This window comes from Chelmon rostratus, chromosome 10, assembly GCF_017976325.1.
Source record: "Chelmon rostratus isolate fCheRos1 chromosome 10, fCheRos1.pri, whole genome shotgun sequence".
Classification (NCBI taxonomy): domain Eukaryota; kingdom Metazoa; phylum Chordata; class Actinopteri; order Chaetodontiformes; family Chaetodontidae; genus Chelmon; species Chelmon rostratus.
Genome location: NC_055667.1, coordinates 15,179,710 through 15,251,405, shown reverse-complemented (window position 1 = coordinate 15,251,405; position 71,696 = coordinate 15,179,710). Strand labels below are relative to the sequence as shown.

The window sequence follows — 71,696 nt, the reverse complement described above, 5'->3', positions numbered from 1 at the left end:
CGGCTGACAATTGTTTTCTCAATTAACTGATTAATTGTTCGGTCAGTAAAATGTGAAAAAATTGTGAAAATTGCCAATTACAAAATTCCTAAAGCCCAAGGTAACATTACATTACATCAAATTACTTATCAAAAGAGTTAACTATAAAAAATGATGATTGTTTTTCATTTGAAAAAATAAAGCAGTAAAAAAAAGTAAAACATGAATGACCAGGTAAGAGAAACTAGCTCTTTTTAACTTTAAACTCTTCTGTGCTCTCGTGCAGGCTCCCTGGGCACGGCCGGGCGGGTCTGCAATAAGACATCACGCGGCACGGATGGCTGTGAGGTCATGTGCTGTGGGCGGGGCTACGACACCACGAGAGTCAAGCAAATCACCAAGTGCGAGTGCAAGTTCAAATGGTGCTGCGCCGTGGAGTGTAAGGACTGTGAGGAAGCTGTGGACATACACACGTGCAAAGCCCCCAAACGAGCTGAATGGCTGGACCAGACCTGAGGACACGCCCCATCCGCCTCCTGTAATGCAGCCCCACCCCTTTCCCCTTTACAGGACATCCTGTGGAAAATGGCATTCTGGGAAAGCTTGTCCGAAAAGTGCTCTGCGTCTCCGCCCTCCCCTGTCCCCACCTCGGTTCATCATTGCATGGCTTTTCTACCTGTCTCTGTGAAAGCACTAGAATTCAGTACCCATCAATATGAATTAATACCCATTAGCCCCTGTTTGTGATTGGCCCTGCAACTGAAGTGCTGGGATCAGATGATGAACGGTGAAACCAGTGAACACTTTGGGGTTCGGGTGGATTGGGCTTTTATCAAAGATTCAGTCCAGTCCAGTTTTTTCTAGTGTGTGGTTCAGGGTTAAAATGGTTTGCTGCTTTCATGACGCTTTAAAGACACATTTTTACATTAACTGAGCCTTCAAACATATCCAGTATTATTACAACAATATATACTCACATAATTTTCTTTTTTTTTTTTCGTTGAGGAAATACACTTTTATCTACCAAAAAACAAATACTTGGTTGGACTTTGGGAAGTAGCTTGACAAGTGCACTTTGAGAAGTGGACATCTAAGCGTAAGTTTGGCTCTGTGTGGCCAAACAGGAGTCCAGGCAGAGGACTACAAGGGAGGACAGGGAGATGGACACCAGATGAATAAATGAACGGATGCATCATTGGAACTTTGAATGCAACTGTAAAAAGGAAAAAAAGAAAAAAGAGAAAAAAAAGCTGTTTAAAGTGATTTATTTAAATTGTAAAGTGTTGTTTCATTTCTCATCTGCGGATGAGACTGCACTACATTGGCTGACACGAGGAGAGAGAAGGGCACTCCCATTATTATGATTATACAGTGTACTCTAGGTTTCAGTGTGTAAGACGACAAACTGCCGCTGACGAGAAGAAGAAGAAGAAGAGGAAGAAGAAGAAGGCCTGGACGGTCATTCAGTCACACATTACCGCGACGTCAGACGGATTTCACTTCTTTGCTCTCCAGCTTGCTTGTGTAACATTGTGTATACTGCCTTATCTAAACAGATGTTCATATGAAATATATGGTGCATTAGTATGACTGGAATCTTTGTTTTTTGTTCAGACAGAAAAACATAGAGGTTGAAGGCAAGAAAGAGAATAGATTGTGCCGACAGAGCATAACTAATAAGTGTGACCGAGCAGGACAGCGAGTAAGTTCTGTTATACTGATGTCATAACCTGCAGTGTTATTCCCATCACATTTACACACACGCACGCGCGCGAACACACACACACACACATTAAATCGCTGCTCCTCACCAGCATGAGTTGAGAGACACCGTGGCACTAATAATACAATCTATGTTAGTAACAAAGGCTGATTCAGTGTCAGTTGGGGTGGGGTGTGTTATATCACTCAAGGGGAGGGAAGTGTTTGATTAAAGGCCCAACCTAAACCCAAACCCCTGCTGGCCTCATCCCACCCCTCGCTATGTGGAATTCCAGGTGGGTCCCAGGCTAATGACTAGATGGCCGTAATTACCCGGGGCTGTTGATAGCTGGTGATTGGACATGGTCGTGCCACAGAGGACCTAGTGTGGGCTCCTGCTGGGACCGCATTTAATCAAAGGCTTCTTGGCCGGCTTATCAAAGGGAATACTTTCCAGCAATCTTCTCTGCCTCAGCCCCCTCCTGCTCCCCAGACTCTCTGTCCAGTTCAGTCTCTGTTACATTAGAGCCCACACACTCCTGATAATGTGAATTCAAAAGGATCTTGCACACAAGCGTAAACTTAAGACAAAAGCAGTGTGCAAACAGAACTGCATGGATGCCTTTTTGGAGAGGCCAAATGACACAACATTAATTCAATGACTTTTTACTCAGCGAACCTGTACTGTCTTGCAACGCTACTACGTTTTTTGTAAGGTTCTAACCCCGCATGCTGTGCTGGTCAATGTGTCCTGGTGATTAGATCATCTCTCCCTGCCGAGGACAGGATGCAGCCATGTTCAAGCCTGACTGGACACACATGATGTCCACCTCACAGGAGATACAAGGCATCTGCCCTGGAGATGCCTTAATGCAGAAAGCAGACACAAACTGAGATACAGCAGCTGAGATGAAAAGAACGTTGGTCTCGTCAATCTCGTTCCTGTGGCACTTCTTTACAACCACAGTTTTTAGTGGCGTACTATAAGGCCGCTCATGATTCAACTTTCAGTCCACCAACCCCTACTGCCCCAAAACAGAAGTCCTAGAAGTGTTTTTTTAATAGCCACGGGAGGCGCATATTGTTAGATAAGATAAGCTTTATTGTCCCTCAGGGTAATATTATCAAGTAATTCCAGTCGTTGAGACTATTCTAGTGCCAGCTTCCTGTGGCAGATCTATCTGTGTCCTGGATGCCAGGCTGAGAGCATTCCTGTTGCAGAGTATCACAGGCAAACCATTAGTCCACAGCTGGCAGGCAGAGCTGTGGGCCAGGCAGATTGTGCACAGAAATGGCATCAAGGAACACAAGAGGTTTAAAGAATAATTCCACTTTATCACAACTTGGATATTTCTTTTCTAGGTTTGTCTATTAGTAATACTGGTTATGATAACATTGTCCTCACAAAGTTAATTACTGGGGTCTGGGAGTGGGAGTGGCAAGATTACCAAAAAGAAGTCAGACAAGGGCAAGAAACTCAAGAAATCAGATCATTTTTAAACAGACCTCGAGTCTATTTGGGAGACTAAATATAGGCAAACAGTAAATTATCACCCAACCTTTGTAAACATTACATTGTAGTTCATCTTTGCCCATCAGAATTTGTGGCAGTTGTAAGGGATTATTATGTGATAAGGGACAACACATTATTAACTTGGTTTTACCTTCAAATAAAGTGGTTTAGATAATCTGCTGGCTTGTTCAAACCTGTCTGAATGCTGCTGCTCCAAATTCATTCCCCCGTTATAGTGATGTCGCCCTGCTTTGGGATCTCAGCAATTAACTAGGTAGGTACAATGATATCATAACCAACAGAAACCATGGCCAAAGCTACAAAATAAGACCCGAGTTGTAATAAATCAGAATTATCCCTTAATTCCACAACAAACCGAGTAATCTGACTGGGACCGCTGCACAGCGAGCAGCTTTGTGGTAAATCACAGGCACAAGTAGTTCAGATCAAACTGTGGTTGAGCTGAATTTTCTATGCTTTCTGTTTAAAAGGTTGCCCAGTTGTACAACGCTGTCTCTGCACAAACAAAAGCTTCACTATTAACCACCCAGACTGTGCACATGGCCCCAATCATTTATTCAGCATCATCACAGCTATTCTCAACTGTGTGACCTTCTTTTAAACTTGTTCTATGTTCTCTCTCTCCCTGTGTGTCTCAGTACTGACAGTTATGTAGATTTATGAACCTTACGTCCAGGCTGTAGTGCATGTCAGTCTGAGCTCTGGTTGCCAAATGACAACAAGCCTGAGAATAGAGGATGAACTTCACTCCAACAGCCCAACACCTACACTGTGTGAGAGTTGGCTCACGCATTTAGCACCAACTTTGATTGAGAGCTAGTAGAGGTGTGAGACAGACAGCGAGTCAAATGGATGGACAAAGGTAAGAGAGAAAAGTCTAGGGTTTCTTAGAGACCTAGCGGGCATGTTTATCAGAAGATCTTAATCTGAGCAGAAAGAACCGCAATCCCCACAATTCATCATCATTACTCGCCCCACCTGCCGCCTCCCTCAGACACCCTCCCTCCGCCTCTCTCCTGCTCCTTGCCTCCGATACAGCCCTCTGTCTGCGTGGAAGCTAGCAGGAGACCCCACCAACAAATGCTCTACAACATTCACCTTGGGGTGGTCTGGGTGTCAGCCATGCGATCTGTTTCGCACACATATTCACATGTACATACCTGCAGGCTAGGATAGGACCCCCTCTGCCCCCCTGAGCTCACCTATCACCTGTCTGGTAAAACCCTCAATATGTTAGCAAGCCTTTTTACTCTGTCACTCACTGTTTGTGACCCCCAAGGTGCATGCGAACATACAAGTGTGTGTGCGAATTTACCCCTCGGGGCCGGCAGATCGTGGGCCATTTTTTTCCCCAGAGTTTGGAGGGGGGGTCTTGCGAGGTCAGGGGTCATAAAGTTTAGGTGTATCAACAGAGAACCTTCAGCACAATGACGAAACACCACTGATCCGTCGCCTGTTGACACCTCCTAAACATTAACAGCTTGCTCATGTCACTAAGCTCTCCTCTGGCTGGCCGGCAAAGAGCTGAACTTGTTCAGAAGGACACCTGCTCTGCTGGATTAAAGTCTGGCCTACAGAGTAGCTGCCTGCAGTGTCAACCCCTCCATTCATCTTCCATCCTTTTGCTCTTCCTCTATCCAATAGGGTGAGTGTCAGCCATTAGGTATTAGGTGATGCCGCTTCATTGGGAACAGGTTGAGGTTGGGAGGTTGTGGGAGCAGTAGGAGGTACAGATTTATTGGGGAGCTCAGACTAATATTTACGTGACCTGCCAGGACCCGAGGGGTGTAGAGACAGAGATGGAGAGTGTGGGTATGAATCGCAGCGCCTGCGTTGAGGGAAAAAGGGGATTATGACACAAAACACTTATCGCCTGAGACCTGGAGCAAAAAATGTCCACCACTCACCACCCCCAAACACTCACTTCCCCCCAGTCCCTCAACCTTCACTAACTGCCCCTTTGCTTTGTCATTTCCTATATTGGTTCAACAAATTTGGATAGTCATCTCAGTAGTACCCATATAACAACTGCAGTTCTCTTTCCAAGTAACTCATAATATTGCTCCAACAGGCAACTAGATGCCAAATCAATTCTTTGATCTGGCAAAGAATAAAATCGGAATTTTCCTAACAATTTCCCTCAGCTGGCAGAGCAGTATTTCAGCACTCACCCGCAGCTGCATGTAAAACATTTCCGGTGCTTCTAAAATTGCTCCAACTTCTGACACGTGCAACCACATGCAGGTTGACCTCAATGAATTTTCCGTGAGCAGAAAGCCGGCGTGACCTGACAAAGCACCAATTTGTCAACCCTAATTTATCTGTAATATAACTCAGTCACTGCAAGGCCAAAAGGCAAGCTTAGCGTTGTGTAGCAGAATATCCACAGACAGCCACCGTGGGGGTTGAAGGACAAAGAGTGTCAGTGCTGAACCTGAGTCGGACCTTTAGACAGCGAGTCGCAGTGAATTCTTCACTGTACAAGGTGTCGGGCTGCCACGAAGCGAAGTTTGTATACGCGTGTGGCGGCGTGAGTGTGTTTATCTCCCTCCCTGTGTGGGAATTTACAGACACACCTCGCAAGGCACAAACAACAGTGACCTGGAAAAATAGTCTAAATTCCACCAACATACCAGGGAATCTGGGGGTTTGGGCTGACAATACACACTGACACACACAGACAACGAGAGACAGAGGTGTGGGAAACAGGAGAGATACAGGGTCAGGGTCAAATTGTGTAGGCCTCACAGACGTAGATACCAGTGAGGGATACCAGCTGACACACACTGATGCTGACACTAACAGTGATACCATAGCTACCTGAGTGACATTGATAGATAGTGCTGGGCCATCCCGGCGAGCACACACAACCAAACCAAAACTCAGCTCTTTTACTCACTTTTAATCAGCACATACTGCCGCAAAGGGTCGTCTCCTATAACCCTCTGCCATGGGGAAAAAAATCTGTGTGCTCTATGCAACTTTAAAGGGAAAAATAACACAAACCCACGGCCACTTCAGTGGCATATGGATGAAAGGTGAAAGCATCTACTGGGCTATCTACCTGTACTCAAACATGTTCACAACTGTGTGTTTATTGTTGCTTAGAGTGGAGTAGATGTGTTTACCACATCACTGGAGCCAACGTCCCACTCGCAGTCTCGTAGACTCCTCACCTAGAAAAACACAAACCACTAAAGATACACATAAATTTGCTTGTACAAAGAATCCCAAACTCACACCACACAAACAAACACTCTCCATGTGGAATGTAGCAGACTGTCTTGTTTGTGTTTTGAGGTGCAGTTTTCTCCAATTTTCATTTTCTTGCTCATCTTCCCAGAATATACCCTACATTCTCATTCTCGTATCGAGCTATAGAAATTTGGGATTATCTTTATCTTAATGTGCGTCTTTTTTCCAATCAGTGTGCTGATGCCTGCGGTCAAGTGCAACAGCAGCAAGCCTCCACACTACCCACTGGGCTTCACCTTCCACCAGCACTGAGACAGCTGATCGAGACCAAGGACACAGTACAGTAGCTTCAGTCGCTCAGTAAACAGTGGTAAACAGAGCAAGCGCTCGGCATGAAATGGTAGGAATACCGCGCACAAAACATTTACACAGAGCTGCCACGGGAACAATATCATTTCAGTTTTACAATAAAGCGCTGGTGTAACAAAAACAACAGAGGGAACCTCATCTGTCCTTCTCGTCATTCAGAGTTGTTTATGCTCCGGCCTGCCGTTCTCTGCAAGTAGATAATTCAATCAAGTATAATAGAGCTTTCACATTGAAGCTGGGTTAAGCCACCCAGCTTCAATGCTAATGCTACACGACCCAAATCTGGAGCCTGATCTCATTAGTCTAGAATTGTATTCTATTCCCACGCCAATAGATAAGAGATTTTACTGCTACTATTAATATATCTGCCCTTTGTTAGCAAAGATTTGACCTTTCATTTTGAAATCAGAGGTAAATTTCAAATGGCTACAAAAAATTTGAAAAATTCAACACATTAATCATGTGAAAGATGAAGCAGATTTTTTCTTTTTTTTTAAGTTTTTTATAGGAAATTCTACTGAATGTTGTGTAAATAAAGACTCTACAATAGCATAAGCTGCTAACACAATGATGACACACACTCCATCTTAACATCCTCAACAAAAAGAAATGGATGTAACAAATGTCACATAGTGTCATATGTGAGACAACAACGCAGTACTAACGATCTACCTAATTACAAACAAGCAGTCACATCACACTGGTGTCCTAATGCCAAAAGGAATTGTGGTATTTTAGCAAGAGAGGCTTGGGCACACCACACCTTGTGTGTCATGCTGTGTCCACATCCTCCTCCTGTAACTAAAGCCATCTACTGACAGTGTTTTGATTCATCTCAGACTGGAAAACTGCTCCTCTCGTGCAGAGACTGAGGCGGCAGGTAGCAGCACAAACATCATGAACATATATGAAGGGACAAACACATGCATGCACAATGTACATGCAAACAGCCATTTACACCAGTTACACACACACACACAGAGGGTGTAAAAGCATAAATCACTTACATGTTGCACTGTCACATGAAAACCCTGGAAAAGGCAGGGAAAAGCAAATTTTGAGTTAGTGACTGACCAGCTCTGTTATGAAGACACATATACTGTGTTAGAGGACTAAAACTAGCCCATCAAATGCTATTTAACGATGTTTAATGATAAATACCTTTATATAAACGGTATAGTAGGGTGGAAAGATGTTGAAACTGATATAAGACACCTGGAAAATGTTTTACATCCCGGCTACCCAGAACTGACAAACGTCAAAAACGCACACAACCTAAAGTCAAGCATTCATGCATGCACACATGTCTGTGTGTACACATGCATAACATGGGCAGCGTGATTTTGTTCTCAGTATCCACAGTACTATAACGATGCTCACGTCTCCATTATTGGCTTGGAACTCCATCTCTATCAAGTGTTTGAACCGGGATAGTTTAGGAGAGAGTAAACAACAGTCTAATATGTTTATCAAACACTAAAGCACGCACCAACAGCTGTTTACCGCACAGCGAGCCAAGCCGCATACAACAACAACAGCACGAGGAACACGTACTCTGACGGAGTTACGTGCTGTAAAGGAAGGTGATGTTAATGGGGGCTTGTGTCTTGGATGGGTTGGGGGAATTTGACAATATGGCCACCCTGCACATGAAAATCCAGCTGCTGCAACGCACACTCACACCATACAATATAAAGTCAAAGAGTCAGAGTGAGGGAGAGAGAACGAAAGCTGTTTATGTTTGAAATGCCTCCCACTCCTGGCAAACAAATCAACAAACATGATTCCACTTCACAACAATACACCATGGCAGGCTACACCACATGCAGTCACACACACAGGAAAAACTATAGAAACGATTCACCACTGTGACTATACATATAAGGATGTGACCAAAAGGACTATCCAAGACAGTCACAGCCTCCACCTCAAACCTGAAATTTAACTGATTATCATTGTGTAAGGTATGGTGAACCAGTCCCACAGTCCCCATAGAGAGTTTAGGAAAGACAGATGGATCAATCACTAGTAAAGACGAGAGCCCAATTACGGGGATTATGCTTTAGATGAAGGTGAAAACAACAAATTGTAAGCAACTACGTGTGAGGTCCTTGCCCCTGGGACAAACACAGATTGATGAAATTCTTGCCTATTTGTCCTGACACAGAAAAAGCAGGGGACATCACCAAACGTGGTCTGACGCACTTTGCATGCTAAATTGGATCGCTCCAGCATTAAATATTTAGGTTTGCACGTCCTCTAGCTCACGAATCAACATATTATATCTGGTTTGTTTAATCCTTATAAAATCGCACATTGTGGTTTTACATAGTTTTACTATTTGGGTCATTTCTTACGTGGGTGCTGTAAGTTCCGGGAATCTCTGATGGTTGCTTGGCAACCTCATGGCGACAAGACCCCCCTTAAAAGCATGTAATGTTTTTTACAGTTTGGCTTTTGTTCAGAACCAACAAACGAGATGCATTAGCATTTGATGTGTCATTTAATCTCATGTGCTTAATCTGATGTACTTGTTTTACTGTTTGTATATAGTTATGTGTGTGTGCATAGTGGAGCGGGACAGTTGCACTATTTCAAACTTCTATTTGTGTTTGTCCCATTGGCAGACCTCACGCACTGCTGCTTGCAGAGATTTTTTCATTGTTGTTTTCATCCTCTTGTAAAATTAAAAGCACATGATTCCTTCCATTCATCTCGTTTGTATTTTAGATCAGTTTTAGTCATTTATAGTTTTAGTGTTTTAACACAGACAAAGCTTACAGATCCCCAAAGGGTCATGGTGGGATTTTTCTTCATGAACTACTTTTGCGTTACTTCACTGTAAGTCTTGTGCTCCCTCGTAAAATTATTGTATCCCGCTGATCCATAGGAACTGTTAGAGGACAGTACTTGAAAACAAGAAGGCAATGCAGGCCCATCAAACATAAGGAATTGTAACATATGAGGACGTAAATGTAAAAAAAAAATGAACTGTAGTGGCTAAATAGTTAAAAATGCCATCATGCTTCAACCACTGTTGGTCTTCATCAGGGCTTAGGGTTAGGGTTATAGTGGGTGTGGCCTCACCTATACAGTGGTAGCCAATAGGAGGCAAACACATTGCTCAGATAATAACATGACAGGTGAAACAAAATGAAAGAAATTAAAAAAAGAAATAACATAGACTGTATTGTTTTACAAGAGGCTGTGAGAAAAAAGGGAAGAGCCCACTAAGAGAAAGTCTGTGTGAAGTCTGTGTCCTCATAAAGACCAGGATACTTAAGCACATCCAGTATATGAATCCAAAGGTTCCCTCTGGTTAAGGTTCTGTATTCTGTGCTGCCCCCCAACCAAAGGTTGATGCTGAATGCCCTCTATACACAATAAGGAATCATTAGCATTGTGAAACTTACTTAAGTGTCTAGCCATGGGGTATCCATGGAGGGTTGAATCAAGGGTGATTGGACTGGAGTTGTAGAAACTCTAACGACTGTGGTTACGCAGCCAGGAGCACTAGCAACCCAAGTGGTATCAATGACCGGAATAATGACCCCCACAGAGGTTAAAAAACTGGGACCGCCCAAAAGTCAGTTAGAACTGAAGAAGCCCCTTGGATGAGAGACAAAACATTTTCAAGCTTCTACACCCAAATCCAGCTGGCCTTGATTCAACCCTCCACATGACATGTAAGACTGAGAATCTTCACAGACATCATAGCCATGGGTAACTGCAAATCTTACCTCTAACAGCAAGTTTATCCTCAGGCATCATTCTATACAGCCTATATAGAGAAAGCATTCCACAAACGGACAAGAGAGACAGTATATGACAAACCTTTAGTTTGCACAGCAGTATCACAGTGAGGATAATGCATATGTTTGAAAGTGCCAGCAAGTTTAGTCAAACAAGCACCTGTTTTATCCACTGGAAGATGTGAATGCATAAACCTGTCCTCAAAAGACCTCCCTTTGCCTCAGAAGGCTTTACAATCTCTGCAGCATACGAAAACATCTAAGCATAGACCTTCGATTCCTATAAGGAAATATGTAGGTGCTGGACAGTTGGACATGGATGACAGAGACAGAGGGCATTTGGTTGATGATGCTGATTTAGGGATTTAAGTTAGCAAATCTCTTTAAGTCATTAATTTACTGTTGGATCACACATGATACCATGGTTAGTCAGCTAAAAGGCATTAGCTGGAATAGTGTCAAATTTCTTTGGTAACTGGACACCACAGCTGAACTGATGGCATCAAAAATGGACAGTATGAACCCAATTTTAAGGGACGGTATGCAAAAAAAACTGCAGTGATAATCTCACGGAGAAAACAGCATCCAAATATCACATTATCTGAGTCACAAGCTGGAAAACAACATGAAGAAATTTCTAAGAGAAAAACTATTGTTATAAGTCTAGTGGAAGGTGATGGCGTCTGTCCAACACATCATAAGCAACTGATTCAAAATTACACCTGACTTGAGCAATATGTGCCCTATTTGATAAATAGGTGTTGTGTGGATTCCTCCCATTCATCCATGCATCTGTTCTTTATGTCCTATGTGTGAGTGGCCAAACAGCGAGGCATGAATGCCAAGTGAGGGAAAAGATGTATTAAATAAGAAGAAGGGACAGCCCATAAAGTTGACTTTATAAGGTGCGACATGGTATGTCGCACTTGTGACCACTACTTTAGACAGAACATGCAGCAATATGAAACTTTTAACAGCCAGGTGGTAGAAAAAGTAGATGTACTACACTCTGTGTAGTTACTCTACACTTTTACACCGTAAACCTAACAGTGGTACTTTACAGCATGTGCAGATGGTCTGATGCACTAAACCGTCTTTCCTGACGTTCCCCTCCACTCGAAAGTGTTTTGCTAACGGTTAATTCATTTGAGTAAATGATCCAGGTTGGGATCCAGCAGGGGACCTTTGTGGCATCTCTCTCCTTAATTTCCTTCCACCTCTCCTCTTGCTATCTTTAAATATATGTGAAGTTATATGTGAAGTTTGGTTGCTATAGCAGCAAGCTCTCTGGAATTATACCTCTCTCCCTCACTGTGTGTCTTTACTATTCACCTTAGAATGAATCTCTGTTAAGAGATTCTGCATATGAACGCAGAATCTGCCGGCAAGAAGATTTTGGTCTTGGAAGCATTCTGGAGTCTGGTTGTTGTTTGAGTATTATTGATGAATCATATTCGTGTGGCTTTGGTTGCATGCAGGTAAACAGTCTGTGTGGAGAATAAAAGGAGTGCATTGACCAAAATTACATCTCATCGGTTATTGTCTGTCTTTAATCGATCTGCATTCATACGCACATATCTGTCTATAGAAATGTCGAGCTGATGTCGAGTTTGAAAGTCAAGTTGCTAATTGGGCTGTAGATAATGACCATCCGCTGGCTGCACTGGATGCCCTGAAACATTGGTCACTGCCCCCAAAAGCTAAATCGTCATTAGCTGATCGGTTCTGCCTCAGATTGACTCAGAATTAGCAGTATCTGTAGCAGTAGCATCAATATTTCACCAACACCATCAGCTGTGTAGTCCTTACACACAGGATCATTACCTTGAGCATCATGCAGCACTCTGCCAACAGTAAAGAGGATGTGAAGTGTGGGGCTGAGCCCAGAAGAGAGAGGCCTCTCTGGTGCAAGGAGGGCAGGATGAGTGTGGCGCTCAGCCTTGTCTGGATGCAGGAAAGAGTGAGATGCGACAAGGGATGGTAGGAGATAAGTCCACTTCAGAACGCTCAATGGGACACTTCAGTACAGGCGCAGCTCTCACCCTGAGCACTGTCTGTCTGCCTGTCATGACAGAGTGAGATAGACTTTGATAAATTCAACTTGGATGAAGATTCTTAATCTGGTTACGACCAAATGCAACTGAAAAACGGCTTGCTTTATTAATTACTGTCATTTCTGGTCTGGTTAGTATCAAATACACAATAATGCGGCACTGGTGCAATATCAGCATCTAGCAAAGGTAACGTCACTGTGTGTGAACGTGTGTGTGTGTATGTGTGTGTGTGTGTGTGTGTGCAAGCACAGTGACAGAGACAGATTGGGTGTCTGAGAGGGACAGATAGCCTTACAGCCAACCTCCACTCACTCATTGAGTGAGATAAAGAGGAACATTCTCTCTTTCACACACACACACACACACACACATCCAACCAGTCGTGCTGAGAAATAACTCAACCCTTAACACGGACAAATAGGTGTGGATAAGGCCTGCATTGGGTCTGCTGAAAATTGCCGATTCATCACAAATTTCAAACAAACAGATTAGAAGAAGACTGTTGTGGTATTCAAATGGACTTATAGGATTTGTCCGTGTATACACTCTGCCGTGCTGTGTGAGACTCGGGAGGGTATGCGAGTACGAGAGTCTGTGAGGGTGCCAAATCAGTGACAGGCCATTCTTCTACAAACAGGTTTTCAACAAGCTCTTATCTCTCTTCTTCTCTCTCCTCATCCATTCCCTTGTTTCTTCCTCTCCTGGAAGAAATGCCCTTTGATTACATTTCCATCACAAATAGACTCGCTACATGCAGCCTATTTGACAGAAAGGCTGTGTTATAGTAGGTAGGAGTCTTTAACCATATATACAGCACATTGGCAGAAAACTGGGCACAGTTAAGGTAAGGAAAGTAGCGTTATGGGTTTTGCGCTTGTGTGTGTGTGTGTGTGTGTGGGAGGGGTGGTCCTGTGTTTCCGGGTGACCCCAGTGGCCCAGGCTGCCTGTCTATTAGAGCAGGGGCTATTAGACCATCAGAAAGTGGGAGCATCCCCTCTCGCCATGGTGATAAGATCAAGGCATTCCGACGGCCAGAGCGGTCATTACCCTGCTCTCTAGCCCATAATGTCCCCCCATTAAAACTCCCCTTTGCCATGGAAATGCAGCTGTGGCCGTTTAAGTCATTTCTTGGCCCTGCTGTCTCTCTGGGTCATTGACACACACGCCCACAAACACAAAATGCATCGACATGTCCTCTGATAAACAGTCACACATGCACACTGCTGTCCGGGGCACCCTGACTCTCTCATACACATACACACACATGCAGAAATACTCTGCTGTCTGGGCGTGATTCTGGCTCATTTGGGGGGTCATAGCCGCCTGGACAGAGAGATGATCACTGAGTCACAGTGGACGCAGCAGGACCGATGACAGATTGTACAGTGAGACGACGGCTGAGTCATCACGCAGTCCAGCAGAACACTGCTTCGAACACAAACATGGATAGGCAAACAGATAGGAGGCTGACAGAGAGACACACACAAACAGACACACGCACCGCAGTAACACTGATCAGGATAAACAAACACCCCTGTTTGCTCTGAAGAGTTTGTGTCAAACAAGCCTAGGCCCCTGTTCTTCTAATCCTTATTTTGGCCACTTCTAAACTTTCTTCAGAGTCATCATTAGACACCTCCTACGCTCAGACACACACACGCTTTCCCCTCCTGAAACCAGAAACTCAAAACCAGCATAAGGACTTTCCAAACCCTCCGGTGTTTCTACTGAGGTGCTACACATGGTTTAATTGTATTTTGTACAGGGACAATAAAGCAAAAATAATCTTGAATCTAGAAATGTGACCTAAACCTATATAAAGTAAAAACATTCAACATAAATACCTGCACATCGCAAATTTCATTGCATATATTGTTCATCACTTATTTTATACTTTTGCACTTCTTAACTTGTTCTTCAGTCTTTTGTTTTTGTTTATTGTCTTTTTGTCCTCGTTGAGCTGCATGTACTTTAATTCCTATGCAAGTACACTGAGTGCAATGCTTAAACCAGAGGCAAAATCCCTGTGCACACATATTTGGTCAATCAAGGCGATTCTGATTCTGAATATGGAAATAACTATTACAATAATAATCTTTCCCTCCACAGACCCCCCTTCCTGCTTACTCTTTAACGTCACAACATCAAAACACAGCTAACAAGTAACATTTTTTTCTGGCACTTTTATTCTATAAGTTCTGTTTTTTTGTGATTAATTTTACTACTGAACAGCACTTGTATCAGCACCTGACACTGGTCTCTTTATTACACAGACCAAATAAGAGAAATATCATTAATATATCAAAACAATTTCAAATACTTACAGAAATATTATAGTGTAGCCATAAAAATCAGGATAGTCTCGCTAAGCATTGCAGTCACACTGTGCAGTACACTCTCAGAGAGAAACTACTGCATGAAGAGGCCAAATTCAATCACATTCAACTCAATTCCAACAGCAACGCTCAACACTGCCAACAAATTACCTCACAAATAAATGACAAAAGAAGACAGTGCATGCTACCGTAATGCACAGCTTGCTAAAACTGTGACGTGACTCAGAAATATGACTATTGTACAGCCAAGACGGCCAAAATCGTCCGCTTCTACAGACTGAGCTAAAGTTAATCTGCGTCGCCCCCTTGTGGCCAAAGTTCAAACGTTAAGAAGATGAAACGAGTCAAACACAAGCCAGCTGTTTCCGCCATTCGCCATCATAGTTCTTCCTGTTCAGTGCCACCGGGACCAGTGTTCAAACAAGCTTTCGCTGTGATTGCACCTTATGTGATTACATGTGACAAATAAACTTGATTGACTGATTCATAACCTCTTTTACAGAAGACGATATCAAGTTGAAATTGATAGTTCAAAGACATTAACGAACATAAACTTAACATATACATTTGTCATGGCTGGTTAATGGAATGACAACAGACCGGAAGTACACACACGGCCCTGTTTGTACTTCCGTTTCTGCACATTGAAAACAACTCCAAGTAATGGCACTCGAACTACAAACTAACACACCAACCTCGAAGCAGGACTTTTAGCGAAGCTCTCTGGCATCGTGAATATGGTGTCCCTTATTTGAAGGTGCCAGTGTCATTGCTTGGGAGAATAATAATTATGGCGAAGACGGCGGTCGTTGCCGTTGGGTTGAGCCACTCTCCTACGCATGCGCAGGACTGTAACGCCACAATGCTAATTTGCTAATCTAGTTGTGTTGAAGACTGTTGTGTGATGCCGTTGGTTGGTGTTTCTCCTCACAAATTTAATATCAGCCTTACCCTATATGAAGGCAAATAAGTATCGTTTATATTTTGAGCTTGAGAAATGGTGTCCACAAATTTTTTTTTTCAGTCTGCAGTTGTTTAATGACCTTTTGTGAGCATGTGAAAAAATGTGTGCATGTATCTGAATGTGTGAGTTTGGGAATGTGTAATTAAGTTAAAGCCATAGAAATATTTTTTGCATGCTTGAAGAGGCTTTGTGGACACAGATATAATTTACAGATGTACAAAAAGTGTTTGTTGCAGTGGAAATATTTTGTGGAAGTGGAATTAAAATTTGTGCAGGAATGTTTTGAACACTTAAGTCTGAAGAGGTGGAGAGCGCTGAGAGGTGGACCTACAAATGTCCTATCTGCATGTGACCGTAAAGTATGCACACTGCGAGTTACAAGCATGAATTTTGATCCAGTTTTTATGCCTAAAATGACAAGCCAATTAGTACGTTGCCCACTGATTAGCCAATCAGCATTGCCCACTGACCATCTAATAAGAGGAAGCCAATGGGCAGAGCCTAGTCAGTCGGCAATGTGCTAATTGGCTTGTCAGCAAAGGCTAACAACAGGGTCAAAATTCATGCTTGTAACTGGCAGCTTATAGCGTGTATACTTCTGTGTCACATACACAGATAGGACATTCGTGCTTCCACCTCTCAGACTTTGTGAAACCTCACTGTTCCTGCGCTAATTATAATCCCACATCCACAAAATATTTGTACGGCTCCAAAAGCTTTTAGTGTATGTGCAAAATATACCTGTGTGTTTTCACACATGCAGAAAATAATTCTACAGCTGAAAAACTTTATTACACATTCACAAACCTTTTCTGTTTGTTTGTTTGTTTGTTATTACGAATTCACACATTCAGATACGTGCATACATTTTTTTCACATGCACACAAAAGGTGATATACAACAGCAGGCTGAGAGAAATTATTTGCCAACACCATTTCACAAGCTCAAAATATTAATGACCCTTATTTACCTCAGCCAGTCACCTCTGGAACGCCTAACCATAAACTAGCTTAATTCAGCCATAGACTGCAACGAGTTAACATAATTCACAGGGGAAAGACCTTTCAGCATAACACCTGTTGAAACTTTATGATCTGCATCATTGTTGTTGCTAGGACATAATTAACCTGGGAATTTGTTTATCTTCAAATTCAAACATCAGTTTAATTTTAATTTTTCGACCTAGTTCCCCTTTCTGCACTTGTCTGCCAAGAAGTAAGTGAAGTTACTGTATATATTTGCTATATAGTATTTTACTGTTGTTTGCTGTGGTTGATATCAGGGTTTGCTTAGGCTGTTTCAATGTTAGCTAGCCATGCTAACATACATGCTAAATATTAACTATGCTAAATGAGCTACATTGGGCTACACAGGGCAGAGACACCCGGTGATTTTTTGTTGTTTATGTTGTTGCTTTTATTCCTTTTATTCACTTGCCATTGTGAGACAGCTGGCAAATTTTGAACAGCTTACCAATGAACGCTCAACAAATGCTAACAGCTAAATTTCTTCCTGTTCTTCACCGCCACCTAGCAAATGAATGTAGCAACAGCTAGCTAGCTAACTACTTGACATTGATTGTAGGTAGCAAAACGTCATTGTATTTCTGTCAGCCATGTCCATAATATATTAATACAGTAAGATGTTGCACTTAGGCCTATATTGAACCCTCTAGGTTATAGTCTGTAGGTGTTTTGATGGAAGGTCTAATATCACATTAAACAGTAAACTGATTGAACATGAGGGACATACATATGCACATAACTGACGAAAAGCTAATGCCAGCACATAGGATTTAAGGAGTTTGCTGTAATCATAACTCATAGTTTACTCATACTGCAGACTGGTTCTTTTTTTCAATACCATCCGGAATAAAATTAGCCTAATCCACAAGCAGCAGCAGCAGCAGCCGCAAATGTTGCCTCGACTACGGCCTGTCCAGGCCACAAGCTCTGGGAGAGCTGGTGACCACAATGGGCCACAAAATGCATCCGATGTTGAAGCACAGAGTGTTCAGCAGGCCCGCTTGAAGATTCAAGACCGTCTGAGAATGGCAAAGTTATTCCAGCAATGCAGGTAAGAAAGCCTTCAAATTGTAGTTTGACTTATACTTCCTGATATTCAAAGGTACAGGTTTCATTCTATGACTTAATAAATAACAAATCAATTCACATATGCTTAGTTATTTTTCTTCTAAATACATTTAAAGTGCTCACACTTCAAATGTGGTGTACATTCATTTCAAAGTGTCAGAGAGAAAAATCGTAAAAAAGTGGCTTTTTTCTCCCTTCTTTTCCTTATAACTTCTTCCCTGTCTGCAAGCACTTTACTGCTTGTTATAAAGCAGAAATTACTTATTTTCAACATAAAACAAGAATTTTAAAACTTTTTTCTAGTTACAGTGTCTAGTTACAAGTAAGCAACTGTACTAACCGCTCCCAACCTGGGTTTTTTTTACATATAACAGCCATGAAATACATATTAAGTACAAATAACCACCCTAGCCAACCTTTCTATGATGTGGTTAAGGGCTGTAAAGACAGGTGCCCCCCTGAATGACTGCTCTTCTCAGTCCTCAGTGTGTGTCTGCTTGTTTTCTGTGCTTGTTGGCATGTACACTGACTATACCTCCTCTGCAGTATATATTTCTTCGGCTGATCTGGGTTTGGCACCGAAGGGATAGTGGTTGCACACCCTAAATTCTATAGTGTGATCAATTCTTTCCGACAGAAGTACAATATGTGTGTGGCAGTCCAATTTACGCATGACAGTATTTAAACAAGCGTTGCTGTGTGATTTGTCGTCCACCACAACAGGACTCAGCTAGTCCCCAATACGTATGATATCACTGTGACCTCAGACCCCGCATCAATAGAAGACAAGATCTGCCTCACTGTGTATGAAAACAAGGTGAGCCTATGGTGACTGGGACTAATAAGATGTGTTTGTTAATGACTAATTTAGAACCTGTGACATTATTCATTTATAATACTAAAAAATACCGTTTTAAACATTTGTATTAAGTCAAAGTAAAAGCAAATAATTTTTGTCCCCCCAGCATTTAGGTCTTATCACGGCAAACACAAGAGCTTATTGACTTTCATTGCTTATCATATTGTATGAGCGCATACACCCCCTGGTCCTGTGCAGGCAGAGTGTTCTGATATAAATGCAATGTGATGAATACAAACTCTTTTTATGTCTTAATCTTATCTCGGTAAATTTCTCAAAGCAGCATTTTTTAATGGCTCCAGGAATATGTGCCTGATGGTGATGGTGAATTTTTCATGTGTGCGGATATGCATTTGCTCATGGCTGCAGTGATAATACTGACATGTAACATGTTTTCTGCCCAACAGAAAGTTGTGCCACTCACTGTGAAGAACTCTGGTGTCACAACGGTTTATTTAAACTTTTCGGCTTCTGACCTCGTGAAGAACATCTTCACTGTGAGAGACAGTCATGGAATCGTGATCAAGGCTATCGAGCAGCACACTCTCAGACCAGGTATGAAGGTCGTAGAAGGTTAGGCTCAGCACAGGTAACTGTTGGTGTGTACGTGGTCTGACATGAAAAAAAGGCAGTTATTGTGATTTCATGTGGTGTATAATAAATGTGTTACGTGTTAGTAAATAACAAAAGTTTTTAGGAGCTTTGAAATGTCAACCATTTTAATTTACTTCTCACAAAGTCACATTACTGCATATATACCTCATTTACTCACCTTTTTTTCCTTCTTCTGTCGTTTCTAGGAGAGGCATATGAAATCAAGGTCCATTTCTACTCTCACCATGCGGGCTTCTATGAACAGTTGCTTGTCTTTAAGTTTGAAACATGCCAGCAGCCCCCAGATAAATTTGAGATCATGCGTCTCTTGGAAATTATACAACAGACATCTTTGAACGATGAGCCCCTCCCCACAGCCGCAAGCTCATCGTGCAACCTCCAACTTGTGAACCGCACCCCTGCTCATGGGTATAACAAGTTAATATCATCTAATATTCATGTTACCTGTGTTAGTGTGTTAATTATACTGTAAAACATTACTTGTGGAATTATCCAATACAGTGCTTTTTGTGATTTATTACTGAGTTGAGAATCTGTTGGTTAATACCTTCTCTGATGGCTTTTTTTCAGACAAAAATCAAATTTACAGAAATTACCTTAACAAGTTGACTGTGAAAGAGTTCCCAAATGACAGTTTATCTGTTATATTGTCTTATGGTTCCCCCCGACAGTCTCCATTCACTTGAAACATGTTCTGTGTTGGTCACTAATTTCTGAGTTTTCTAAATTCTTACTGTCCTCTCTTCTGTCATTGTTTTTTCACGTGTGTGTGAATGCCCCCTAATGCTTAAGTATTATTATGACTTTCTTCACATTCAGAATAATACTTTCTTCACATTCAGAATAATACTTCCGTGGCTTAAAAATGAGGTGCCTTTGAAGAATTATGGAATGCCCAACAGTATAAAAGACCTCTGGAAAGCTGATGTGTATGTATTTTCAGTCTATCATTAAATAATGACTCCTCTTTGAAATAGTCCCATTCCACCCTGAGCAACAGCACTCTACTGCACTCAAATCCTAGAGCCTAGATAACTTTTCATTTCTATAAACTCTAATGGAGAAGGTTTCAGATTCAAGATGCTTTGGCTGATCTGTAGTCAGGAAAATGCCACTGAGAGCCATGTTTCAGGACAGGACTGTTCGTTGATTTAATAATTCCACTTATCTGCCATGCCTGTAGAAATGATCCAGTTTTTCATGTCACTGGAATCTCTTTAGGGAACTGCAGGCACCCCTGAACTGGAGAAACTATTCCAGCAGGTTCCACTTGCTGCTGCATCTCGAGGAGCTCCAGCATGAGACGGATATTGAGAAATACAACAAGGATGACGTGCCCATGTTCATGCACAGCGGCTACACAGACCTTTTCACTCTGCGGGTGATGCACCTAACACACACAACAAAACATGAAGATGTTGGCTGGAACTTTCATGTCAGCAGTTCAGCATGAACATAAATGTTGTGTGTTATCAGATTTCAGACATCGCTGAGGACTTGACAGTGAAGCTGTCCGGGAACCTGGTGCTGGTGACTCCTTTAGACCAGTCAGGAGGTGCCAATAAAATCATTCACAAAGGCTGGGTCCATTATGTGGATGCAGAGCAGGTCTACCTGCAATTCGATCAAAAGTAAGCTAAGTGAATAAGAATGCTGCTCCGAGGACTCATTTAGTCAAAAGTATACAATATGAATTAATGTTGAGATATTTTCAGAACAGCCACAGTAGAGTTTATTTTTCAGTTATATAAAATACAGTATGTGGATAAACTTTCTAGGTGTTGCACCACTGTTTAACAATTAATCAGCAAGAAACCCTGCGCAAAAGAGGAAGACATTTTTTAGAGTTGTTTAGTCCGTAATAAAACATGTAATTATGTTTGAATTTGAATGCAGGTGCGTGAGTCATTTCAAGGAGAGCATGAGGGTCAGTGTTAACTTCGTTCTCGACCGTATTCCCCTGCGTAACCAGCACAGAGCAGCAGAGCTGGTGTACACGCACAGGCTGAGGGAGGTGCTGTTCCCCACTGGAGACCGTTCTTCCCACCATTCACATCTACCCAGGTCAGACTAAACCAGGGTCAATAATCCAGGGGAAACTTTCTAAACATGTGAAAAAGACAAGGTCATACTTCAGTACTTTATGCATACAACTTGTATGCCTTTTTTCCATCTGTCCCTAAAATTCCCATTTTTTCCTGTGCATGTAAACATACCTGAATTTGAACACTGAAGCTCTTAACTGTGACTCAGCTCTGATGTCATGCCTGTGTCTCTCTGTCATCAGGCTGTTAGAGCTCAAGGGCAACCCTGAGCAGCGTGTGGCCGTCCAACACATTGTAGCTGCTTCCGCAAAACCTGCCCCTTATGTGGTATTTGGTCCACCTGGCACAGGTACTGTGCAGGCATGTGTGTGTGAATGCCCCCTAATGCTTAAGTATTATTATGACTTTCTTCACATTCAGAATAATACATTTTTATATGCGTCCGCCAGGCAAAACAATGACTTTGGTGAAAGCCATCGAGCAGATAGTGATGACTCAGACTTCGTACAAAATCCTGGCCTGCGCTAATTCCAACAGTGCGACCGATCATCTCTGTCAGAAGATTCTGGAAAGAATTACAGACAGACACGAGGTGTACCGCCTGTACGCTCTAAGCTGTCCTGTGACAAGTATTCCCCACAATGAAAAGGTCTGGATTTTTTTCTTTTTTGACTCAGTTTCAGAAAAATAAACACACCAACACAAATCTTCTGCTTCACCGCCCATTTTTCATTCACTAACTTTTAAAGTAAATCCTGACAACATTATGTTCCGCACCAATGACTCAGCAGGGACTCAATGAAAATAGGCTAGCAAGATATTTTATTGTTAATGTAGTATTAATTAGCCTAGCTTAATGCTATCAAACGCACTTCTTGCCTCTGCATATCTACTGCATGTCTGTTTGAGTATGTATGTACTGTATGTGTTTTGTGTTTTTCTGTAGTTGTTCTGCAACTTAAACCGTGCCAGAAACATTCTTGTGATTCCCTCTAAAGAGGAGCTGATGAGGCATAACATCATGGTCACCACCCTGCTAAATGTGGGAAGGTACAGTAGTTAATGCAATAAGTGACTACTTGAATCTGAATTTCCATAATACTGTTAAAATTACAACACAAATATGATTCTCCGTTTCAGATACATTTGCAAAAGTATGCTGGCTCATTTGCATGGCTTAGTGTTCCTTGTATCATCATTCGCATGCAGACACTGAGCTGTAACGTTTAATTTTAGCGTTATGTTGAGTGTCATTTTTATATCGTAAATGTTTTCCAAATTACATCTTCAGACCCACTGGAATTGTCAAGTCAATGCAACTCTCTTTGTGTCTGTGAAGTAAATGTTTACTGAGTAAGCCTGTTTCATGACTCTGTCTTTGTCCGCGAGTGCAGTTGTTATTACAGTGCTTCGTTTTCTAAGTATGATATTATATGTGATATTATTTTTACACTCTTTTTGCATACAATGTACAAATATAGAGTGGATTTTATTTTGTATTCCTTTTTATTGTCTATTTCTTCATAATTTCTACATCTTTTATTGTTATAGCTATTATAGCTGTCTGTAACAATGTAATTTTCCCAGTATTTCTTTTTAAGTTTTATCATTTTATAAGTTCCTAACTGTCTTCAATCCAATCCAAGAAACTCTCTGTTTCTGCTCTCTGTCTCTCTCTCTCTCTCTCTCTCTCTCTCTCTCTCTCTCTCTCTCTCTCTCTCTCTCCCTCTCTCTCTCCAGGCTGGTGACAGGAGGTATTCCTCCAGGTCATTACACTTACATCTTTGTAGATGAGGCAGGTCAGGCTACAGAAACACAGTGTATCATCCCATTTGCAGGTAACAAAGCAAGGTGTCAAATTATTGCTGTATTCTATACAGTATTTGATCGTATAGGAGGGGCCCTTAATGTTTTTGTGTTTGCTCCACAGGTTTGCTGAATCCACAGAAATGCCAGGTAGTGCTGGCCGGAGACATCAACCAGTTAGGCCCCGTCATCATGTCCAAACTGGCAGAGAAACATGGCCTGGGTGAGCACCGTGTACAACTCTAGACCCAAATGGAGTGTGTGACCTTTCTAAACGATCCAACCATAACATCAAATGTATGATGTGTCAAATGTTTATTTGATGTAAAATCTGAAATGACAAAGCTGAGCCAAATGCTACACAAATGCTGGTTGTTGTTGCCTGTGCTCGGGACGTTTGAAGGTATTTACTGTGTGCAGGTGTGTCCCTGTTGGAGCGTCTGATGAGGGACATCAACCTTTACAAGTTGCATGAGACGTATGGGTTCAACAACCGCTTTGTCACCAAATTACTGAGGAACTACAGGTGCGGTAGTGGTGGTGCTTAAATTTGTTGCTTTATGTTCTCACAGGGTTACTTTTAAACCACTCTTTGACTTCTCCCCTTGCCCACGCTTTGTCTGAGCTTGTCCCCGGTTCACATTTTTTTCCATTGTCTTTTCTTCTTCTTCACTCTCTCTCAGGTCCCATCCTGCCCTTCTGAAGATTCCCAATGAGCTCTTTTATAAAGGAGAACTACAAGCTTTTGCTCCTGAAGAGAAATGCAGTTCATTCTGCGATTGGGAATGCCTGCCCAAGAAAGTAATGTACACACACACACACACGCACACACACACACACCAACACACGCACACACTCATTTGTCTTTTTGTGTCTCAGGGTTTCCCTTTGATCTTCCATGGAGTGGCAGGTACAGATCAACGTGATTTCAACAATCCCTCTCTTTACAACATGGCAGAGGTGGAGGTGTTGAAGGAATACTTAAAAGCTCTTGTTGACCATTTTCACAAAAAGGGTGTGACCAAAATTGAACCAAAAGAAATTGGCATCATTGCCCCATACAGAAAGCAGGTGAGTATGTTGTTACAATAATCTATACTAGTAATCTGAGGCCAGACATTGTCTTATGGTCCATGAGTAAAAAGACTGTGTATTTTATTGAGTTAACAGTCCCTTGGGAAAATTCAGTGGAGGCAGCTTATGAAAGGAAGAAGACTAAGTATGCAGATTTAAAGACAGAATCTGAGCAGAGGGGATGGAAGACCAGGGTCTGTCCGGTTGAAGTGGGGTGTAGAGGTTTTGTTGCAGGGTCAGCTGTTTCACTGTTGAGGGAGCTGGGAGTGCATGGGCAAAATTTAAGAAAGACAGTGAGGGAGATGTCAGATGAGGCTGCTAGGTCTAGTCAGTGGATATGGATCAGGAGAAATAATAGTAGTTGGGGGGTGAAATAGGGACAGTGGGGGGGCAGGCAGAGGACATGCATGCCTAACCCGGCAAGAGAAGAGGTTAAAGTCTGAACAAGACACCTCTCCTCTGCTCTGCTTTCCCCGCCCCATCTTCTCGCTCTGCCAATAGGAAGAGAACCAGGAAGTTTAGATAAGGTGGGGGGTGTGGCCAGCTAGAGTCTCTCTTTGGGACCATGCGGCCTGTTCAGGTGAGTTTGCGTGGTAAGACACAGAGTTGGCTTGTTTTTTGATCTTTTTGGTTGTTTTCCTGTTTTGTCTGCTTCTTGAAGGAAATGTTAGGGTTTGTTTTCCTGCTCTGTTTGCTTTTTGAAGGAAATGGTAGGGTTTGCTGCTTCTTGAAGGAAATGTTAGAAGAGGCTGTTAAATCTAGTCTGTGGTTTAGGCCTCCACCTTCAGCACCTTCTAAATTTTCCACCCCCTACCCGAACAAGGGTCTGTATCCAATCCCTACTTTCATCTTTTGACTCTACCTCTTTAGTTTCTATCCCCTACCCGAACCAGGGTTTGTATTCCCACCCCGCTTTTTTCTTGGTGCAGTTGGTGAGAGGCAGGGGTAGATGATGGTAGTGTGGCAATCGGCAGTTACATGTGGCATCTAGGCGTGTGGTAGCATTGTAGCAGCTAACAATAGCTAAAGCGGTGAGAGTATGATAGTATCTTAGCAGTTAGTATTGGTAGCTAGCAATTAACATTAACAGTATAGGTGAATCTAGCGTTATTGTCTTCTTCTGTTCCTCTTAGCAGGTAGCGGTTAGCACATAACATTAGCTAAATGGTAGCATCGGAACTGTATTGTCTTCTTCTGTTCTTCCTAGCGGTTAGCAGTAGCATTAGCAATAGTTAAATGGTAGCATCGGTACTGGCCACTACCTGGAGCATCTCTGGGTCAGTTGAACGTGGCGGTGCTGTTTGGATTGTGTAGGAGCAGTGTGAACTGGCACTAGGGGGGGTGACTCTGGGACGCCGGAGTTCACTGCCTAACCTCCTGGAGGTGTAGTGGGACTAAGTAGGCGAAACACTGTTGAAGGGAGGTTTCCACCTGATGACCCCCAGAGACGTGTTAGGAATCACTGCTCTTTGGCAGGTATAGAGGCAGATTAGAGCTCCAAGGTTCTTCACTGAGAATGAATCCTCTTTTTGAGCACAAGTATCTTGTGTTTAAATTAACTCACAACTAGCTTGGCTAGTGACTGTTGTGAATAGAGCAGCTGACAACATGGGAAAGACCATGTGACTGCTTGGAAAGACAGCTGACAGGAGGGAAAAGACCCCACAGGTGCTGGTATGGGCTAGCAACCCATGGCAGCAGTGGCAAGCCTTAACCTTGCTACAACCAGACTTAGCTACAACCAATATAAGGAAAATACCCCAAGAGTCAGCGAGAGCAGGGGTGGAAGATGACTCACAGGTGGATTGCATGGTAACGAACAGGATAACGGATATGACTATGCCTTGGATACATGACTCAGTGAGGGATGGGGGCACGGACCCATCTCTTAGGGCCAGAGGTAGCAGTACTCAGGTGACAGGGAAGGCAACTAAGGAGAGCAAAAGTTGTGCAGCAGAGGATAAGAAGCTTCAAGTTTGCCCATGTGGCTGGCAGAAAATAACATCAATCCGAGGCCTTAGAACTCATCAGGGAAGGAGGAAGTGTTTAGCGGTGGAAGGGCAGAGTGGCCGCATCGACCAGTATTTCTTGAGAAGTCAGTCGAATCAGTCGGATGAAGTCCAGCGACAGGTAGAAAACCACAGTTCGCAGGATATCAGTAACACTATCCCTGGAGAGGAGGAGGTACGGAGAGGGGATGCAGTTGGTGTTGAGGGCAACAGGCCAGCCAAGGAGAGAAGCATGGAGCAGAAAGCTAGAGTTAAGTGGCCGAGGGCTAATGATAGCAAAGAGTGGGAGGCAGTTGATAGAGATTTATCAGTCATATTAAGCAGGCTTAGAGGAGATGTAGTGGAGAAATTGGATAAAATTGGAGATGTGATCTACTCCTATGGTCGAGAGAGATTTGGGGTGCTTGTCAAAAGGAAAGGCGAGAGGGTGCAGGTCGGCAAGTCTAGGCGGCAAAGAGAAATAGAGAAGTTAGTAAAGGAAAGGAGGCAGTTAAGAAAGCAGTGGAGGAAGGCGACAGAAGAAGAAAGGGAGGGAATTAAGGTGTTGCAGGAGGAACTGAGAAGCAGGTTAGCAGTACTCAGAAGGGCAGAACACCTTAGGGAGAAGAGAAAGAAGAAGGAACGTGCAAGGTCAGCATTTTTTAGGAACCCCTTTAATTTTGTGAAAGGCTTGTTTAATCAAGAAAAAGGAGGGCAACTTAAGGCAACGAAATCAGAGATTGAACAGTATTTGAAGTCGACGTATTCAGATTCAAAGGAGAATAGGAACATAGGTCTTCCACCTGACATGCCACCATTAGGGGAAGTGGAGCAGGAGATGGATGTGAGCCCACCTAGGTGGAGAGAAGTGGTGGAGGTGGTTAGGCGTGCAAAGGCTTCTTCGGCCCCAGGGCCTAATGGAGTCCCCTACCGTGTCTATAAGAGTGCACCTGGCATCTTAAGGACACTATGGAGATACCTGAGAATAGTTTGGGAGAAACAAAGTATTCCAAGAGCATGGCGCAGGGCAGGAGGTGTCTTCATCCCTAAGGAGAAGGAGTCATCGGACCTTAGCCAATTTCGGATGATTTCTCTCCTAAATGTTGAGGGAAAGATTTTCTTTAGTATCGTAGCACAGAGGCTGGCTAAATACTTAGAAAGGAATGGTATGATAGATACGACAGTGCAAAAAGCAGGGATACCAGGATTTGCGGGATGCTTAGAGCATACTAGCATGATTTGGCATCAGATTCAGACAGCTAAGAGGGAGAAAAGAGACTTGAATGTTGTATTTTTAGATCTGGCTAATGCGTTTGGGTCAGTGCCACATAACCTTATTTGGAGTTCCTTTGACTACTTTAAAGTGCCGGAGATAGTTGTTAACTTGGTGAAAGCATATTTCCAAGACATCAGACTGTGTGCAAGTATCGCAGAGCTCACAACAGGCTGGCAAAGATTGGAGGTTGGTATTATGGCAGGATGTACAGTGTCCCCGCTAGCTTTCACAATGGCTATGGAGGTAATTATTAGGGCTTCCAAGTGGGTCGTAGGTGGAGAGAGACGGCAGAATGGAATGCGTCTTCCACCAATTAGGGCTTATATGGATGATATGACACTGCTAACTTCAACAGTGCCATGTACAAGGAGGTTGTTAGATAAAGTCAATCAGAATCTCAAGTGGGCTAGTATGAAGATTAAGCCTAGTAAGTCAAGGAGTATTTCAATATACAGAGGGAAAGTAAGTGATAGAAAGTTTGCTATAGATGGTGAGGAAATCCCAACAATTAGGGAGAAAGCAGTTAAGAGTCTAGGACGGTGGTACAATGTGGACCTGAATGATGTTGAACAGGTTGTGCAATTTAGAAAGGATGTTGCAGAAGGGCTGGAGAGAAGAGATAAATCAGGGCTCCCAGGAAAACTGAGGTTGTGGTGCTTGCAGTTTGGCTTGTATCCTAGGTTAATGTGGCCAATGTCAGTATATGAAGTCCCATTATCTGTAGCAGAGAGAATGGAAAGGCTAGTTAGCTCTTATATTAGAAAATGGTTGGGTGCTCCCAGGTGCTTAAGCAATGTAGCTTTGTATGGGAAAGGAATGCTTCAGCTGCCAGTATCCAGTCTAACAGAGGAGTTTAAATGCACTAAGGTTAGGACAGAACTTTTATTATCTGGGAGTAAGGACATGTTAGTTAGCAATGTGGTTCCGAATCCTTCTGGGGGGAGGAAATGGAACCCAAGGGCAGCAGTGCAGGAGGCAGAGGCAGCTCTTAGGCATGCAGAAATAGTAGGAAATGTTCAATTTGGCCGGGGAGGCTTGGGGCTTGGCCCAGGCAAACCAGTGTGGAATAAAGCAGGTCTAAAGGAGAAAAGAAAGCTTGTAGTGGAACAGGTGCGTAGGCAGGAGGAGTTGTTAAGAGGGGCAAAAGCAGTTGGTCAAGCCAAACAGGGACAATGGTTGAATTGGGAAGGTGTTGAGAAGAGGAAACTTAGTTGGAGGGACCTGTGGAATATGGAGGAAGGCCGTATTAAATTTCTGATAGGGGCGACATACGATGTGTTGCCAACCCCGCAGAACCTAAGTCTCTGGGTACAGGGCGATCAATCGTGCCCACTCTGCTCAGGTACAGCAAGTTTAAAGCACATTTTGTCAGGTTGTAGAATTAGCTTATCACAAGGCCGGTATACATGGCGGCATAATCAGGTGCTGAGAAGCTTAGCCGCAGGCATTGAGGAGAGAAGGAAGCAGGTGAATTCTGGAAGTTCTAGAAAGGAGAGGTTAGATGTGCAGTTTGTTCGAGAGGGGGAGAAAAATAAAGCTGCTAAGTCAGGGAGAAAGCAGGGAGGTGGCTGCCTGGTAGGGGCTGATGATTGGCAAATGCAGGTCGACTTGGGAGGACAGCTAGTTGTGCCCCAGGAAATAGTTTATAGTAATCTGAGGCCAGACATTGTCTTATGGTCCATGAGTAAAAAGACTGTGTATTTTATTGAGTTAACAGTCCCTTGGGAAAATTCAGTGGAGGCAGCTTATGAAAGGAAGAAGACTAAGTATGCAGATTTAAAGACAGAATCTGAGCAGAGGGGATGGAAGACCAGGGTCTGTCCGGTTGAAGTGGGGTGTAGAGGTTTTGTTGCAGGGTCAGCTGTTTCACTGTTGAGGGAGCTGGGAGTGCATGGGCAAAATTTAAGAAAGACAGTGAGGGAGATGTCAGATGAGGCTGCTAGGTCTAGTCAGTGGATATGGATCAGGAGAAATAATAGTAGTTGGGGGGTGAAATAGGGACAGTGGGGGGGCAGGCAGAGGACATGCATGCCTAACCCGGCAAGAGAAGAGGTTAAAGTCTGAACAAGACACCTCTCCTCTGCTCTGCTTTCCCCGCCCCATCTTCTCGCTCTGCCAATAGGAAGAGAACCAGGAAGTTTAGATAAGGTGGGGGGTGTGGCCAGCTAGAGTCTCTCTTTGGGACCATGCGGCCTGTTCAGGTGAGTTTGCGTGGTAAGACACAGAGTTGGCTTGTTTTTTGATCTTTTTGGTTGTTTTCCTGTTTTGTCTGCTTCTTGAAGGAAATGTTAGGGTTTGTTTTCCTGCTCTGTTTGCTTTTTGAAGGAAATGGTAGGGTTTGCTGCTTCTTGAAGGAAATGTTAGAAGAGGCTGTTAAATCTAGTCTGTGGTTTAGGCCTCCACCTTCAGCACCTTCTAAATTTTCCACCCCCTACCCGAACAAGGGTCTGTATCCAATCCCTACTTTCATCTTTTGACTCTACCTCTTTAGTTTCTATCCCCTACCCGAACCAGGGTTTGTATTCCCACCCCGCTTTTTTCTTGGTGCAGTTGGTGAGAGGCAGGGGTAGATGATGGTAGTGTGGCAATCGGCAGTTACATGTGGCATCTAGGCGTGTGGTAGCATTGTAGCAGCTAACAATAGCTAAAGCGGTGAGAGTATGATAGTATCTTAGCAGTTAGTATTGGTAGCTAGCAATTAACATTAACAGTATAGGTGAATCTAGCGTTATTGTCTTCTTCTGTTCCTCTTAGCAGGTAGCGGTTAGCACATAACATTAGCTAAATGGTAGCATCGGAACTGTATTGTCTTCTTCTGTTCTTCCTAGCGGTTAGCAGTAGCATTAGCAATAGTTAAATGGTAGCATCGGTACTGGCCACTACCTGGAGCATCTCTGGGTCAGTTGAACGTGGCGGTGCTGTTTGGATTGTGTAGGAGCAGTGTGAACTGGCACTAGGGGGGGTGACTCTGGGACGCCGGAGTTCACTGCCTAACCTCCTGGAGGTGTAGTGGGACTAAGTAGGCGAAACACTGTTGAAGGGAGGTTTCCACCTGATGACCCCCAGAGACGTGTTAGGAATCACTGCTCTTTGGCAGGTATAGAGGCAGATTAGAGCTCCAAGGTTCTTCACTGAGAATGAATCCTCTTTTTGAGCACAAGTATCTTGTGTTTAAATTAACTAGATGTATTAATAGACCTAGATATGGCACAAGACAGATTAGCTGCCATACAAAAAAAAAGGAAGAATACATTTTGCTCATAGGTTGCCATTATAAAAACACAACTTAAAATCAGTGACACCTCAAATGGCAAGCAGGTCAATTATTACTCTTTGTGTAAGAACATTCATGTGTAGTATTTGGAAGCCTAGAACAGCTGTTTTAATGTGCATGATCACCTCAGCGTGAAGTCTGCAGGACACACAGGCGAGACTAGGCTAAGTGACACTAAAGTGACCGTTTTTGTTGTATGTGCTGGGCGAGCAACTATCAAACAAGTACTTCACCTGATGGAATTTATTGCTTAATGCAAGTATGGAAGTGGTGATGGAGCCTTGCCATTAAGGATGTTAGGCATCATGTGGGTGTCAGTGTATTTCATCAGATTTTACGATATATTTGTCGTATTTGCAAAGAATGTTGCAGTGATTGTAAGTATTGCGTTTTCTGTCAGACACTTTTAGAGCCTGCTCTTACACATAGCGAATGGGCTTAAGTGTGCTACCTTTCGTTTGAGCCCAGCTCGTCATATTGTATGTTAAGTGGGGGATAATCATTGCATTCAAATTTAATTTTGCTGCTGCAGTTGTTAGGCAGTTTCTCATGTACTTAAAATTAGCCAGGTTGTATTTGGTAACATCCAACAACGTCCTGTTTGTGTGTGCCAACAGGTGGCGAAAATCCAGAAAGCCCTACAGACGGACAAAGATCTCAGGAAGGAGGACTTGGAAAACGTATTGGTATGAAGATACACAGGGATTGTATGTTGCAAAACATGTATGAGATAGATTTTTGAACTGCATTAACAAACTCCATTATATTTTTTGCAGGTTGGCTCAGTGGAGCAGTTTCAGGGCCAAGAGTTCAGCGTGATCCTGATGTCTACGGTGCGCAGCACTTTCAAACTGACTAAGCGCAAGCAACATTTCACTCTAGGCTTTGTTAATAACGAGAAGGTGAGAAACATTACACAAATACAATTACTCAAGAACAATCAATTTGACTGATATACTATATAATATTTGTGCAAGATTGCTGCAATAAATCACAAGCTTTCTCCAAACACATTATTGAAAAGAAGTTGATTTCCATGAAACTACTAATGTCCACAATGGAAGCACCAGCAGATTAATTCACAGACTTTTACATGCACACTATCTCCTCAGAGGTTCAACGTGGCATTGACAAGAGTACAAGCCTTACTGATTGTGGTCGGAGACCCAAGAGTTTTAAAAACTGACCCAATCTGGAACAAGTAAGGCTTTAAGTCCTCATCAGTCTAATTGTCTTTCAGTGAAGAAGGATGGGTTTGACAGGTGCACATGCCTCATACACTGACCTCTCTTTTTAGATTCATCCAATACTGCTACAGAGAAGGGGGTTACAGAGGCATTACAGTCTCTGATGCAGAGGACGAGGACGATACACGGACTACTGTCCAATCACTCAACCTCTGGTAATATGCATATTCACACATTCTCACACATGCTTCCTACTGAAAGTCTTTCCTTTGTCAGAAAATTCTGTAATCGTCTTGAAGACTAAGAGATGTTTGGGTTCTCTGTTTACCTTTGATCAACACCGCACAGTGAAGAGTGATTCGGCAACAGATGGACCCCTCTTCAAGGAACTGAAACTCTTCACAGACTAATCTTTAGCTCCAGCATTTAACATTAAAAAAAAAAAGTAAAAATAAAGAACTGCATGACAAACTGACAAACAAGTGTGCAGTCACAACTGTCTTTTTCACGCAGAGCAGATCCAAAGCAGAACTGCTGATCAAAGAGCATATCATTTATTATACAGATGTTTTTTATTTAAATTCTACAAACAATCTACATAAATAGAATTAGTGATTAGTTTCCAATGAGATTGACTTTGCGAGTATCTCATTTCTGACAAATTAACCAGCGTCATTAAATGAAATCAGTTTTTGTAACATGCTCACTTACTGGGTTTGACAGCACATCTCAAACCTAATTAAAGAACTGGGTTATATTAAACTTGGCAATACAGTTAAGTCTTTAATTTTGCTCGGACAATCTTAATGTGAGCAATTTGCAACCCAACACAAAGCCTGTTTTTAGACCTCTGAAACCCACATCTCAGATTCTTATCAGAAATCCAAATTAGTAATGAAATGAAATGCAATTCAGTGTGATTATCAGCTCTCCCAAGACAGTTTCAAAGAGTTACAGTATGTGTCCCTAACAGAAATCAGTGACAGCTGAAGAACAGGAAAACTGACTCACTTTATAGCTTTCTAAGAAATATTGTGGAGCAGTAAATGATTGTGGAAAGAGCTGTCGGTCAGTGTATACTTTCAGTTTCAGTTTACTACCTGGATCAATGAGATGACTCTACAAACTGTGGTTGAGTCAATGAATATTTGTATAACAAACTCACTGGACTAAAGTATTCTCCACTTTTATTTGTCTTATGCCCAAATATTTGTCAGAATAAACACAAAGCGGGGTAGGATTTTATTTCTGCTGATGGCTCTGTAATTGTGAGCTTACTAACAAACGGGGGGGCTGCCTGTCAGACAATAAATCTGCAACTGTAAGTCCTCTGTGGAACTCTCTTGGCACAAAGCCCAATAATAAATCATGTCCCTGGAAAATGGGAGGACGAGTGATAGCCAGAGCCCCTCATCCAGGCAGAGCCCCATATCAACTGTGAGAAGACAAAGCATTAGCCAGCTGTGAAAGGGTGAACTAGCAACAAACCTCTCTAACAACCAAGTGTGCAATTTGAAAGCAGACTTGCAATGCTGCTGCAGGAAACAAGACCTCCATCAGATGACCTGGATATCATCCTCATACAGCAGGGCAAGGACAGAATAATTCTGATGATGATGATTGGGCCTTAAATTATTTTATTTTTTATTTTTTGCAAATTTTGTTGTAAAGATTTAAAAGGCAAGAGCACCAAAATATGCTGCTTTCTCCACGCTGGGAAACAGCAGCACTGAAACAAGACTGATCTACTGAACGCGCTCAGCTCCTTGGCACTGAACACCAGGCTTCCAACTGCATGTACCCTTCACTTGGTGCACTTTTATTGACCCAACCCGCTGGTGGGTTTGAAAAGCATTTTTTTTTTGTTTTCTTTTTTTTTTTTTTACAACAAGACAATTTATCATAGCCACAAACTTTTTGTCACATCCCTCTTCAATAATTGACTATTTTTTCCAGATTTTTAACAGCTGTAAGAACTTGGAAAAACGTTGGATACTGTATAGATTCCATTTTTTTTTATATTTGTAAAACATCAAATTCAGCTTGCTTTTTATTGATTTATGGCATTATGATAGTGCTATCCTGCACAAAAACATTTTTGAGCTCTCCCTACTTCCAGCCATGATAGTGCTGCTTCCATCGAGGTGCATGGCAGTGAAAATGAGCCCACAGTGAGTAAAAATGCAAAAAAAGAGCAAAAAGCCCAGAAGCTGCTTGGGGTTCGGAGGGTTATTGACAGTTTCGACTTTCTCTGGGACTTCCTGCATCATGTGTTCCCTGTGCCAATGACAAGATCTAACACAACATGCCAGAAACCTTGAAAGAGAGTCCCTCCAACCCCTGCCTGATGAGAAATTAATATTTAAGGAACTCCAGAGCCAAGGGAGAGAATCCTGAAGCAGGCATCCAACATAAACTCTTTCATCAAAAAGGTCCAGCAGAAGATGAATTTCCTGCGCCAGCTCAGGATCTGCTGATCCAGTTCTACACTGCAGTCATTAAGTCTGTTCTCTGTTCATCCATCAACGTGTGGTTTGGCTCAGACCAAACAGGACTGACTGAAAATCCCTGGTGCCAACCTGCTCTCCATTCAGGACTTATGCACCTCCAGTGTCAGGAAACAGGCCAGAAACATCACTGCAGACTCACCACACCCTGGTTACAATCTGTTCCAACTTTGTCACTCTTATAGGACCTGCTGACCTCTGTACACCAAAACTGCCAGACACAAGAACAGCTTCTTCCCACAGGCGTTCACTCTGGTGAACAGTTAAATCAGTCATACAGTGTCAGTAACACTCGAACAACAAAACATCCACTTACTTCCACTATATATCATATTTTTGCAGATTATATTTTTACAGTCTAAAATGCAGTTTTTAACATCTACATATCATTATGCGCTGTCAGTGTCAATATGCAACCTGTACACTGTACATAATGTATATAGACATGTACACACTCATCCACTCCATGTGCATGTATTTGCTCAATATTTCTTTGCATTTTTGTATTGTTTATAACTTAGAATACTTGACTTCCATATAGACTTTTGTTTGTTTACTGTAAATGTGTCAAAGAAAAACAGGAATTGAAGCTAAATGTAGAGCATACAAGGCGGAGCTGGTGCAGTTCAATAAATTTATTAACAAAAGGGCAGTCAAACAAAGACTTACAGAAGGGGAGGCACTAGAGGGTCAAAAACAAACTAATATGTCCATGAGGCAGGCAAAATCCTACAAAAGGGGAGCAGGGTACACAAATCCAAAAAACAAGCAAGGTCCAGGAAAAAAACAAAGAAAAGTCCAACATACAGGAAACCCAGGGAAATACACTTGACAAAGCAGGAATACTTGACACAATATGTACAACTTAAATACACTGAGGAGGAAAAACTAATGAGACACAGTAGAAAACAATCAGATAATTTCACAGGAAGTACACAGGAAATAAAGCAAAAAGTGACACATAAGGTAAATTGTGTCACAGCAGCATTGCACTATTACTTGAATAGTGAATAAGCCTTAAAACCAATGTGTGCTAACATAAAAACAATTGTAGGACTGCAAAAGTAGAATTGTTCAAAATGCCAACAGAGGGTTCTATTAATTCTATATTAATAAAATTAATAATAATAATACTCAGGTTTTTGGTCAATACAGAGTACAAGTGCAATACAAGTGCTCTTTTTAAAATCTATTTGAAGTCTGTATTCCCTCACTGTTGGTCCACTTCATCCGAACCATGCCAAGCTAAGCTGAGCTGTGATAACATGCGTTTTCACTACAGCCTCATAGCAGTGGATAGGCTGCTATCTCCTCCCAGTCCTTATTTTACTGTTTAATGATTGCTCTTAACCGTACTGAGGTACTGCTGATGCAAACCAAACATTTGTCAGTCATTAACAGTGCTATTCTTTGATCAAAACAGGTACAATGACCCAGACATGAACATATTGTCCTGTGTTTAGTCAGTCGATCAGTTTTAAATATCACAGGGAGGAATGGTGGGCTACAAACAGAAACAGCCACAGTGAGCTGAAAAGGCTTCTTAGTGTTGTTTGTAACAGTACACCTCCAAGACTTTATCAAGATGCCAGAACAAGTAAAACAAAGAGGTATACAGTATAATATAGTTTAACTATATAAAACTATTATTCCTTTTATGAGCATAACATGACAATCATTGCATGACATTAATACACAAACCACACAGTTGTAGTGTAAATGCCCTCATTCAATAGACGTTTATTAAGCATTATGTTCTCAGACTTGAAATCAGAGGTCTCAGCAATATCCTCAAGGCACACACACTCACAGTAGTCACACACAGGCTCACAAACAATACAATACAAAAGCAGCACACATACAAGTGTGGACAGGGTGGGAAATTAACTTTTGAATGTCAACATCTACCAGCCACCGACAGATTAACATTCAAATTCACCAGCTCTCTCTCACATGCACACAAGTCATTATTTTGTGTTTGAAATCTAGCCAACCACTTTGTATTTGACCAGCATTTGGCTGCGGCTGGTGAGAAACACACTTTATTGCGTTACTTGTTGTAGCAACCATAGAAAACAGGATGCATAGGCGCTAAAAAGTACAGTAACCACAATATACTTGCTTGTCACGCATACATAAAGTACCAGACTTCCTTGACAAAATGCAGAGTTTTGTGTGTTGTTATGCTGGGGGGAAATGTATAAGCTTCATGAAACTCTGTCCATGACAAATTCTTAATTATTTGCAATTTTAAAAAATACCCAAAAATAAAAAAATAATAATCAAAATGATCATTTTACCAGTCATATAATATTTTATATTTGTAAATTTTATCCTTTTTTTACATTTTCAGTTAATTACTTGTATACTTGTGAACATTTATTCAACATTTTTTTTACTCTTATCATTTATATTTTCATTTGCTCTCAAAGTTGATCAACCTCTAAAGAGTTGACTTATCCACTTGTTTTTTCATAGCATTATGTGAAGTTCTCTATGTTATGGGTTTACACAGTTTACCATTCATCAATCTCCATTTATCAATTTTAACATACTTACATCCTCTCTGACAACCGAGAGCTCCCCCTTCCGATCTCTGCAGGCATAGCTAATCGATCACAAGCATCATCTTTCAAAAAAGGCTCAACAGATAGATCATTGATCAACTCTTATGGCAGGTGATTATCTTTATACTTTATACTTATATACTTATACTTTAACCATATTAACCTTTTTAAACATATTAACCCTCTTTTCACTGCAATTGAATTTTTTAACCTTCTTTACAGGATTGTTTTTATAAGACATTTGCATTCAAAGTGATGACTTATTTCCCTAAAACCTACAGAAAATATAAAAGAAATGTAGAAAGAAAGAAGAAAAGGGATCCCAAAGAAGGGAGGGGAAGGGGAGTCTGCTGAGCCATAAAGAAGCCCATCCTCCTCAGTATTGCATCTCTTATAGAGCTGAGGGAGGGCCCATGGCTGTCATCCTAGCAGTGATATACACATCTGATACATTTCAAAAGTTTCAAAAGCATTTAATTGGAACATACATCAACTTTAAAGCACATGGGAGGATAATTCAAACATGACACACAGATTCTGCTCTCTCATCGAGCGGCACCTTCGTGTTGCTATTTTTAGAAAAGGGGCTTCGTCAGCCAGCAGATGTGAAAAGTCCCAAGCAAACCGTTTGTTAGAAACCACACAGTTCAGTGTCATGGAGACAGATCGCTTACATGCAGAGCAAAATGACTTCATGCAACAAACTGTAACATTTGTGAATTAAAGCAGTCACTATTTCTCTTCTTCTTTCTCTTCTTCTTTTTCACTGATCTCTGGACACAGACGCTTGGGCTGTACTGTTGACCCATGCCTCCACTCAACACTGGCAGGAACCACAGAGAAAAGATAGGAACATTATTCATCAAACTGTTGGTGTATGTTCTCACTGCGTGTGAGCTCCTTACTTGCTAGTGAGGTGTGTTTCCACGTTAATACGACTAGTTTCTCTGTCTTCTCTCCTTTTGTCCAGTTGCTACTGTGGCTACCCTCGCTCACTGGCTCCTGACTCAAGACAATCACACCGAGGCGTGTGGATGCAGGACGGCCCTCTTATGAAAGTCTACCTGCTGGCCTGTGTGGACGTCAGAGAGTCTCCCCAAGGCGAGCTTGTGGATTTAGACTGGTCCTCTACCCCACTGTGTGAGCGTGAGGTGTGTGTGCTAAGTGAATCAGTTGTGACGCTGTGGTGTGGATGTGCTGGATCTTACCTCTCAGGGGCTCTCTGTGGAGAAGAACTCTCCTCAGTCCTTTTAGTGTGAGAGACAGTAAAAATCAGGGCTTGTAAGGGCTTAAGTGAGCAGAGGTGTCCCCCCCGCAGGCGACCAACTCTCACCAGTTTGTGAGTGTGCAAAAATGCAAGTTTATCTTATTCTAAGGGAGAGGCAAAGACCTCCGGTGGCAGGAAACTGCTGCTTATAACAGCACTCAGCTGAGCTCTTGCAGACACCTGCAAGCAGCAGCTGGGGAATGGGACTTTCCAAAACATTTAAAGCCCCGGCAATAACATGACTGATAAGTTTTCCTTTGTCAGCCATCTTACGTCATGTTTACCTGTCGGCCATCTTATGTCAGCAAAACCAGCTGTAGCCTCTAACATGATTAAAACTGTAACAAGTAAACGTATCGTATTGAATAAGTAATAATAATATATGAAAATCTGAATGATAAATGAGAAGCATGTTAAACGAATATGAATGAGTAAAACTGAGTTTAAAAAAGTGTAAAACTTTTGTAAAAATCACAAGAATATAAATGAGTTAATAAAGACAAATGAGTATAAATAAGTATAAAAGAATATGGGTATAAATGCAAATCAAGGTATATGTAGTATAACATATGAGTGTGCCATTAAAGAATAGAACTTAGAACATGAAAGTAAATAAAAGATAAATGTATAAATCAGCAAGTCGATCTTGTTTGTTGTCTGGCAATGTTCATTGTCAGCTTGGTACTTATGGAGGAATCCTCCTCATGGTTTTGTTTGTGGTATTTTTGACGTTATAAAGATATACACTGTTTGAAGGTGCAGTGTTGACCATTGTCCCTTTAGCTACATAGCATCAGCGTTAATAGCCCCAATAATAGCAGCATCAACGATAATTAAAAGGCAGAGAGGACAACTATAACAATAAACATCCCTGTTCTCAATAACAGATGAATACTAAGTTAAATTTATACATATGCAGTGATCTCCTTTATAGAAATACATGGTAACTGATGAAAACTGACATTTTAATATCATCTAGAGAGAAATACGGCTGGTTTTAGGGTCTAAAGATGAAAATTAGCTGTGCAAACATCCTTACGTGACTCTAATAGTAATATGCGCAGCCTGATCACTTTTTTAAATCAAGATTCATATAACGTTTAAAATGATAACTTTTAGCCCATCATTGAGGTTCAGTGGACACCACCTGACACAGCAAGCCACTGAGATCTGCTTTTCAGAGAGAACTAATTCAGACTTTTTGGGCTGTTGCATTGAACAGCGGTGACATGTGGTACTTTGGTACTTTGTTTTATCATCACCACTGTTTCAGTAAATTCACATCACTTTTTCTGAGCTTTATTCTCACTGACTTTACTTGCTGCTCTTTGCTTGTTATGCTGACTGCTCTTATCAGCAGGCTGTGATATTGGTAGGGTGCCTGAAAGGTGATGATGTTGCAGTGCCACCTGCAGCAGAGTGCAGCAGGTGGGCCTGTTGACTGAAGGCAGAGGAAGACCGTGAGGGTCTTCCTCAGTAACCGATGTCTTTATGGAGTGGACATCAGGCACAAAGAATGACTGAGCTTGATAATGTAGCTGTGAATAAGAATAAACATGTTCAAACATGTCCCGGAGTGAGAAACGAAACTTGAAAAACCTCGAAGCATCCACAGAGAGTTCCGGAGAGCGCTTACAGGCGGAGTTTGGTTTCCCCTGGCTGGCAAATTGTGGGGGGGTTAGGCGCCTGCTTTGAACACCTGAACCGGGCTGCCCCTGTGATGCAGCTCGGCATCAGTAGAGACAGAGAAACACCGCCCGCGCAGGCTGCCCCGGGAACAGGAAGCGGACCCGGTCTGGTCTGGATTTCGCGTGGGACGATCAGGCAGCCCGTTAGTCGTCCGCCCGCACGCGAAGCTTTTCACCATTGAACTTTAATCATGCGTCACTGGGAGGAGGACGACGACTTCAAGAAAAGGTACGCTGTTTTTCTTTATGTAAGAGTGTGTTTGAGTGTTTTATTAATGTTTCCGGTGTTAATTAGTTTGTGTGTGTATTGTAGGGATCGAAACGATGGCGCTAAGGTGTCCAAGAAGAAGACAAGACGAGGAAGTGATGATCGCTTCCAATGCAGGGTCTGTTCTTCCTTATAGCTTTTATTGAGATCAGTGTCACTTAGATGTCGCTCTGTTTCTCCCTCGACTGCATGCCCCCCCTACACACTTACAGCTGATATTAAATCTAATTATTAGTTTTCTAATAATCTCCCTGGCAAAGTCCTCAGATACAATATACAGCATGTTGATTTAAGAAGAAAAAGATAATTAAATACATTCAATTATAGCTAAATTACCTGTTGAACCATCACTTACTGTATGGTGGTAGCTCCTTAAAAACATAGATAAATAAGATTTAAAAAATAACGTGCAAAACAATACAGAAAACATGGTGGTAGTATTAGTGGATTTTTCATTTTAATATTTTTTATTAAATTTTATCCTTTTTTAAAATTATTTATCTCCTTTCCCATGCTCTTCCTCAGTCTTTCATCTTTCCAGCCCATACACTGTTCAGAACTAACACACACACACACAGAATCAAACCCTGACAAAACCCTGTTCTACCGCTCCTTATGAAACTCTGCCAGCTGTTCTGTGTTCACTGTTCTTGTCTTCCTTGTGTTGTTTTGTCAGTGTTTTGTCTTGTGTTGTAAATTCTGCTTACATAATTCCCATTTTCACTTCTTCTATTTTATATTTTAACTGTACCGTCAGCTGGGATTCGTGTCTCGTTTCCTCCTCTGTGTGCAGGTCAGTTTGACCTGCGATGAGCAGAAATTATAAATCAAAGTGTCCTCCTTCCTGTGAGAAGCTCTTATCTTCTCATTCTCACACAATGAAAAAACTGTCTCTGGAGGAAGGACGGAGGATAAGACAGGCAGATGTAACTTTGTTACGAGTGCTTGTAAAACTCAAAGGATCCCCCACTTTTTGTCAGTGCTGGGACGGGATGAGAGAAAGATTTGAGTGTAACTTTAGATTTTAGAATTTTTGTCTTCTGAAGGCCTGAGTCCAGTACACACACTAAAAGATGTAATAAAACTGGACAACAAAGAGTCACTGTGGTAAAGAAAGTCCTTCAACAGTCACACAACAGTCACAAACTATATTCTTAGAGTTTAATTAGGTCTAAATTAAGGGTTAAAGTCTATCACACATCTGAGCACTACGAGTAAATAACTGGTAAGTAGGTGGAGGTGTCGTCAGGACTGGTGATCACATGCAATCTTTTAAATATGTCTTTTATATTATTATTATTATTAATAATAATTATAATAATAATAATAATGTTATTGTGGTGGATGAGTTATTTATTCAATATTTGATCATTATTCATTCTTATGGAAAAATATTTAAGATTTGAATAGGGCTTAAACATTTTCAGAGATTTCATGACTCACAATGAGTCATTTCGAAAGCGAAGGTTTTGCCATTTTAAAATCACTGTATGTGTGAAGGCAGGGCGGTGTCTCTTTCTCAGAAACTAGACTTCCGGTCTGGGAGAAGGCTCCTTTTGAATATCTTAAAGGTTCAGTGTGTAGTATTAAGGGAGATCTACTGGAGTAATTATGCTTTCATTATAGTGTACCTGCCTGAAAATAAGAATTGTTTTGTTTTTAGTTGAATTAGAATGAGGATCCTTATATCTACAGAGGGAGCAGGTCCTCTTCTACCGAGTCCTTCTACTTGCCCAGAACAGACACAGCACAGGCCGACTCTAGAGAGCGTCTTCTGTGTTTTTAGCAACCTTGGTGGGTTCTCCCACATCCTATTCGGGGTATTCAGTAGGCTACAATCTGTCACCTCACTACTAGATGCCACTAAATCGTACACACCGGTCCGTTAAGACACAGCTTGCTGTTATGTTTCTATGCAGTTATTTACATTTTACAAATTGCAGATTAGGTACCTTTAAGAACTGTTGAGGATACTCTTATGTCTTCTGCTGGCAATAAAAAATCACAACACAGCACACTCAGCTACTTGATAGTGGCCCAAAGACAAAGCTGACTTGAAGTGATCGTCTCCACAGGCCAGACCTCGTTATCATGACCAGTGGCATTTATTCAGGGCCCGTCAGCCAGAGGTTGTCCAAAGACGAGCTGCTGATCCTTGGATGGTCCAGGCCTCCAGACATAATGCTGCGATGGGAGTTCAAGCCTGTCCGGCCAGTCTTGCGCTCCTGAATACAGACAGGTAACAGGTGTTTTCAGCTCTGCTTGTCACTACAGTTTGTATTGTCAAACACGTTTAATATTATTTTAATCTAAAAAGTCATTATCAGTAAACAAAGGATTAACTTACTTGTGTGATGGAGCAAAACCAGATGGGACAATAAAAAACGTGGATATAGTTAAGCATAAACTGCAGCAGCTAGGATGGCTAGCATGCTGACAACAGCAGTCCACCAAGTTGCCAATAATACAGTTTTACTGTCATTAACTGGCCTTTCATTCACTACAGTCCTCCGTCTTATCTGACTGGTTTATTTCATTATGCAGCTATAACATAAGAATATACATGACAGTATAGCTGAAGTTTTACTCTGTGATTTAATGGTGATCTTCAAAGTCACACATCATAACCTTTGCTCTTTTTTCTTCTTCTTCTTCTCACAGGGCTGACGAACACGGTATCTGCATCAGCTGCATCAGCCCCAACCATCAGTTTGAGAAGAGGAAACTTTGTCTGAACGTGGATGAACGTGAGGTATTGTTATGTTATTAAGTCACCCGCTGAATCAGATATACTCATTCTTGGCTGTGGTACAATTGTGAGGCTGTGTTTTTTTTTTTTTTTAATTTTTGTTTTGAAGCAGCAGTGCGTCGTGAATCTGAAAGTGGAAAACACTGGAACACAACCTGTGTATTTCATCTCCTACATCCCACCGAAGCTGCCGAAGTACTTCACTCTGACAAATGAGTTCAAAGTGAGCAAGACAAACCCTCTGTGCCTACAGCCAGGTAATGTTACTGTCACAATGCCATATTTACTAATGGACCTGATAAACCACTATGAATACAACATTACGACCTGTTATGTCCTTTTCTCAGGTGAAGGCTATGAAATCCACGTTAACTTCAGCAGAAGTGTGGTTGGTTTCTGTCGCGTTAAACTGAATTTTGAATTCAAGCGAGACCTGCAGACCTCCACTGCGTTCTACATTGTGCACTTTATTGAAATTCACTGTTTAAGCGCCTTAGGACGGGAGCTTGCGCCTATAGCACCCTTCAAACCTCGCCTCCTCCTTTCTCGGACCCCTGAAGTTGATTACACGATTATGGATGGAAGGCCACCTCAAAGGTATCACCCTCCACTCAACACACACACTGCAGCAAATGTGAAAAATTAAATGCTGTATGTCTCCTAGTGACATATCCAACTCCTTTCATTGTCTCCTCTGACCAGGCTCCCAGATATGCAGCTACAAAGTGTGGTCCCGCTAAAAACGTATCCAATGCCAGGCTACATGGACCAGCTCCTCAAGGATCTGAAGCAGTCTACCTCCGGTAAAAGGTAGATTCAGTTCAGTTTTTGATGTCCAGCTGTAGGTCAGTAGTTAAACAATGTGTGTAAGGACTATGGAAACCTCACTGATAAGTTCTGCATGTGATGTTAATGTGTTTTATATATCACAGTGTAGCCAGTAGAAATTATATACAGCTAATTTACAACAGCAAACACAGATTATGTTTCTAGCAACATAATGATGAAGTATTGTTAATTAATGTATCTGGCAAGTTGCAGAGATATTGACACTGACATAGATATCTGATCAATATGATATCCACTTGTACCGCTTTATGAAACTTTTTCTGGTGATGTTAAGACTCTGACAGCACTTGGTTACAGTCTTGTGGTCTTGGTTTAATACAGGAACAGTCTGCAGTGACTTAAATCATGAGACACAGCGTGATTATTAACATTTAACTGAGACCACAGTCTTTCCCCAAGTGCTTTTATTGATTAAACCTAACCACAGACAAAACTCAGGATGTGAACCCCAGTGTCTGGTGTCACGGTCCTACTCTTTATTTGTCTGCTTTCCACAGCAACCACCTCCTGGAGTCTCCAGTGTGGTAGATTAATGCAGGGCTTCATTCACATAACAGTAGTGACACGACATAACGCAGGCAGCCATTACATTTGACAGCACAACATAACTGGGAGAGTTATTAATATATACAAGTAATTTGTGTTTGGACACAGGCCAAAAACATACATTCATGATGTAGAACACCCCAGCTACAATATACACTGCAATACGACTCCTTTCTTTTCCTTTGGTCTGTTTAGAAAGGCCGTACTGGAAAGTGCCTTGAGCTGGAAGAAGTATGCCGAGAAGTTTCACCTGCTGCTGTATCTGGAGGAGCAACAGATGGACGTGGACATCAAGAGATACAACATCCCCAACAATGAAACAAAGGAGGCCATTCTGGACAGAGATCTCGTCAACAGGGAACTTCTCATCCTGAAGGTTAAAATGTGCCCGCTCATTCACTCCTCATGTCCCTCCCTCACTTTGCGATGAAGGTCATTTGCACTAACGAGCACAGGGGTGATGTGATCATGCCTCTTTGTCCCAAAAAAACGTGGAAGCGCTTCGTGAGCTTGAACGTCATCCCGCTGCAGGGGCCATGCTAATCGTCTCTGGATTGATCAGACATAAATCTGAAAGAAAACAAACAAACAGGCGGAAGATTGTTGGAAGTTCAGTAGAGCATTTTTAGCACATCACAATGATCCCATGTAATTTGTGCCCAGCTGATACACTGGTTAAAGTGTAATCGTACAATCCTGACAGCAGTTTGTGATGCATTATGACAAGGACACAAAAATCTAGGAAAAACCAAAAAGACAAATTATGTCTGATATGTTTTGAATCATTTTGATTAACACTGCAACATATTCACCTGCCAGGTGCCCGGCGTGTCTGAGAACCGGCCGTCGGTGCTACGAGGCGATGCGGTGCTGGTGCGTCCAATAGGAAAAAATCTGGTCAAGTACCGCGGCTACGTCCACAGTGTGCAGCTCGACACCCTCAAACTCAGCTTCCACTCAAAGTAAGATCATAACATTACAATAACATACAATAATTCACAAATAAAAACACTGATTTATTTTACTTATATCCAACGTGTTAATATTCAGGATCCCCACACTTTGTGAATGTGTTTGCAGATTGCTGGATTGCATTGAGGATGCCATGAGATTCAGTGTTGAGTTCACTGTCAGCCGCCTGACGTTGCGTCTTGCGCACAGAGCAGCAGACCTGGCAGACAGATGTGGGCTGGGAGGGGTGTTGTTCCCTGCTGTACCCACCTTCACCCCTCAGCAAACTAAGCTCCCAGAACTCGTGTACAGTACAGTACTATATATATATATCTTTGTATAAAGTGTAATGTGTCAGTGGGCTGTGGGCCCTCCCTGTACATGTGAATGAATTATGTAAATTCTTGATCTGTACGTGTGATCACGTGTTTCATCCTGGCCTGGAATTATGGTTCTCTAAAGATACATGTAAACGTCTCTGCAGGTCTGTGCTGAGAAGGGATTGGCTGATCCAACTCGTGTTAGGAGGCAGATTTGAAATGTGAAAGAAAAAACATGCAAACATTTTCTTCGAAATCTGTAAAAGAGTGAAAGTCCATCAGAAAATGGGACCAGAACAATATTTTTTTCTGGGGGACTTTCCAATTTCTAACCACGATTCCAAAAAAGTTTGTGTCCTAGAGCCCATGAAGTAACATCCTTTATACAGTCATGTGTTTCACAAAGTGGTGAACCTCGCTCCATCCAGTTTTTCCAGGATGCTCCTTTCATACCCAATCGTGATACTATCACCTGTTACCAATCAACCTGTTTGCCTGTGGAATGATCCAAACAGGTGTTTTTGGAGCGTTCCACAACTTTCCCAGTCTTTTGTTGCTCCTGTCCCAACTTGTTTGAAACATGCTGTTGGTATCAAGTTCAGAATGAGCAGATATTTACAAAAATCAGAGAAGTGTTAAGGTCTGAGATTAATGGCTGAACGTCAGATGCAGAACACAGACAAAGGAGTAAATGAATCTTAACAGGAATTTATTGTCACAAAACCTGGATAGTGTTCCAAAGGGAGTTGATACAGGAGAGGAGCGTGCAGGCAGGTGAAGTGAGTCCTTGGGGGTGGGGGACTGGAACTGGGCAGACGTGGGGGGTTTGAGACACGAGGAGATGATCCTTAGGAGCATAGAAAATAATTTTAGTCTTTCAGAGAAGCAGCAAAGAGTACAAGGAGAGCAAAGTGGCCAAGACACATTAGCAGGCTAGTGAGTGCAACAATCTGCCGACGACAGGTGACACACAGGTTTTATCCTGTGGCTGATGAGTGTGGATTGGCTGCAGCTGTAGTGGCTGATTGGCGCTGGGAGCAGGTGTAGGTGAACGCCCATTGTGAACGCTTTGTATTGTTTTCAGTTGAGTGTCAAAAAGGATTATTAAGTTATCACATGCTGTTTTATTTCTGTTTTACACGAACTTGGTGAGGTGTTTGAAAGAGGTTTCTCATAGACTCTGTTATTCTAACGCTGGTGAAATAAAACTAGGTACTTGTCTAACCTGATGAGAGCATATGTGACTGTGCATGTAAACGTAATTGTGACTCAGCTCTGACATCATACCTGTGATCCTTCCTGTCGATAGGCTGTTTGACTCGAAGTTGAAGGAAAACCCGGAGCAGTATAAGGCTGTACAACACATTGTAGCTGGCTCTTCCAAGCCTGCCCCGTACCTGGTATTTGGCCCACCTGGAACAGGTACAGCAAGTACCAGCCTATCACTTTTCTTTATTCGTCACTGATAACCAATTCAGGCTTGACCTTTTACCCTAACGACTGCTCATTCATTGAATTTATTCTGATGGTTCTTTGTCTGTTCAGGCAAAACTCTGACTCTGGTGGAGGCCATCAAACAGCTCAACAAAAACCTGTCCTCCTGCCACATCCTGGCCTGCGCTCCCTGCAACAGCGCCGCTGATCTGCTCTGCCAGAAGATCGTGGCCAGCGTGGACAAGCGTTTAGTGTTCCGCATGTACGCCAACAGCTGTGATGCAAACTGTGTCCCAGGAGAGCTCAAGGTCAGTGGTGGGACATTCGAGGCATGATGTTGGTCACAGTGAGATTGTCTAGCACCATTCACTTGCTCTTCTTGCTACAATACTGCCGCACTTCCTGCTGCTTCATGACTTTTGTGTACTATCTAACCTTTGCTTCGCTTTCACAGGCATGCTCTAACCTGAAAGGGCAGTGTTTCGTTTTTCCCACTAAAGAGAAGCTGATGGAGTATCGGATCGTGGTCACCACCCTGTTTACTGCTGGGAGGTAGTGAAAGACTCCGACTTGCTGCACGACATGATAAAAATGTTGCATTTCACTGTTGCATGTGATAGTATTCACATTCACATTCTCTGCCACCCAAAATACAAACGGTCAACTCTACTGGTGAGCTTCCGTGTAGGCAAGTTTGCTGCTGCTCATGTATTCTCCGATCACTGCAGGCTGGTCACAGGAGGTATCCCTGAAGGTCATTTCACGCACATCTTTGTGGATGAGGCAGGACAAGCCACAGAGACCGAATGTTTAATCCCATTGGCAGGTAAGAAGACAAACAGCAGTGTGCTCTCTGTGGCCGCACTGAACTTCACACAACAATAAAACAGAATGTGATAACCTGCTAACAAGTTGGGACAGGAGCAACAAAAGACTGAGAAAGTTGTGGAATGCTCCAAAAACACCTGTTTGGATCATTCCACAGGTAAACAGGTTGATTGGTAACCGGTGATAGCATCATGATTGGGTATGAAAGGAGCATCCTGGAAAGGCTCATGGCTACTCCACACATACACGAGTGTATTTGAAAGCAGAGATTCTTATCTCCGTCATTCTCAAAAAAAAAAATCCTGTCCTAGTACGCTCTGTCTTAAAAAAATTAAAACACAAAAACACAATTCTAGTGCTGTCAAGAGGAGCAGTACAACCCTAACCCTAAATCCATGTTGGCCAATCAGAAGCCTGAAAAAAGCTATTGCTGGTAGGCTACTTGCAGCTAGAGGTCTGACTGGATGATGTTGGTGGCGGAGTCTGTGTCTTGGGAGCGTTGGATTATGTAGCAGTGACCTCCACAGTGCTTTCTGACGCCTCTGTTCCTTGATACAAGCGGAGGAGTAACTGTGCATCTATGTGTAAACATATAAAAAGTCCTGTTAGCAAGGTTAGACTGTCCACCATTGCACAAAATCGCGGCACACTGTGTGTACCTGTCTGCACGTCAACACTGCAAACAGAGTTTCTGAACATCTTCACCCTGAAGGGAGTTTTTCAAACCGTTGTGTTCAACCGTTTGCAAATGATTCCACTCCGTTTTTAATTCCATGTTACACAGGGTCCAAACTTTTTGAAATCAGGCTCGTTGATGTGCTGACTTTTGTTTTCTGTGGAACAAAGGGCTCCTCCGTGCAGAGTCTGGTCAGGTTGTTCTGGCTGGAGACCCCAAGCAGCTCGGACCCATTGTCAGATCCCCCTTTGCTCTAGAATACGGCATGGGTACGTACGACACACTCACACATGCATCCTCCTGTTTACAACTCTGTAGTCTGTATAGCGGAGGATACTTAGTTCTGCTGATCAGTTTTTGTTACACAGACTTTAGCTTGAAACCACAGTCTTGCTCTACTTGTGTGTGTGTGTGTATTTGTGGTGTGCCTGGAGTTAAACGGCTCTGCTCTGTCTGCAGGAGTGTCCCTGTTGGAGCGCATGATGAATCATTATGCTAACAACCTGAAGAACGAGGACAACAGCCGCTTTGTCATCCAGCTGCTGCACAACTACAGGTGTGGTAGCAGAGCTGCTTATGGGTCACTCCCTGACAGAAATGATTGGTTTGATTTGATCGTCTGTATTCGTTTGTGTTTGTCAGGTCCCACCCTGACATCCTGGAGTTTCCCAGTGAGAAATTCTATGAGAGAAAGCTGAAGGCTTGCGCGAATGAAGTTGAACGTAACTCCCTCTGCGGATTGGAATTCCTCCCAACGAAGGTAATGGTTCCTCTTTCCGCACACACAAACTGTACAGTGCCCGTGCAAATGGATTATTAAGAGTTCAAATCATGGAAAGTGACCAATGTGCCTGCACCTCAGTGTTAGGATTTTCAGATTTCTCCCTGTTTATATCACTGTATGTTGAATGTCTTTGGGTTTTAGACCGTCGGTTGGAAATAACAAGCAGTTTGAAGACGTCAACTTTTGAAACTTCTGACAATGCACATAACTGTTCTAATGCTCACTTTCAGGGTCAGTTTTCTTTTCTTTTCTGAAGGACAATGCATTTAACATCTTGATGAGTTATTTCACTGATTAAAATTAAAATTAAACATCTCTGATTATGAAATACTGTGTTCATTGTGGATGACACAGAAAAGTCAGATTGATTTCCATTTCATCAGTGACTTGCCTGTGCTTAAACACACAAACAAGCCTCATACTATTAACAAGAATCCAGCCCTATAACTGACTCTGTGTATTTATTGTATCGAGTCAGGCCACCTTATCTCATCCTGACCTTGGACACTGAGTGAGACACTAACAGAGTGAGACACTAACAGAGTGAGGGACTAACAATTGTAATTTCCACAGAAATGAAAGTAAAATATAAGGTTTCTTCACATTTTCTTCTCGGTCACTGTGACAGTGTATAACAGCTCATGGAGTCTAGAGTCAGTGTGTATAAAACTTGGTTTAACATTGTGAACTGTGGCAAATGTTTTTTAATCCCAGCTTGAAGTTTGTTCCACCTCACAGTAACACAGTATCCAAAACACTTTCTTTATATTTCAGAATATACACTAAATATTACTAAAGCATATCTCACGGATCTCTCAGGGCTTCCCGGTGATCTTCCATGGTGTGTCCGGTGTTAACGAGCGTGAGGCCAGCAGTCCCTCAGTCTTCAACAGAGCAGAGGTACTGGTGCTGATAGACTATATCAAGAAACTGCTGCAGACAAGCAACGAGAGGGGCCGGGCTACCATCTTACCCAGTGACATAGGCATCATCGCCCCCTACAGGAAACAGGTCCCAATTAAATTCAATTTAACACACTTAGAGTACAACACTTTAGTACAAATGAACTCATGTTGACGTGAAAACATTTAAAGACATGGATTGAAAACTGATGCTGTTTTTTTGGGTGTCATGCAGGTGCAGAAAATCCATCAGGCCCTGGACAAAGTTGGAAAAGACCTTAAAATAAAGGATCTGAGCGGCCTTAAGGTAACTAAATATCCCATACTGACATAACATGAAACACACAGCACAAGCAGTGTCTCAAGTGTGTTTGTATATATGTGTGTGTGTGTGTGTGTGTGTCAGGTGGGTTCAGTGGAAGAGTTCCAAGGTCAGGAGAGGAGAGTGATCTTGGTGTCTACAGTTCGAAGCCACCACGCTCAGGGAGGGTTCGATGAAAAGTTCAACCTCGGCTTTGTCAAGAATGACAAGGTATATAACACCAACACATGCACTCTGTATGTACGCACAAAAACATCATTCTGACACACTCGTTCCCTGTCCAGAGATTCAACGTGGCTGTGACTCGAGCTAAAGCCCTGCTGATTGTGGTGGGAAACCCCTCAGCGCTGGCCAAAGATGACACCTGGAGCGAGTATGTGTCACGTGGCTACATCTGGTCTCTGCTGGCAGCATACACACATTAACACCTCAGTTTAACCTTAAATTCTGTTAACTGTCTCTCTTTCCCGCCCCGCTCGTCTGCAGGTTCATTAAGTACTGCAAAGATAATGGAGGCTTCACTCAAGCAGAGGAAGACAATGTGACTCACTGCCTGTAAGATCGACACTGAGGCTGAAGGTGACAAATGCACATCTTTACTTTCGTGTCCCTCACATTTTGAACTGATGTTAAAATTGCCCACCTTACTTTTCTTCTGTGACTCCTTTCAGTGGACCACCGAGAGTGCCTTTCAGCAGCTCGTGGACCTGGAGTTGAGGGCCGACCTGTGAGGGAAAGGGGCTGCTCAGACTTCCATCCTGAGCACTCAAAGGGATTCATTTTGCTTTTAGACTGGTATATTTCTTCACCAGATGCTTTAAACAAAAGGTTGAACCTTTTTTATTTTTGCATTTATCTCTAAAAAGGCTTCATGGCACATTAAAGGTACACAGCCGCCATTCATGAGACCAAAATAACAGTCTACAATATCTGTTTAATGTCAGCTATATGAACTTGACCAAAGGTCGCGAAGGACAGGGAGCTAAATAATTTAGTGTGACCTATTTGAAATGAAATTTTACCAACCAAAACTGTGAGTCTCAAGTGTTCTTGGGTTTTCGACTTTTGACCTATCATCACTGCTCCTGTAGAATCATGTAGTTTATTTGTAGGTTCACTGAAGCGAGTGTTAAGTATGAAGCTTCAACTTTACTTTTGAATCACTATGACTCAATAGAACTATTTTTATTGATGATGACCAAATAAAACATGTCTATGGCCTATTTTGAACTGTTGTCTGACTTAAAAAAAAAAACAAAACTTGTTTTATAACATGAAGTTGATGGTGAAAACTAACAGAAGTCATTTTGCTGATGGTTAGACGAACCATACGAACCATAGTATAATTGTAAAAACCTTTCTGAAAAATAACAAAGCATTTGCAATAATGCACTTTTGCCAAAAAAGTCAGTTTGTAAAAAACAAATTAAAATGCAAGCAAAACCAAACCAGTTAATATTATGTAGTATTTCAAAAATACTTTATTAACATGTTTGTCTCATCCAGACATTCAACATATCCCACTCCTGTTTGGAAAGCGTCATCACAATCAACATTTTCTCTCCACTTATGGTTTTTGACATTACAGACATAGAGGCACTGTCCAGGAAATAGCCCAAGTCCGCAACATTCTGATCTCTATGGATCTGAATGTTCTGGATAAAAGAGACCACCACAGTTGTAGCTTATGATGGTGGTAAGATCAATGCAGGGACTTTCATGACAGGACCTGATATGTGATATGTATTCCACTTGACACAGAAGCACACACTGACTGAGGCGATGAGGTGGTTCGATGATTCTGTCACACAGTGATGAGAAAAAACGTCTGGAGAAAATTACCGAAGGTTAAACTGTGATTGGGGCCACTGACTAAGTTGGCTCTCAGGCTTTTCATCCCAATTCTGTTGCAGTTTCTTGTTCAAATGAACACCACCTTTATGATAATAATGAAATTTAGTTTCAGTTTTCAACGTCCCCCCCATTGTTTCCCACACATACACACTGTGTCTATCAGTTGGCCTCATTTCAATCATCTTTAAGGGCTAATCAAGAGAAAACCTTTGACTGGACACTCAGACATCCTTATTTTTCCAATCTGATTTCAAATAGTCAAGAGAGCTACTGATTTGATGAGCCAAACTGAGGAGATGGCACATTAGCAATAACGTCTGAGCTGTCAATCATATTGTCAGTTGGATTTATTAAAACTTTTAAATACAGAATGGGCCTACAGTCTGTCTAACTATCATTGTGGCTGTATACAGCATCCATTATCCAACCTGGAGATTGCAGTGTGCACTAAATGCAGTACACAGTGATGCGTAACGACTGTATACTGGATCTGAATCAATAGTACAGAGTTCAGACAGGAGGCTTGTTTGGGGAAGGCGTTGGTGACGTCTTGGTGGAGGCAAGTCTGTCAGAGCCAGTGTGAGTATGACTGAGCGCATTGTGTCCATGACAATGGAGAACTGTCTCCGGTGCCAGTTTAAGCTGTCGCCATGGAAGAGAGACGGAGCAAGGTGCAGTCCAAAACCTCCCCACACAAATAGCCGCTGCTGCTTCAGTTTATGTAGGTTTCAGTGGATTAATGCAGTGTGAACACGCTCTAAATTTAGTCCTTTATGTCAGAAGAGAAAGCTGGGCAAAACACAGCTCTGCTGGCTCAGCACTTGGTAAAATAGGACATTAGGGTGTAAAATGAATAGTGGTATGACAATAGATGGATTGTGACTGAAGGAGAATGAGTGGTACGTGCAGGTTCCAGAGAAGCAGGGGGTCCATATCAATTAAAGTGAAACTAAAACTGGCTACAACTTCCAGCCATGAGAGCAGAACAGGCAGTGGGCACGTGAGCTACAAGACCTTTCTCTGTAAACAATTGTAACACAGAGGCAGACGCATGATGTACTTGTAAAGTATATGCACATATAAATACAAACATACATTCATATAGGAGGAAGGGGGCAGGTCCTTCACGCAAACAGGCTGGTGGAGGAAAACAAACAGAAACAGTGTGTGAGTAGCAGAGGAAATAGAGTTTTTAAAAAAGGCTGATTTGTTTTGCTTTTAAACAGGTGTGTCAGTCTTTCATATCCTTCTGTGGCATATCTGCATCTGTGAAGTAAGTATAGTCCATGGAAGCCATTGATTTAAGGTTTCTCAAAGTTAAAGGGGGAGCCCTCCCTCAGGTTCTGATTGGCCAACAAACTCCATCCCTTCACAGTAGCTGGCAGCCGCCCCTCTTCTTGCGCTTGCGGACCTGCAGCGCTGCTCTGGTGGCCATCTCAAACACCTCCCGCACGCCGTCCTTGGTCTTGGCGGAGCACTCCAGATAGCCAAAGGCACTGATGCGATTGGACATGTCTCTGCCCTCCTCAGACTTAACTGGCTCCTGGAGGTTTAATGTCCAGACAGAGGGTTAAAATGATGCTGTGGGTTAAGATTTTAAATGTGGAGATTATACACCGAAACACACACCTGTTTCATCTTGGCCAGCTCCCTGCGTGTGTGTTCATCATTCCTAAGGTCCTTCTTGTTACCCACAAGAATGATCGGGACGTTGGGACAGAAGTGTTTCACTTCAGGCGTCCATTTCTCAGGAATGTTCTCTACAAGAAGGAAAACAAAAAATACAACTCAAGCCACTGCACAGTACATTCCAGACGTTTCTCCCTACAAGGACAGCTGGGAGAGGCCTCGTCTTTTCCCCTGTGACTGTGCAAACACTGAGAGGTCAATGACCCGTCCCTGATACATGGGCGAGTCTGCTAGCCAAATCTCCTAGAAGGAGAAGCCACGCTGTGATGAGAGCAGGAATATCATCTGTGGCATTGCCCACATCGAAACACTGTGGGAAAAAGCCCCAGGGCTGAAGTCCCTAGAAACTGTTTGATTTGGTCTTTGAGGGCCAGGAACACTCAGATCCTAGCCTGAAATACATGCAACATATTCTGTGTACGCTTCCAAAGGCCCTCATAAACTTCGAGCCCCACACGACAACAGCAGCTAAGTTACAGTCTGAATTAACCTGTATTAAAATTGCTTTTTAGGATGCATAAGTCAGAGTCAATCTACAGCAGGTCGATCCTGGATACTATACTGAATATACATGTTTAAACTGACAACTTCCCAAGGACTGATTCAAATTGCTGTAGCTGAGAGTGTTGTGTAGAATTACTTTATTTACTGACTCTAAACCAGAGCAGGAAAGCAGCTAACTGTAGTAATTTAATAATAGGCAAGAAGGAACGCCACCTGAATAAGCATTACGTTTTAATAAAGTGGACCATTAATTGTATGAAGTCTGCACACAATCAGCAAACAGGGAATTGCAAAGAAAAATACAGAGATTACCAGAAGGAAAAACCCATAAAGAGGATCAGTAATGATTTTACTGCACTGACAGATGAGCTGTCCTTGTGGTGGAAAATGTGGACATTTAATGGAGCATTAGCCAAAATACCCGCCTGTATGTGTTCAAAATAAGAATTGATTGGAGCTTTTCCAATGCAAATAGTTCTCTATACTCAGAGGGACCTCCCTACCCGCCATTATTCACCTTTATTTAGTGTCAGTGCTGCATGAAAGCGCTGTATTTTCTTTGTCTCTTAGTTTTTTCTGGTTTGAATCCATACATGTGTCTTTGTATAGCTTCTCAGTTTCTGAAAAATAAATTAAATTCTGTTGCAACTGAAGGAACATAACAAGTTGCCTTGAGTTGCTGAGGTGCCACTACAAGGGGTCAAAAACATAAAGATTCTTCTTTTTGATGAATATTTCCATCAGGTTTACATGATCCAGGGTTACTGAAACTCTTTTGCTTTTTAACTCCAGGAAAATGACTTTACAGGGACACAACAATCGCCTGAAGGTTTGTATCCAGCCTTACCTAAACTGTCAGGGCTATCTATGGAGAAGCACATGAGGATAACGTCTGTGTCGGGGTAGGAGAGAGGCCTCAGTCGGTCATAGTCCTCCTGGCCCGCTGTATCCCACAACGCTAACTCCACCTAAAACAAACGAAGAAAAAGAACAAAACAAGCCACACGTTAGGACAATAAGGTCTGATACTCCCACTTCAATGACAGCCAGGTGAAGAGGGTGAAAATGAACAGAGACACAGAGAATGTGGGCATCAAGACCAGCACAAGAATAACTGGAAAGAGGAAGGAAAATTTCAGACAATTAGTTCCTCCGATATCTTCTGAAAAAGCAACTCCCCAGAGAAGGAGAAGGCTCCTGCAGGCTTTACTTAGGCTGTTAATCAAACTGTTTGCAATCCCAGAGTGCCTGACCTGACCTAGATTTAACAGATGCCCAGCAAATGATCATTTGCTTGAGCTGTAGCACATGCCACAATGCAATGCCAAGCTCCATACTGGAATGTCTTATACACCGTAGCCTAGAAGTGTCATCATGCATCATCATGCAACTTTTGACTGTAAAAGTCTCCTAAATGACTGGTCTCGTAGCTTATCCTGCACCCTGATGATTTAAATCTGCGGTAAACTCACCGCATTACAACACAGCTGGAAAACTGTGCCCAATACAGCTGAGAACTGGGTAAAAACAGTCCTAACAGTCCCCCAGAGAGCAACTACACAGTATGTTAGCACTTCATCTGGACTTTTCTGACGTCTCTCCACGCTCATGTGTTGCCAAGTCTTGCCTGTTGGCAGACAAACTACTTACACTGGCAAGACTGGTGCGCCACACTGCCTTCTGACTTATAGTCTAGCACAGACAGGGCATTTTCCATCGATAGGAGAGAGTGGGCTGAGCTGTTCCACATCTTCTGTTTGGGAACGCCTGCAGCACCACATCATGACAAACCTGTGTCCGTTTCTGTTGCTTTTCAATTCTCTTACCACTAGGTGTCTCTCAGGAGCCTCATCTATAATTTATTTTACCACCATGCTGCTCTTTTCAGCCTTGCTGTAACCAAAACTAAATATAAGAATGATAAGTCAGAGCCAGTTCAGAGAGACACTGACTTCTTAACTAATATTTCACTACACCAAGTAGGCTTTTTTAAGTCTGTATACCCCATTTGAGAGGTCTGGAGTACAGTCAACTTTGTATTATACAGTAAAGGAAACAGGAACAGGAAATGGGACATCAGTCATGATGTATGTGTGACGGGGGGTTCCAACACTGAGCAGGAAGGTGGCACTGATCCATTTCCTGTTGTTGGCTGGAGGTCTGCTGCTTTATAACAATGAAAAGACCAAAGGATTTGCTTGCAATAAGCACTTCTCCCAAGCAGCCTTGATGGCACGAGGTTCTCAACCAGCAGGGCCAACAAGTTCACATCTTTGACACTACAGCAGCAGTTTCAGTGTGTCACCGAAACCTGCCTCATCTGAGGGCTGTTTATTATCATCATCATCATCATACATACTCACAAGGCATACTCACATCCTTCACTCTAGTAAAAGAAGAAACAACAAGTACAAAGTACTTCACAACAAGTAAAAGTCCTGCATTGGAAATGCTACTTCAGTAGATGTACAGAGGTATAATCAGCAGAATTTACTAAAGGAATCAAAGTAAAAGTACTGGTTCTGCAGTAACATGTTGCCAGTGACTGATATATTATTATATGTGACATTATTAGACTGTTCATACGGATGGGACAGTGTGTACGCAGCATTTTACTGATGTGGTTTTAGGTGCATCTAGTTTTAACAACTTACTATTACAACCAGGTAACACGTTTGCTTTTAATTTTTAGGACTTTTCTCTAACCTTTGCTTTATTTGATGATAATGAGACCATTTGAGATGTTTAGAGGGCACTTCTATCAACTCCTACACACTGAAAAATTACAAGTGGTCCAGGAGAAGCAGGAAGTAGCATAAGTGGATATACTCAAGTAAGTACAAGTATACTCCAAAGTACTGTGATAGAGTAAAGGTACTTAGTTACTTTCCACTGCTGCTAATTATTCATAATCATCTAAGCAAAATGAATAAAAAGTAAAATTTAAAACAAAGTACCTGCTTGCCATCCACTTCAATGTCAGCAATGTAGTTCTCAAACACAGTGGGGACGTAGACCTCTGGGAACTGGTCCTTGCTGAAGACGATGAGCAGACAGGTCTTTCCACATGCTCCATCCCCAACTATCACCAACTTCTTCCTGATGGCTGCCATCTGCAAACAGAATGCACTGTGGTTAGTCTATATATTAAGGACTGAGATGCATTAGAATGACCAAACAATCAGTAAACTGTGAGAAACAAGTCTCTTCAGTAGGTGGAGAGGGGTGAAACAATGAAACCACAGTGAGAATGAGTGGGGGGAAGGGGGATGACCAAAGCCTGTTTTAGGACCGCACCCTCTTCCCTTTCCTGGGCTACGTCCTGTGTGTGAGGTGGAAAACAGAGTCCGGGACGGAGCAGCAGTGGGAAGAAAGGGAACAGAAGGAGAGCCACAGTGCTGGGAATTGTGCAGCCTCTGTGCTCTGCACACTGCTGCACATGCATGGCCTCTGAAACAATCACATCAGAAAAGATCCTTAATGTGCCACCGCGACATCCCTGTGGCAACGTAATCTACACCCTTGCTGGGTTTTCTTGACACCTTCTGTGTTGCACACAAATTCTCTCCTAGTCTCTGTGCTTGTATCCCCTGAAAGGTGTGTATATGGGATTGAAACGATATGGCCATGCTCACAAACACGCACGAATCAATAGCCATCTCCCACAAGCTGACAATAATGGAGAGAAGGCAGTAGGTGATGAGACACTGTGCTGGCTGCCTGCCAGCAGCATGAGCTTTCACTGATCTAAGAGTATCTGGACCAAAACCAACATTTACACCTCTGCCATCACACCCCGCGTCCAGACCACAGCTGAGGCATACACCTAAATTCTTTGAAACAGTATACTATAATCATTAGCTTTTTATCAACAATGGCTCATATGATTACTTGCATGTGAGAGGTGTCGCTCATCGTGATGAAGTCACAGAAAGTTATCACCCAACTCTGCGGTTAATGCCTGCAGAGCAGAAAGCTGTATTTCACCCAGTCAGGACAATTCATTAGCAATCCATCTTTGTGCTTTAGAGAAAACCATAATGCAAAACTGATATGACAAAAGCCAAGTTTCTCTTACATATGACCTACTAGTCTCTGGCTGGACAGTAGAGAGTAGTGCTGTACCTAATAGTTTAAAGCTTCATTCGAATGCTGGTATTTCTGCACTGTTACGATCAAGAGTAGGCTACAGGAATGTTATTAGTATTACAGTATTTGTAGAATTAGATTCCAGTGAAGGCTGCGTAGAACTGTTACCAACACATGTGATGCAATTTCCAATAACTCCAGAGCACTGTTAAGTCCAAAAGTCAAAATGTATTAAAAAATGATAGATGTAATAATTTCCAAAATTCACATCATGTTGAGAATCATGTTTTCACTGGGGTCAAAAAACTGCTCTCTTGCTCGGCGCACACAAAGGGAGGCACACACCTGTATTAACAGGGTGGTCCAGCAGCAATCTAAATGTTATTACTTAAGTCAAGACAAAAAAATTAATGACAAAAATGAAATTTTATAGCATTAATCCAGACACATGCTTCTCTACTTTCATGTTACATATAGCTTACTTGTGTATGCCATATTTTCTTGAGGCCACAATATTTACTGTGTTAATATTGATATGTTATTACAGCGCACTGTGTAAGGATTACTGTTATTTCTTAATTAACTTAACTCCTGTCAAGTGGCCAAAAAGTAATTTATTACAGGTTTAAGGAGCCTTTAAGTAAAACAACTTGTGTGGAATTAAACAAAAAGCGACGCCAGAAAACACAGATCAACAGATAAACTACTTGCTGTGATATCACTAGCAGTATCTTTGTGGTATGGGATGGTAAACAGAGTTTTGCTGCACTTTTGTGAATAAACAGTTGGTTCCTTGGAAATGGTCTGTGGGTGGGCTGGGAGAAGGTCTTGTTGCTTTATGATGAGTGACCAAAACTATTAATCTGCTATTTAAGAGAAATCCTGCACAACGCATTAGATTTTCTCCAGACAATGAGCCTTAGGAATAACCAAGAACACCCAGGTGTTCATGTATGTTAAGGAATGAAATCAACCTCAGTCATTTCACCTTCACCAACTGTAACAACAGCTATCATTTTCACCACAAGGATAAAAAGACAATTGTTCAGCTCGCTTTTTCCTCCCACGTGTTAAATCAGGCCAGTGTGTGTGTTGTCAGGTTGTCTCTGGAGAGAGCCACCTGTTCTCTGTGATAGCAGGCTGCTGCTACTCCATACATCATACTGTCACTGCCAGAGGGAAGACACACACACACACACACCCAAAACACTTCAGAAAACGGGTCTAGTCCTGCAAATCTTGTGCTGTGACAAAACAATGCAGCTTATTGACGACACTAGCTCTCGCTGGCGGTGACAGTGGGAGCACACGGTGTTTAGCGCGGATAATGGCCCCGTCCCTTTACATTAATGTGTGCACCCTGTGCCAGAACAAGGACAAGAAGAGGAACTCCAAGGACTTCTTTCCTAGATGAGAGCTGCTTGTAAGGTGTGTTCTATCACCCTACAAATGAGGCGCGAACTAACTCCCTTCAACACTGATGCAGTATATGGTAATATAATATTCACACATGGTGTAACAATAGTAACATCGTCATAACAATAATTACTAAATTTCTGATGTAATATCAAAATAAAGAACTATACTAATAACACATTAAACAAAGGTAAATTTTACATTTTACATGTTGACGAGCTGTGTTTTCAAGTCTTTGAGAAGTCAGCCAGATGAGATAGGCAGATAGCTAAGAGATGTTTAAGGAAGTAAGACAAATAAACCTGTCTGACAAAACAAGACATCTGAAGAAGATTTCTTTGGTCCCAAGTCTTGTGATAAATATTTTTCACAACTGACAACCATTTTATAAATCAAAAGGGGCACTCAGTTAATCAAGATGACAAGGAAGACGTGGAGATATATTAAAAAAAAAAAAAAAACTTTAAAACCACGTTAGGAAAACAACACAACTGAAACGAAAACACGACTGCAAGTATTTAAGTACTGAACTCAGACCAAAATAGAATATGCATGTCATTCAAAATAAAACAAAGAGTAAGACAAACATCAATTAATCAATAGCCTTATCAGACTTCAGCCCATACTTAGTGACATTAAGGGCGAAGAAAAAACAGAGGTGAGTAGTAGATGTCCTAGTAACACTTCCTGCAGGTGGCTCACAGTAAAAGCTTTCCAGTGAAGCGAATAGAGCATAACTTATCTTATACAAATCTGCAGGAAGTCCTCAGTTAACCAAAGGACTGGTGATTTGTTTGGTGAATATCTGCAGGTGCTTCATATATTTTAGTAGATTTAGCCGATGTCATTTCGGTACTCGTTTGCCTTCCTCACTTCCTTTCTGTGCTTCCTTTCAGTGATCACCTGGTGAGACATACAGTGGTGACAGAGGACAGAAAAAGGAAGACAACTGGAATTCGCCCATTTTGCTATTTTCTCTGTGGGAGGAAAGTGCCTTGCCTGGGCCAGATGAGCTCAGATCTAATTCCAGACTGTTCAATAGTCCACCAATAATCACCAGAAGTCAGATGTGGGAGATTTATTGCACATATTCAAAACAGCATACAATAAACCAAGCCGGTCCCAGCAGCAACTAAAGCAAACTTCTGGAAGCACACACTTTTATGCTGTATAGACCACTCCCCAGCTTCACTTCCTATACCACTTCCTACCGTACATCATTTTCCAGAAGAAATGGCGTCCACACTCCTCAGTAACTTGACATCACATGACATGTCAGCTAGGTCTCATGCACATTCCACCCTCTGGCCCGACACACTATTTCAGTTACCATTATGTTTTGAAGCACATCTATAATCACAAAAAAATCCATTGTTAGAAAAATAAATGATTATAGTGATTATGACACATGAGTGAGTGGTCATCACTGAGTGCATATGAAGTAATAGTGCCAAGACATTCCCTTCATCCACCTCAACAAGCACATCCTGACAGCCAGCATAGTGCTTAATTTCATGCTGCGGCCTAAATGTGGATGTACTGGCCTTATTTGGGTAGTTAGATAAGATAGGCCACATCTTGTGGTCCCACACAGTATTTCAGTCAACATTATGTTTTGAAGGACATCTATAATCACACACACACCCACACCCACACCCACACACAAATCCATTGTTACAAAAATAAATGATTATAGGGATTATGAAATGTGATCACAATTGAGTGCCCGTGAAGTAACAATTTCCCACTTCTGCCTCCTCTTGTTTCTCTCCTCAGGTCACTTCAACTGAGCTTTATTAGCACAAGGAGGAGTCCAACACAACCAGATCTTCCTCTCATTTTTCCTCAAGCCACACAGTGTCTACTCTCCATGAATCCTCACACACGCAGACACAGACTGCGACTATAATCCAGCACAACCACATTACAAAGAGGAGGTTGTACGAATTTTATGTTAATATTATGGATATCAGAACAATAGGACACTTTTCATCCATGGTTTTCAAGTATGTTTAACGACATCTTCAAATTAAACTTAAAACTTGTTATTAGTTATATTACAAAGGCTACATTTACCCCATTAAAAGCAAATGAAATAAACCTAAGATTAACATGTTACAGTGGCTGCAGTGGCTATTCATTGTTTTGCAATTTGCTTTTTATCATGACACTCTAGTTTGTGTTATATTCAATAATCAATAATTAAGTGAGCCCTAGATTTTATGTTGTGGTAAGTAGGGCTCTGTTAGTGTTCGGGGAAAAGCAATTTTAAGTGGAAAAAAAAAAACTGTCCTGCTCCTAAATAATTTAAATAAGGATAGCTATCTGTGTGGTATGAAATTGCTCACAGAAACAGCAGTGAACTGGTTAGACAAGAGCTGTGTAGACCCAGCCAGTCACATGACAATTCCAGCTGCATAAATCTCCATGTTACAAAGAACAATGGAAACCCAAAAATGCACTGAAGCCAGAGTGGTGAGCCATTGCACACATGCAGAAACATACAGTACCTGCACACGCACACACATGAAGACATGCACACAAGGAGCCCTCGTGTTCACACGTGTCTTAGGATGAATGATCCTGTCTTGCATAATGTTTTTCCCTGTGCGTGGTAGCAAAGGACAAAGTTCCCATTCCTGGCACATGCAGCATAGACGCTTATTTCTCCCAGGCAGGTTTTGACTCACTCCTGCAGGAGAAACACATTAGCCAGGCTTGTTCATTAGAAGTGGTAGATAGAAGACAGAAAGATCCAAAGATAGAAACCTTCTCCTCTTGAAGTGTCATCCAGATTTTAATCACACGGATCGGCAAACTCGAGGTATTTACACCAACCCTGCACTTAGTGAACCATTTGATTAAGAGCAACTTAAGCCATAACATCCCTATTATTTCAGTAAATGTCACATATCAGTCCAACTCAATCTGAATCATCATCAAGGTAAATTCATTGGTATTTGTGCTTTCACCTCAATAACAACTTGGGTACATTTCCCAGCTGATAAACATGAAATCCAACTCGACAAAAGGAGCTTAACGTGAGGGGGCATAAAGTATTGGTCTGATCTAATCAGATGCCCTCAAGATATTAGACTTATCTAAATGCTGAAGTCACTGAAGAATTCAAAACATGAAACCAAGTGACATTGACACAGCTAATCTACATGTTTTATGTGTTTTACTCATGACATTATGAAGACATTAAGCATGCTGACTATTTAATGGCCCAATGCATTTCCAATTTTTCTCTTAGTTTCTTTTGGGTGTGCCAGCTGTTTAAAAATGCCCCGCTGTGCTTTGTTAAAACAGTGGACCAGCACAGACTGAACTATGTGTGGAGACCAGCTGTTTCAATTAATGACGTGCATCAGCAAGCAGGGCAATCAGATCTGCTTTTACCTCTGTTTGAGCAGCGTTTTGCAGATGAAACACACCTTTAAACTGCTGCTGACTGTTGACATTTTGTTCTGGTGTGGGAAGCTGTCCAACCTTTCTACCACCAACAATGACAGACACTGCTCTATTCACAGGCAGCCCTATGATACAAAACATGGAAGGAAATCGCTTCTTGACCTAATTGTTACATCTCATAATAACCACATTGTCCTCGTCACCTTGCTTAGGCCATCCTTAGGCCGACTTAAGCCCTATGTGGAAAAAAAATACAGCCCACGCATTTGCTTACATGAGACCAGTCTGGCAAAGCAGCGGGGTGCCCTGCGTTTAACTTGGCTCAACTTTAGCTGGAACGCAAAGTGACGTCATTCCAGAAAGGCGCTGTGATGTGACCAATTAAATACATGCCAACACACATTCCTGGAGGACTACTCTGCAACATAAACAGCATATTTCTACCATTTACCTCATGATTGTTGTGACAAATGAAAAAATCTACACAGAGATGTCCATGTGTTACTCCATCCAGTTTGACAGAGAAGCAAAGGAAACAGTGAGACACTGCCTGAATGCGAAGAGTCAAAACTGCAGTCACATCAAGTGGTGCTTTTGTGCTATGTTAGAATAAAGGGTCAGGATACATACATGGATGTACAAGGTTTCAGTTCCTTACAGGTTTTTCCCCTACTCGACCGAAGGGAAATACACACAACATCTCTGACTGACCACAAACAAATAAATACTTGTTGTGTCCTCACCCTGACTTTCTTTTGCTTGGAAAGTGACGCAACCAGCTCTGCCATGAATCTCCCCATCCCCCACGCCCCCCACCCTTATCAAATGTAAACTAGTTGCGCACTTGCAGGTGGCATATGAACAAAACGTTTGAGCTGTTACAGACAAATATTAACTGCGTGTTAGCAGCTATTGACACACTGATTGGTCGAAGCAGCAAATGCATTCCACCAGGTGATTAATAACGGGTCACTTAACGCTCACACACAACTCTGTCTGACTGTGTAAAATGTGGGAGGACATAAGCTATAAGGAATGTCTCACCCACTTTCAACACCCCTCACCCTTTTCTTCTAAAGACATCCCATCCCTAACCCCACCAGTGTCTCCCTGTCTCCTGGTTGACATGTTGAGGACAGGATTATACATGAAGTCCACTCTACCATTAAAATACAGAGCATGTGTGTAAACCTATTTATGTTGAAGCTTATACTCACATTTAGCTTACTGTTCCCAGTTGCTCAAAAGTTGTTGCTGTTCTGTTAATATGGTACATTACAAGCAGGCATAATTGTTGCGACTTCACACACATCCAAATTCAGGCCTTATATTAAATTCAGCAACAGCCACATTTCAGCTTCAGTGTTTTGGTCAAGCCACGGAGGGCTGTCTAAATCCTGTCTGAACCTTCCTACAATGACAGGTGTTTTAGAAAATACTATAACTATTAATCAACCAATAGAATATTGCTTTGCGAGCAGTGACAGTGATTTCTAAAGCAGAAATGTCCCCCAAAAAATGCTGTTCTTTTAATATCAAATGATTAATCTAGAAAATAATTACCTGATATTATATAATGAAAATAATCGTTAGTAGCAGCCGAACAAAACATTACAAGAGTACTCCAAGGATTAAGAGTTGTACTTTTATGAAGCCTTGATCATACTTTGGTATACTTCAGACTCGAAAAGCACGGAAAGTGAAGGCGAGAGCATATACTTCTGCACCCACAAGAATTGGGGGTCCCTGATTGGCCTAAACACTATCAGAATCACACTGAGCAGTTTATCAACACTGATGCATCAGGACCAGACTTTCATCTTTTCTATTCCTTGCACTCTTCTTCAGCCTTGTCAAAACCTGATGCCTACATTACCCACAATTCCACTCAAACTGCAGACAGCTCGACTGGAGACTCAGGTGCATGGATTCGGGTGTACAATAAGATCACAACTCCACACATCCAGACTACTTTCATTTTCAGACTTGTAGCCTGAAGCCCCAACCAACTCTGCCTTGAGTGACACTTGAGGCAACGTATCAAATTCCAGCTTTTTTTCCTCCCACATATGAAGTGGTGCTTCCCAAGTCGCGTAAGTAGACTTTAATGTGCAAAATCTGTGGACTTTCCCTGTAACGGAAACCAGTTACCATGGAGGCAGTAGTTTCTCAATGGGGAGCTATTTAGATGACAAACAACTCAGATTGCTTTATTATATTTTAATGTAATTTAATGTAGACCTACTTAAGGCTAAGTGTGCACTGTGGAGCTGTATATTGTCGGGGAAAAAAATCTAAATGTATAAATGAAATACATACATACTGGATCAAACTCTCATTGGTACTGGGAGAGGATATATTTCCTCCAGTTCCTAGAGGGTGTGCCTAGAAAATAGCTTTTCATTCTCTTCTGACAAAATATAACAACCTTTTGCCTGAGGTTGGATTTGAGAAATTTTTGAAGAGAAGTTGAAGCCATGCTCAAATTTTCATGGTTGAATCACACTCGAGACCAGAAGTGGCTGCTCAGGATCCAGGCCAGGGAAGCGGCTAAAGTCAGAGAACCTAGCTGGAGCCCAAAATAGGACAGCGCCATTGAGACTCCCCCAGCCCAATTTATCACAGTGCACACAGCACCGCTCAGAGCAGAGGACGAAAGGGAGAAATATCACACAGAATTATCCTTTCATCCACCCCTGAGCCTCCGCTCGTGGTACAAACAGACTGGAAAGTCGGACGGATGGAGGAAAGGCAGGAAGGAGCGGCGTGGTGGTCAGAACTAGAACATGAGCATGTAGCACAAGCAACAGATATGGAGAAATTTGAAAACATACCCAAGTGTAGTTAGTAAGTCTTTGATTAATATTCTGTGAGTATTAAATAAAGAAAAATGGATAAATTAGTCATGGAGTGGATTGCACAGGCTGCAGCTACGTTCACATCTGGACCCCGTTTCTTCCTCCCTCATTACTTGCTCCTTTAGCTCCCGCTCCTCTAGTCATCCTCCTCCAGGCTCTTTTTCTGACTCTGTCCTCGCCTCTTCACTTTCTCTCTCCCTCTCTTCCTGTGTTGCAGTGTGATGTCACCATCAGGGAGCTAATGTGCCGTATCCTTAGGGTGCAGCATTCCTCCTTTCCGACTCACACAGCACAAATGAAAGCCAACGCTGACACACACGGATGCAGCCTGGAAGGAGTCACCACCTCCCAACACCTCGACGGTTTCTCTCATCCGTCCAGTCCATCTGTGCCATACAGCTATGTGGAGTGTTAGGACGCTAAGGGGTGGGGTTCAATAGCATTTTATCAAATCTTTTCAAATCCCGTTCAAAGCTCATTGAATCACTTTTCAAGATTTGCCAGTAAGTAAAGGCTGACATACGCAAACAGTTTTTAGTGGCAGTCTAGTGCTCACAACCTGTACGTACAGCCTGCAAAGAGATAAGCAGCATAATATACTGAAGGTCCTGATTCAGACCTATTAAGTGGCCCGGATTAAAAAGTTGAAATGATTTGAAGAAATGAGGAGCTACAAGTTTCCATAAAAGCTTTGCTAGAGTCTAAGCTTAATAAATCTGTGTGTTTTGCCGACCAGGATCTGGATCCGAAATAGAAACCAACCATCAGGACCCATCCCTAAGGGCTCTGCTGCTCATGGAACTCAGAAGTAGATGTTTAGCTTTCTAAATTGTCTTTTTAGGGACTTCCTGAAACTGCAAGCACCAAGATCCAAACAGGAAACTCTCCCAGAGATTAACTGTTGTCCTCAGAGGTTTTTCTCATGAGGGGTGTATCGCGTGATACACCCCACAGCCTACAGCCACGATTTTTCCATATAGTCATGTTTGTCAGTCACCGTCAGAGGACTAGGAAACAGAAACAGCGTAGAGCCTGAACTCAGCATTTTCCTGTGGACTCTGTGTGAGAGAAACTGCAGTCAAATTAGCTTTCAGTATGACAGTGGCCTACTTGGAAACCACAGTTGACGGAAAGTCGTCCAGACTAATCTAAGACAGGATACTGTGGAGCATTGTGCTTGAACACCTTGGCTGATAAGCACCTATAGCTAAACAATAGCAAGAGTGTGAGCTGAACGGATGGAAAAACTGCCGTCTGAGCAATCCCCTTCTGTTATTGCACTACTTCTTAAATCTTTGTACAGGAGATCTACTAGAAGCATACTTCGCCATCCCTGAAGCTCAAGCTGGCACGTACAATAAATGAAAAGTAAAACACACATTGTAGGTCAGTAGCAGAGAGCATGTCGAGGGGAACAAAACGAGGAGCATCACCAGGATGAAATGGCCTCTGGCAATCCTGGAATACAGTATATGGAGTTTTTGATCCGTACTAGTTTTCCATGAAGGCTTTCGTACTGACCTACTGAGCCATTCAGCTGTCTTCTGAGATGACCTCAATATGGCAAGAAGAAAAGAATAAGAGCTCACATGCTGAAGACGGAAGTCATAACGTCAATTCTGTCAATATGATACACCATGTCATATTTTAATTTGAAATTTCAGATATTTAGGTTACTTTTAGGGATGCTACGATCAAGTTTTTTTTTTTTACGTTTTATTATTGAGTATTTGCCAAAAGCCTGATCTCAAATATTTACCTAAATGTTGATTAAATATGTAGCCGACAAACTGAAATAACAGCTGTCTATGTGTAAGGTATAGACTGTTCTTTTGTGTAGAAAAGTCTCCACCTCCCCAATAAAACAAACAACGATGTTATTTCACTAGATGAGTGAAATGTCCAATGATTTAGAGCTAAAACAATTGGACGATCGACAGAACATCAATCTGTGATTCATTGCTTAAGTCATTTTTCACCAATCACACTCTGGTTCCAGCTTCTACAATGTGAAGATTTGCTGCTTTTATCTGTTTTAAATCATTATAAATCAAATATACTTGACTGTTGGTCAGACAAATGAAGACGTGACACTGGGCTATGGGGAACTGTGCTGGGCATTTTTCACCATTTTCTGACATTTTATGGATCAAACGATTAATTGAGAAAATAATCAACAACAAAAATAGCATCAATCACTACAACCCAGATTCCAAAAAAGTTGGGATGCTGTGTAAAACATCAATAAAACTGAATGAGACAATTTGCTAATCCTTTTGGACATATATTAAAATTGAAAACAGTACAACAACAATTTATTTTATGATTTAGCTCATTTACTTTATTCTGATCTTGATGCAAGTTTCAAACAAGATGGGAAAGGGGCAACAAGAGACTGGGAAATTCTAAAAAAAAAAACAACACCTGTTTGGATCATTCCACAGGTAAACAGGTTGATTGGTAACAGGTGATAGTATCATGATTGGGTACGAAAGGAGCATCCTGGAAAGGCTCAGTCATTCACAAGCGAGGGTGGAGCGAGGTTAACCACTTTGTGAAAACCCGTGGGAAAATAGTCCAATAGCTTACGAACGTTTCTCAACACACCTTACAAGGAATTTAGCGATTTCACCGTCCAGACCTGTCTCCCATTGAAAATGTGTGGCGCATTACAGAGCACAAAATACAACAGAGACCCCAGACTCTTAAGCAACTGACATCAAGCAAGAATGGGAAAGAGTTTCATTTTCAGAACTTAAACAATTAGTGTCATCAGCTCTCAAATCGCACTGTCTCAACTTTTTTTGGAACGTGTTGCAGGCATCGAATTCAGAATGACTGTATATTGACAAAGAACTGTAAACTTTATTAGTTTGGATATCAAACATCTTCTTATTGTACTGTAATTAAATATACGTCAAAGCGATTTGCAAATCGTTGTGTTCTGTTTTTATTTATCTTCTACACAGCATCCCAACTTTTCTGGAGTTGGGGTTGTAGTTGCAGCCCTTCTATGTGCTGTTTTGTTCTGCCTGGTCATCATTAGTTATACGTCCACATTTTTTCTTTTCAGCATATTAAAATCCATCCATCCATTATCTATACACCGCTAAATCCTTTGCAGGGTCACGGGGGGGCTGGAGCCTATCCCAGCCGTCTCTCGGACGAAGGCAGGGGACACCTTGGGCAGGTCGCCAGCCTACCACAGGGCTACACATAGAGACAGACAACCATGCACACCACTCATTCACACCTATGTACAATTTAGAGTCATCAATCAACCTCAGCATGTTTTTGGACTGTGGGAGGAAGCCGGAGAACCCGGTGAAAACAGAAAGAGCCCAGGTGGGATTGAACCAGGGATCTTCTAGCCGTGAGGCAACGCTGCTAACCACCGAGCCACCGTGCAGCATATTACATATATATATATATATTACAACTACCTTTATGAACGAATAGAGCCCACTTCACACAGAGCGGATCTGGATTACATCACTTGCAGTACAATGCAGTACAGTCAAAACCACACTGTGATGAAAACAGCAGACACCATGACTTCTGCTTTCACATTAATGTAGTCTAGAGTGGTGAATCCACAAAACTTCCTTCCACTGCATTGGCACTGATTTCTAGTGTGTGTGTGTGTGTGTGTGTGTGTGCAACTTCCACTCCTGACCACTACCTGCAAACAGCTTTGTCAGCAGTCAGCTGTTCAGCTACAATGACATCATACTTCTCCTGTAGTAGTCTCATAAACACAAACATTTTAGATTCAAGCAGGCGCACACGCAGGCTCGAGAAGATGTAAGGGAACATGTAAAGAACTCATGTGTGTCTGCCCTTTAACAGTCCGAGTGACAGCGTAGGAACAATAATGGGAACGGCGGTACAAAGAGTTCTGCAGGGCGTCGCTTTGGTTCAGATACCGATAGTTTTGTTATGGGGAACAAGCCAAGACGAGGGAACAAGGCTGTGTGAAGATACGGGTCTGCGCTACAGTGGCCGAGCAGCACAACAAGGGTGTGGTGACTCGGAGAGAGGAATTTCCTCACGACACACTTCTGTTTTAACGGTTATTCAGAGCAGCAAAGACAGCTTTGGACCGCACAACCAAGTGAAAAAGGTCAGCTTAGAAGGTAGCTTAAAAGAGATATTTTTTTCGCTGCCCGAAAAAGTCCCGTGCTGGGGAAAAACATCCGATACCGCCAGCTCCTGATGACTGGTCAAACTGGTTTCCGAGGTGGAAGAGGCGATAAAGTTTTTACAGCGAGCAAAGATGGACTCTGCCTGCCTTCACAGCCGAGCACCATCTAATTAAATTACGTACTGAAGTATATTATAGGAAGCGACAAGGCCGGGTTTGTGTAGGAATGCTGAAATGAAAGGACGGGATACGGTTACTGGGGACAAACACGAGTGTCCCCAGTTTAAGACACTTTTCTTTCATGTTTCTGTCGAGCAAACGTCGCCGCACTTCATCCATTCCGCTGGAAAACTTCTCAACAAGTAACAGGTTTCAACTCGCCGAGCTGCTGTCTGGGCTCATTAACGCGTCTTCTGACAGCGGTGGTCGTTTTAACTACTTTTCCTTCAAGCCTCACACTAGCTTTAAAAAAAACTGCAGGTGCTCTAAAATGAAATTAGAGTAAACAGAAAGGACAATTTGTTCTCTTACCTTTCCCACGGTGTGCTCTCAGATACCACGGTCCTTCGCGTTGGCCTCCTGCTGTGGCTCTTCCTCGAAGCAGCTGTAGTCAGAGTAAAGTGTCGAGGAAAGGGCCAAACCAATACTCACAAGACCCTCCCATTATGATGCGTTCATAATCCCCTCGGAATTTTTCATTTCCCACTCCTTTGGAAGCGCTGTTGTACTGCAATTGCGCTTCAACGAAAGATTATTTTTAATTGGCGTTTTGTCTGCCGACTACCTCCTCGATTAATCGATTACTTGTTTTGTATGTACGCCATCGGAAAAGAGCGTTACGCATGCCTTGTTTTATCTGACCAACAGCCCCAAACCATAAGATATTAATACTGTATAATTTATGACAAAGAAGAGCATCAAATCCTCACGCTCGAAAACATTCAACATTCAATGTTTGGTGTTTTTGCT

General features: G+C 42.2%; 4 protein-coding genes and 1 pseudogene across 4 annotated transcripts in view; 3 read left to right on the top strand and 2 right to left on the bottom strand.

Annotated features, from left to right (window-relative positions):
• LOC121612350 (protein Wnt-2b-A) overlaps positions 1-927 on the top strand; it is a 10,701-nt gene extending 9,774 nt beyond the window's left edge. The window contains exon 5 of the mRNA XM_041945179.1: positions 266-927. Within this exon, the coding sequence (XP_041801113.1) occupies positions 266-495 (230 nt within the window). The 3' untranslated portion in view covers positions 496-927. The remainder of the gene's footprint in view (positions 1-265) is intronic.
• An 11,437-nt stretch (positions 928-12,364) lies between these two features.
• On the top strand, positions 12,365-32,320 carry LOC121612175 (putative helicase mov-10-B.1). Its single transcript, XM_041944882.1, has 19 exons — positions 12,365-12,510; positions 18,701-18,794; positions 19,244-19,391; positions 19,637-19,859; positions 20,673-20,832; positions 20,928-21,082; positions 21,348-21,515; positions 21,739-21,845; positions 21,946-22,145; positions 22,443-22,546; positions 23,237-23,334; positions 23,427-23,525; positions 23,723-23,828; positions 23,986-24,103; positions 24,182-24,373; positions 31,532-31,600; positions 31,691-31,816; positions 32,027-32,115; positions 32,212-32,320. Exons 1-19 carry the CDS (start codon positions 12,365-12,367, stop codon positions 32,318-32,320), a joined length of 2,511 nt encoding a protein of 836 aa, XP_041800816.1.
• Positions 32,321-40,111: 7,791 nt separating this feature from the next.
• On the top strand, positions 40,112-51,982 carry LOC121612335 (putative helicase mov-10-B.1). The gene is made up of 23 exons (XM_041945161.1): positions 40,112-40,359; positions 40,444-40,516; positions 42,474-42,637; positions 43,060-43,150; positions 43,260-43,404; positions 43,495-43,744; positions 43,850-43,957; positions 44,738-44,918; positions 45,362-45,504; positions 45,623-45,799; positions 47,123-47,235; positions 47,359-47,555; positions 47,702-47,799; positions 47,976-48,073; positions 48,922-49,020; positions 49,211-49,307; positions 49,394-49,511; positions 50,355-50,546; positions 50,673-50,744; positions 50,844-50,969; positions 51,044-51,132; positions 51,246-51,338; positions 51,431-51,982. Exons 1-22 carry the CDS (start codon positions 40,322-40,324, stop codon positions 51,316-51,318), a joined length of 2,742 nt encoding a protein of 913 aa, XP_041801095.1. The 5' UTR covers positions 40,112-40,321; the 3' UTR covers positions 51,319-51,338; positions 51,431-51,982.
• Positions 45,029-45,127, bottom strand: LOC121613433 (annotated as a pseudogene).
• A 240-nt stretch (positions 51,983-52,222) lies between the features above and the next one.
• Positions 52,223-71,353, bottom strand: LOC121612364 (rho-related GTP-binding protein RhoA-D). Its single transcript, XM_041945199.1, has 5 exons — positions 71,259-71,353; positions 57,764-57,919; positions 55,654-55,774; positions 54,243-54,373; positions 52,223-54,156 (listed from the first exon to the last, which is right to left on the bottom strand). Exons 2-5 carry the CDS (start codon positions 57,917-57,919, stop codon positions 53,983-53,985), a joined length of 582 nt encoding a protein of 193 aa, XP_041801133.1. The 5' UTR covers positions 71,259-71,353; the 3' UTR covers positions 52,223-53,982.
• Positions 71,354-71,696: the final 343 nt, after the last annotated feature.

Excerpts from the sequence above, each read along its gene's own strand:
- LOC121612175 (XM_041944882.1), top strand. The coding sequence starts at position 12,365 with ATGCAGCACTCTGCCAACAGTAAAGAGGATGTGAAGTGTGGGGCTGAG. Across the intron at positions 21,846-21,945 it reads ATTTGGTCCACCTGGCACAG|GCAAAACAATGACTTTGGTG; the intron begins GTACTGTGCAGG and ends TGCGTCCGCCAG. Across the intron at positions 22,146-22,442 it reads GTATTCCCCACAATGAAAAG|TTGTTCTGCAACTTAAACCG; the intron begins GTCTGGATTTTT and ends GTTTTTCTGTAG.
- LOC121612335 (XM_041945161.1), top strand. The coding sequence starts at position 40,322 with ATGCGTCACTGGGAGGAGGACGACGACTTCAAGAAAAG. Across the intron at positions 43,958-44,737 it reads CAGTCTACCTCCGGTAAAAG|AAAGGCCGTACTGGAAAGTG; the intron begins GTAGATTCAGTT and ends TGGTCTGTTTAG. Across the intron at positions 50,970-51,043 it reads GCTTTGTCAAGAATGACAAG|AGATTCAACGTGGCTGTGAC; the intron begins GTATATAACACC and ends TTCCCTGTCCAG.
- LOC121612364 (XM_041945199.1), bottom strand. The coding sequence starts at position 57,919 with ATGGCAGCCATCAGGAAGAAGTTGGTGATAGTTGGGGATGGAGCATGT. Across the intron at positions 55,775-57,763 it reads TTGAAGTGGATGGCAAGCAG|GTGGAGTTAGCGTTGTGGGA; the intron begins GTACTTTGTTTT and ends CGTTTGTTTTAG. Across the intron at positions 54,157-54,242 it reads AGCTGGCCAAGATGAAACAG|GAGCCAGTTAAGTCTGAGGA; the intron begins GTGTGTGTTTCG and ends TTAAACCTCCAG.